General features: G+C 42.4%; 4 protein-coding genes across 5 annotated transcripts in view; 3 read left to right on the forward strand and 1 right to left on the reverse strand.

Annotated features, from left to right (window-relative positions):
• Positions 1-1791: 1791 nt before the first annotated feature.
• On the forward strand, positions 1792-4503 carry rpusd2 (RNA pseudouridine synthase domain containing 2). Of its 2 annotated transcripts, XM_014206935.3 has the most exons (4): positions 1792-1853; positions 2467-2663; positions 2811-3107; positions 3315-4503. In XM_014206935.3, exons 2-4 carry the CDS (start codon positions 2595-2597, stop codon positions 4110-4112), a joined length of 1164 nt encoding a protein of 387 aa, XP_014062410.2. In that variant the 5' UTR covers positions 1792-1853; positions 2467-2594; the 3' UTR covers positions 4113-4503. The 2 variants fall into 2 exon arrangements, with proteins under 2 accessions (XP_014062410.2, XP_014062327.2); XM_014206852.3 differs by having other exon boundaries at positions 1794-2663.
• LOC106608646 (dispatched homolog 2 (Drosophila)) lies at positions 4498-20228 on the reverse strand. Its single transcript, XM_014206763.3, has 8 exons — positions 19681-20228; positions 12336-12758; positions 12218-12247; positions 11362-11485; positions 10659-10786; positions 10182-10300; positions 9843-9940; positions 4498-9464 (listed from the first exon to the last, which is right to left on the reverse strand). The coding sequence occupies exons 1-8, from the start codon at positions 19770-19772 to the stop codon at positions 5964-5966; spliced, it is 4515 nt and encodes a 1504-aa protein (XP_014062238.2). The 5' UTR covers positions 19773-20228; the 3' UTR covers positions 4498-5963.
• A 5306-nt stretch (positions 20229-25534) lies between these two features.
• Positions 25535-43960, forward strand: LOC106608828 (extracellular tyrosine-protein kinase PKDCC). Its single transcript, XM_014207030.3, has 7 exons — positions 25535-26301; positions 27148-27264; positions 38899-39170; positions 39625-39704; positions 42074-42181; positions 42766-42942; positions 43256-43960. Exons 1-7 carry the CDS (start codon positions 25714-25716, stop codon positions 43360-43362), a joined length of 1449 nt encoding a protein of 482 aa, XP_014062505.3. The 5' UTR covers positions 25535-25713; the 3' UTR covers positions 43363-43960.
• Positions 43961-69637: 25677 nt separating this feature from the next.
• The window catches only part of LOC106608927 (echinoderm microtubule-associated protein-like 1), an 89573-nt gene continuing 87121 nt past the window's right edge, over positions 69638-72089 (forward strand). Inside the window, exon 1 of the mRNA XM_014207439.3 lies at positions 69638-69854. Within this exon, the coding sequence (XP_014062914.1) occupies positions 69821-69854 (34 nt within the window). The 5' untranslated portion in view covers positions 69638-69820. The remainder of the gene's footprint in view (positions 69855-72089) is intronic.

The raw sequence follows: 72089 nt of genomic DNA on the forward strand, positions 1-72089 counted from the left end.
TGCACCTTATTGTGTCTTTTTAACAACGGAAGGAAAGTAAATTAGTGCATTTTCCATACGGAAGAAAAGCATTTGTAATTCCTTCAATAACCAATATTGCTAGCATGCTCATCATTTATACAATAATTTACACTCAACATGTGCTCTAATGCTGCAGCTCTTGGATCAGTTGGAGCCTGGTGGGATACTGGAGTTGCCTGTTGGTCTGAAAGCCTTCATGGGGCTGATCTATGTTCCCTTGACTGACAAGCAGCACCATTGGCCAGTTATGTATACACTACATAAAGGGTATGTATACACTATATAAAGGGTATGTATATACTCTATAAATGGTATGTATTCACTATATAAAGGGTATGTATTCACTATATAAAGGCTATGTATATACTACATAAAGGCTATGTATACACTATATAAAGGATATGTATACACTATATAAAGGATATGTATACACTATATAAAGGATATGTATACACTACATAAAGGATATGTATACACTATATAAAGGGTATGTATATACTCTATAAATGCTATGTATTCACTATATAAAGGGTATGTATATACTACATAAAGGGTATGTATACACTATATAAAGGGTATGTATATACTCTATAAATGTTATGTATTCACTATATATAGGGTATGTATATACTACATAAAGGCTATGTATACACTATATAAAGAGTATGTATACACTATATAAAGGGTATGTATACACTAGCTACATAAATTGTATATATAGTATACAATATAAAGCAGATAAATGGCATGTCATGAAAATCTTAAACCTTATAATTGTTGTCAGTTTTGTCACCGCCTGCCGTCATGACCTTGCCTTAATTCATCATCCCACATCTAGAGTTGATCTCTTGAGAGATGCTGTTCTGTGTTTTTCTTTCCAGGGTGAGCTCTGACTGCTGTGTGGTGTGATTGCCCTTGCAGGAGGTGGTGCTGGTGCTGCAGCTATTGAGTTTTTTAGATCTCTGTCTGTCTGCTGCCTAGCAACACTTCCCATTTGCTTATTGACTAAAACTGGGCAGCAGATGAACATTATCCCAGAGGGTTGAAGAGAGTTGCCAAGGGCTTTTGGATTAATGACTCTGTCTGTGATTGCTAAAATCGTTAATTTAAGTACTCCCGTTTTGTACATGCATTCAAACCACTGTTTGTTCCTCACAGATGTCTAGCTGAAAGGTCGGCTTATTCATGTATTTCATTTTACAAAAATTAAAGGGATATGACAACCCTCACACAAATTGAGTGATCGTACTTCACCAACCATCAGGAAGATGTCTTGATAAATTGAAGATTCATTTTTTTCTAATGTCTGATGTGAATGCAAGTAAACATAGTCTAACCTATAAATGATTACAATTAGTCTGTATCGGCAACAGAAAAACAACCCTTTTTAAATAACGATGAGAATAGATGCAGTTTAGTCTTTATTTTTGAAAAAAAAAAATACTGAAATGATTATACAGTAATGTCATAATTTATTAATACAAATATTGTAATGAAAATGCTTGTTTGTGTGTAAATGTATGGGAAATAATGTTGTTTTATTTGAGAGAGATGGGATTGTTTGGCCTTGGCCTTTTTTTTATACACTTTGCCTCTATCAATTTAACCATTGCTTGTATAAGAGATCATAAATGCTATTTATTTAGGTCTATGATTTTATTACGTTGTATGTGTGAAGCATTAGGTGTGAAGCAATATTCCGTGTCAGGAGGATGCGGATATTTGATAAGGCTTTGAAACGGACTACTAACACACAGGGGCGTCATCGACGAGTGCCCGCAGTCATTTGGAAGGGAGACCCATACTTTCATGGTTGCTTCCGGGAGATACATGTGAGTAGTTTGGACACATTTTACAGATTATTTTATTTACCTTTAACCGACAAACAGTGGTTTTACAGAACTCCCTAGAGAAAACGATACTCTTTCTTAAATTTGATGGTACGTTATGTCAAGAACATTTTCTATGTTCTCCAAATCTTGAACAAACACGAAATAACGCTTAATAACAGAACACTATCACGTGCTAGACTTTGCAGTGCGCATTTGATAAACGTCACAAATTATAGCGATTTAATTTGTAAAGTGACAAAAGAACATACGCTTTACAACTCAGTAAATGAGTTGTCATCTGGCCCACGTTTGCATCAACACCATTTTACAGTAATGTCGCATACAATGGAGTCGACAGAAATGACGAGGGTGTCCGCTGTAAATACCTCAAACACTTCAGTCAATTCTACCACAGACGAGGTGAAAGAAACTTGTAAACGTAAGAGCGAAGAGAAGGAAGACCCAGAGAAAAGTAGTCGTGGAAAGAGACGACGAGGGGGTGGGAAGAAACAACTCCGTACAGGAGAGAGATACATTCCTCCCCCTCAAAAACGCAACCCCGGGGTAAGCTTCAGCAAAGAGCATTTTGATGAAACAACATACTATTTTGAAGGAGGTCTACGCAAAGTGCGCCCGTACTATTTCGACTTCAAAACGTACTGCAAGGGACGCTGGATTGGGAAAAGTCTTCTGGAGGTTTTCAGCAGTGAATTCCGAGCTGAGCCGTTGGAGTACTACGTTATGGCTTCCAAACTAGGACGCATCCGACTCAATGAAACACCAATGGATGACCTCTCTGTAACACTCAGGGTGAGTTCAATCTTTGTCTCGTCCCTGACTCTATGATTATGTTGGCTTGAATTAGATACATACAACAGTCTAATATTGTCCCTACATTTATTTATTTTTTAATCTGTGCATAATAAATATTGTCAGACTTGTCTTTTCCCCCCTCAGAACAATGACTTCCTAAGGAATACAGTGCATCGCCATGAGCCGCCTGTAGTCGGACGGCCACTGGAGATTTTGGAAGATAATGGGGAGGTTTTGGTAGTTGACAAGCCAGCCTCGATGCCAGTCCATCCTTGCGGGCGCTTCCGTCACAACACGGTCATTTTCATCCTGGGAAAGGAACGGGGCATATGTGGCCTTCACACTGTGCACCGGCTGGATCGCCTAACATCTGGGGTGCTGCTCTTCGCCCGGACTTTGGAAGTGTCCCAGAAACTGGATGTGTTGGTGCGAGACAGACAGGTAAGACATCCTCTAGTCCAGTGTGCACCAATCAATCGAAAAGGGACATTGTGTTTACTAATAATATATACATTTTTTTTTTCACTTATCCTAGAAATCAGTTTAGATTAAATAGGGCCTCAAGTATAATCTCTCTGAGAGGGAACATACAAAGTATATTTTATCAGTCACTTATATCAAACTTTAACAGTCTGTCATCTTTTACAGCTGGAGAAGGAGTACATCTGTCGAGTGGAAGGGGAGTTTCCAGAGGGTGAGATCATCTGTGAGGAGCCCATCCTGGTGGTCTCCTTCAAGGTGGGACTGTGCAGAGTGCATCCTAAAGGCAAGGATTGCCGCACAGTCTTCCAAAGGCTCAGCTGGAACGGCCACTCCAGTGTAGTGCGTTGCCTCCCTCTCACTGGCCGCACTCACCAGATTCGCGTCCACCTCCAGTTCCTGGGCTACCCCATCCTCAACGACCCTGTCTATGGCTCCTCTGCTTGGGGTCCCCAAAGGGCAAAGGGAGGCCTGATGGGCATGAGCGACGATGAGCTTCTCAAAGCGATTCTGGAGGAACATCGCTTGAAGGAGAGTTTTCATCTCCTAGACATTCCAGATGAGCGAATGGTACAGGTGAGCAATGTGCGGACCGACGTAGATGGCGAAGATGCTCAGACACCTCAGCCAGAGCTGTTGCCACGTGTTTGCAATTCTGTTTCAAGTGACTGTACACTGAGTGACGTAGAACAGAGTGCAAATCAGGTCCACAGCAGTCCAGCCTTACCTGGTGCAGTACCTGGACCAACTGATGAAAATGGGGATCAAACAGAGTCCACAGAATCTTCTCACTTAGCTGCTACAAACACGAAAGACCCTCTGTGTAGTGAGTGTAAGATTCTCCGTCCGGACCCCACTGAGAAGGAGCTCATCATGTACCTCCATGCGTTGCGCTATAAAGGACCAGACTTTGAATATTCAACTCGCCTACCTGACTGGGCCAAGGATGACTGGATTGAAGACTAAGGCACTATAGTGATGTTGTACAATAGAAGTGCAGGCAGTGTACTATGTGATGTGCCCAATAGGATGCAAAATATCACTATTGTTGTTTTGTTGAAGTGTCTTTGGACACTTGGTGAACCAAGCTCGGTTGTTAGTTCTATAGCTCACGGTTCTGTAAATCATGAATAATTCTGTTTTTAAATTATATAATTCATTTCCCTATGACTCACGTTAAGGGATATATTACATTGGACCATATATTTTCAATTGGACTCTAAGCCAGGAAGATGCTTATCTAGGATTTATTTTCAACAGCCCTTCTAATTGAAAACCAAATAAGCATTTTCATAAAGTTGACAATGAAATTGTATTTTCATGACATTGAATAAAACAACCCATTCTGCAGGAAAAATACACTTTTATTTTTTTACTTTCCACCATGTGAAAATGAGTACAAGTACCGTGTTATCTCAGGTTTAATAGTCATTGCAACCTTTCCGTTTTCTCTGCTCCTCAAAAGCCTAAAGTTAAGTTCTATCATTCCTTTCTCTAAGGCAGGTTATTTCAAAAGCTCATCCAAGACTTATGATCATTGAATCAGTTGTCAAAAGGAAACCCTTTCGGATGAAACAACTTCAAAATAACCCTGCTTGTAGGCACATTTTACAATTGTTGTCAATTCTTCGCATTAATTTTTGCAGTCATTTCATCAAAACATAATTAAACCCTTAATACATACATTATTCTGGGTTGTATTTTGAACCAAAAATACAACTCTGAAACCATATTGCCACTAATGTAAAGGATAATCCCTTTTCACATAAAACACATTTACATTTTCTTCATGGAAAAACGACTGTTGCAAAGATTTGGCACATGCTGCACATTGTACACCATGATCCATATACTGCATGTGTTCTGTCAAGGCAAACATATATATATATATATTTAATCTGATGTTCCAGCAGGTGGTGAAATGTAGTGAAGGCTGCTCTGCGGATGTAGAACTACAATTGTTGATTACCCAGTCAAGCCTTAGTAGAGATCGTATTACTCTACATAGAACGCTGATTCTACATTTCTTTGAACCGTGCTGTGAAGCTGGTCATCTACAAGTCATGTTTAATGATGGAAGGAGCCACCAAGCTGGTAAAATCACCTTTGTCAGATTCAGGCCTGCCAATACATCAGTTGGTTTCATGTACAAGACCTTCGTTCTTTCATTATCAAAGGATAAGGCTCACTATATACATCTGCAGTGCATCTGCAGCTCCCTACTGTGTGTATAACAGTGCTGTTCAGGTCCCCTAAATAATTCATACACACAGAATTGTCTTAAGTCACCAAATTAATGTTACATTTCTTGGCATTGACTTTGTACAACAGCAATGAGTGTTGTACATTCTAACAGTGAAGTGGTTTACAAAATGTATTTGACAGTACACACAATTTCTGATCTACTTGTAGTGATGTAACTTCCATCACCATGTTATGATAAAATGTCTTGTTTTGATGGTGGGTGCGTGGAATACATAGCCAAGCGCATTGTGTTCAAACAAAAGAGCCCCTTCCCTCACATCTAAAATGTATTTTGAAATGATTCTAAAGTGTTCAAATGACATTATTGTCTAAGAATCTATCCAGACGATGGATATAGATCAGGGTAGTACAGTGGATTAACAAAAAGTCCAGTGAATATCCAAGTTCCAGTGTCTGTCCAGCTGTGAATTTTCCAAAATGTGTAAATCCATTACAAAGGATCTTATTCACAACGTAACATTCTGCAGTTTCTGACTGAGCTAATCAAGCTGACAGATAATGAACTGAACACTTCTCCATGCTTAGATTAGACATAATCTTTTGAAATCCAATTCAGCTTGTATCTTCCCTCTGCCCATCTCGTTTGATCCATACATCAGGCAAATCTGGTTTACTGTTTGGCAACATCACTGGTCCTTCACTCTGACTCGTACGGCCCCTCCCACACCCCGGAGAGGCTGTCTCATACGTGGTCTCTCTCAGGGAGAGACGTAGGGTATCTCTCTTTCCGTTAAGGTGCCCTGGTTGTGGTTCCAGTTCTCCCTCTGCTTCAATAGAAGTCTGTTGGTTTGAGGGTCCAGGTTCAATGTCACTCAAGCAAGTCTCATTGGAATCCTCTAGCCCGTCAAATGAACTCTGAGATGACAGTAGGCGTTTGTGAGGGTGACGCTTAAAGGTACTATTAGGGGCCTCGTCCTTTGAGAGGGATGGCTGGTAAATTGTTTCTATTGTTTGACTAATGATGGTGTCCTCCATGCTTGAGGAAGAGGACAGCGATACGTTCCAGTGCTTGATGCCAGCAGACTGTCCTCTGCACGTCTTGCACAAGAGCCTTTCCTTAGCCAGGTCACCTGGAGGAGCTACTACAGGCCTTAGGGTGTTTTCTTTGTATGGGGAAGAGGTCTGCAAAGCTGGGGGTGGGTGACAGCCTTTGTGGTGCCTCCCACAGAGCTCTTCGCTATCTGCCTCAATGTTGCTCCTCTCCACATCCCTCCTGGGACTCAGCCCACCGAACTGGATGTCATCCGAGAGAACTGAGGGTCTGTTGGATAGCTTACTAGTACATGTGCTGTTCTCAAAGCTGTCACTCAGCTGACAGGCCAATGGCTGAAGTTCATACTGCTCAGGCTCCCTTCCGCCCCCTACCTGTCGCTGTCTTTGACGCTGATGGTTTGGGTAAAGGTAATTACCCTCGTCTTTATTGAAATTCCTTCGAACTCTTGATCTTCCAAAAGCCCCATTGGCTGCGCAGGTCGAGGACCTAGGTTCTGCTGCTGAGCAGGAGGGCAGACTTTCAGTCCCCGGTTCAGATGAACATGGCAACATTATTTTCCCACAGTTCTTTTGAGGACCGAAAAAGCAGCATAGGGATTGGAAAAAGAAAGTGGCAAATCCACATGCTACACATTTCACCAGAAATAAGAAAATCCCCAGCTTTCTGAACAACAAGGCAGTAGTAGGGAGCATGGCGATGCCCACACAACAGAAGGCCCCGGATCCTATTGCTACAGGACAGCTCATTCTTTTAAGAGAATGTGCAACTCTTCCAATTCTATCAGAGTGTGGAGCTGAATTATATGATATGCAGTAGTTGGCTAAAAAGTCGACAGACAGCCCAGCAGCAGCTGATATGAACAGTGCCTCCACACCACTAAGCTGCCATTCTAGAAGGACCAGGAGGCCGATGGTGACAAAAACACTTCCTCCAACAGCAGCAGTGCCATAAATACTCAGTGGAATATTCCATGTGGTCAGAAGAAGCAAGACAAACGCTAGGGCTACAGAGAACCCAGTGACCACAAGGGTTTCTGAGCTTAGACATTGTTGCAAGTCAAATAGTGTCAACTGGCTCACGAACCATCCTTCCTTTAGTCCCAGTGGTGCGCCAGACATTTCACCATTAAACCATGACACAATATCATTATAGAAAAGGGTGGTGTGACTAAAGTTGTAGCTATAGCGGTGCGTAGTTCTAAATACCATTACCAGGGCTGCTATTCGACCATCTGCCTCAAAATGTAGGCCTCCAACCTCGGACACATAGCCCTCTGCATGCCGCTCGGCCACCATCATGCTCAGGCATTGTTCAAAAACACCCGGTGGGTAAGGAAAGGGAATATCGTTGCAGCAAAAATGGAAGGCATCCTCACTCTCTGAGCATCGTCGAATAGACACCCAGTGTATGAGTTGCTCGACAATACAGACGTTGTCTGTTGAGCCTTCGTTTTCAGATGATGATGATGATGGTAAATAAAAACTTTGGTTTTGAACTCTTCCACACAAGTCTCTCAACCACACCTGAGCCTCTGGGCTACTCATGTTAAACTCTGGATCCATAACTAAAGATCCATTGCTTTTTGGATCAAAGTGATTGCCGTTATCGGTTGGGATGACTCCCCAAACAAGAGTCAATGTAATGAGCTTGTCCTCCCCATTCACCAGCCGTTCAAACATGAATTGGTAGCGATATTCAGCGTCATATCTTTCAAAGGGATGGCTAGAGCGGAATAACTGAGTTGCCCTGTTGTCTAAAGTGGGTAGTCTCATACCAGGGTCTACAACTGAGATGTATGTTCCTCCTGCGGCCAACACTGCAAACCAGCAGATCCAAATGTATCTGAACTTGACCACTCCACATGGGAGGATTTTCAGGAAAAGTAAATTGGAGGTGTCGGACAGTCCCCGCTTTAACCCTCGTAGCTTCTGACCTAAGGTGAAGAGGCACCGCTTTCGCGAGCTTGTGTCCCAGAACCCGCCAATATTTTTCGTGCAGCAAGGCTTCCATGCCTGTGCATTAACAGAGGCTGAGGCAGGCACAGTGTAGCGCTCGCGTAATATGAGCGAGCTGGGCAGCCACGCAAGAGCGGAAAAAGTACAGATTAAGGAAGCCGTTCCCAGGTACACAGCAAAGCATCTGACTGCCGTGATGCTGCTCAGGAACCCCGAGAAGAACGTGGCACTAGAAGTCAGGCCTGATGCCAATATCAAATATCCGACCTCTTGGAGAACTCGATTGACTCTTATCTCTAGAGAAACGGGTGGATTCTGGGATAGTTGTAGGTTCCAGAAATCAATGAAAGTGAAGGCGTGGTTAGAGCAACTACCAAACAGGATGAAAGCTGAAGCTAAGTTGAGGAAAGGGAAGAATGTCAGCTGAAAAACCACTTTGTAGAAGAAATAGGAAGTCAAGAGAGAACCCACAATTGCAACTAAAGACAGAGCTGATAGGAAAAGAGACTGCAAATAAAGGGCTATGGTGAGGAACAGTGAAACTACAGCCAGAACAGGGTAGATGGAGTCCCTAGCCAGGTAATACTTGAAAAGCTTTTGCTTGATGCCTAGGTCCATTCCTGTAATAGTAGTGTTCTTGTATGTAAGCTCACGACCTTCAAGGCTGTTCATGTATATTTCCATCAAGTGATCTCCTTTTTCCACCGGTAGAAACAGGAGGCTATATTTCAGTGAGGGGACCTGATATTCTATTGTCTGTGGCCCTAGGAAGTCCTTATCAACCAGGTAATGCAATATCTGGAAAACGGCACGAGATTGTTTGCACCGAGTCGGCACAGATGCACAGTTGCCTTGTGAGCCCCTCTCTGCACAATATGCCACCAGACTTCCATCGTGGTAGTATGGGGCGCAATAGCGTAGTAGGCTCAGACTCTCTGACACTTGCACAGAGGTCAGGCTGAGACAGGATGAGGCATTGCTGAGAAGTGCCAGGTAGTTTCCCAGTGACCAACTTGGACAGCATCCGCCCCTGATTGTGGCACCGTCCACTTCCAATCGGATATGTTGCTTGCAGAGATCTTGGAAGTGGGGTTGTGAACGAATCTGAAACATGGAGAAGAGAAGTTTGGCATTTACACACTTGTGTTGACTTATTCTCCCTCTACCTATGGCAAAATCAATGTAATTGATGTTCCATATATCTTTTTATTACAAGAGTAAATTGAAAGGGACAGATTTTATAGCAAATTTCCACATAACTTATTTTCATCTACGAGCTAATGGGGATCAATAAAACCTTTTTTTGTTCTCTTTCAAATAAATATAAACGTTTTAAGATGTGTGCTATCAGTGCCTGCCAAGTTCTGTAGCCCAGAAAGGTATTTTATTTGTTTGAGTTGGCTCCCCGATTTTGTGGTCTGATTAGTAATGGTGGATATATGGCAGATGGTCTGGTGATTTGTAAGATGCATGAAGACCTACCCTGGCCTGCTCCATCTCGCACATGGAGTAGATTGCCTTCAGGCTCCAAAGACTGGCAGAGTTTCCAGAGCGGAAGACAAGCTGGGCGTAGCGTTCTCCTGTGATGTCACAGATGGAGTAAAGAACATGGCATCCCTCAACAAAGACTGTCCTCAGTCTCCACTTACAAAAATGTATCTAGAGGGATTGCTTATGTTTTGCTCATAACTGAAAGTGAACACTGGAATGATGAACTAGCTCATCGATACCTAGATCTTTAATTGATACATTATGGGTATGTTTCCTGCTAAAGTTTTAGGAACATTTCTCTAGTAGCAGAGAGACATGTTAGTAGCCTACCTGGAGCGTCACAGAGGAATGTGTCTTGGGCCGAATCCCTGTCTAGCATTCTTTTAGACCGTTGCCTGGACGACTGTTCCTGGCTCCCACCGGCATCCCCTCCGCTACCGTCTCCATAGCTTAATAAAATAAACATGAACACAACACAATTATACATGAGACATCTATACAATTCATATCAATCACACAGGCAATAGCTAAATCAGCACCCCAAGCAACAATGGACATATGGACTCCCTATACAATAATCCAGCATTTATTAATCGTAGCTATACTATATCATGTGCAAGTGTAACCCTGTTCCATCTCTATCGTGCCTCTGAACTGAAAGATGCCAAATTGTAGCCTGTTTTAGTGAGTAATTATAATCTGGGGCTGAGTGAACACAATGTCCCATGGTTCTACTCTGCTGTGGCAGCCATTTTGTGCAGGGCTCTCTGTGTGTGGTGGAGAGCTCCTCCGGTTTTAGCACAGTACCTCCCAGCTGTCTTGTCTTTGAGGTGTTGCGGTATCAGAGACAGTGTGTTTCCAGGCCCTGTGTTCTGCTGAAGCTTGGCCAAGGCAGACTGTCGCACCCCAATGTATGTTCCTCGAGGCTCAAACCCCTGCATTAAAAACATCAAAGTCAACGGAACAACATCTGACGACAGCCGAAGCAGGAAAACAATACTGAATTAATTTACATGAGAAATATGTACGCCTAATGCTGACTGTTTGGCCTACAGTAGGTGAATAAAGACTGATTTAGATGCTAAGGTTTAGTGACATACTAGAATGGATGCTTTGAAAATTGATAGTGACATTGTACATACAGTGTTGATTGATATAGCGTTGTCTTCAATATTCTTCAAGATTAATTTTTACCCTTGTCTCTGCCATGGTCATTACATGTTGATCGCCATGAGTTTAACTGTACACATTTATTACACACATGGTAATTCAATTTGTTTATGTAACTATTCTTGACTGTACATTATACCTGCAATTGCACTGATATGGTTACACTTGTATTTCTGAGCTGACAAGATGTCATTTTTTTTGAGAGATCTGCCGGGTCTACTTTATTTACGGCAGCTTTTCAAGAGGCAGGGACGAGCTAAAAAAAGGGGTTTACAGTAGCATTCGGTTTGACAGAAAAGTTGGCAGAGAACGCGACAGTGCTGCAGAGAGAGGCACTCACCATCAGCGGGTCAGAGAAGTCTGGCAGGGGACCAATCAACAGGCCGGCTAGGGAGCATCCAAGGAGGACTACTGCACACCCGACGAGCACCGCCAGAGGATACTTCACTACCACCTGGGAGTAACTGTCAAGAAAATGCCACAGGAAAAGAAGATCTGTAGACACTTATCTCTAATGGGATTTGCATAGTAAAAGGACTGTACTGTGTGTCTCACTCGGTGACTGTGCTAGGAAAGTCTCATGGTTCAAGTATTTTTCAGTTAAGTACAACATTTAACATTCAATTTCAAAACATTGGTCACCAGTACTCATATTTTGGGTTATGCAATGCTATTGTGAGCTTACGACCATGTTGTATAGCTTAATGAAATACTATTGTGAGCTTACGACCATGTTGTATAGCTTAATGAAATACTATTGTGAGCTTACGACCATGTTGTATAGCTTAATGAAATACTATTGTGAGCTTACGACCATGTTGTATAGCTTAATGAAATACTATTGTGAGCTTACGACCATGTTGTATAGCTTAATGAAATACTATTGTGAGCTTATGACCATGTTGTATAGCTTAATGAAATACTATTGTGAGCTTACGACCATGTTGTATAGCTTAATGAAATACTATTGTGAGCTTATGACCATGTTGTATAGATAAATACTTTTGAGCTTACGACCATGTTGTATAGCTTAATGAAATACTATTTTGAGCTTAGAACCATGTTGTAAAGCTAAATGAAAGACTAAATATATTTTTCGTCCTAATTACTGCCATGCACTGTGCACATTAAGGATGCAATGGAAATTGTAGGTCATTTTGCTGTTACACAATCATGTTGTTGTCGTGGATACTGACTTTCTAGGGATCCAGTAGAGTCCGTCATCCCTAAAATAGACAAATAATTCTGCGTCATTGACCTTTTTATAATTTTTGCATGATAATTATGCTTGTGTATAGCATACGGACTACAGACCTGACTGTGACCACATGATGCTGTTTGGACTTGTGGAGGCCACCGCCGTCATGGGAACCGTGCAGCCAGTGGCAGCGGACAGCGTTGTGACAGGAAGGGACATGGGAGGGGCTGCAGCTGCGACCTGTCTTGACAGCGCTTGTCGAGCAGTCGGTGTGAGGAGGACCCACAGTGATTGGGTGCGACTCCAGACAGGCTTTGCTTTTGATTGGCTTGTGATGGCCACAACAGTGACATTGTCGGTGCTGCTGTGAATGGTAGGTGCATCCCTGGGAGACTTGGTGGTAGAGCTGGGAGGAGGTGGAGGAGGAGGGTCTGGGGAGGCTGCAGCTGTCAGACTGGTCACCTTCGGTTTGGATCCGAGTGGCCTGGGCCTCCGGGCACACGCTGTCAGGAGGACACAGTGACACCTCCGGTATCTCACTGTGAAAAGACAGAAGGGGGGAAAGTGTATTTATTTATAACCCCTACAGTGGCAGAGTTTGTCATTGTCAAATGTACACCAGAATTTTCGATAATCAATGTTTCTGCTCAGCTGCTTCCCTGGCTGCAACACTTTTACTAAGCCTTCAGTAGGTAAACCAAATGAATTGTGTAAGGGGTGACTTCCAAAGTATTGTTGCGTTGCTTGAAACCCAATTTGGAAAAACAAATTAATTAGGTAAGGAATGACATCTAAAGTATTGTTTCATTGCTTGAAGGCCCAATTAGTCCAAGAGATGCTCCATCTGCCCTGCCTGCATTTCAGCATCCAAAAGAGAGTCCTGTTGATGGAGGCTGCAGTGGATCTGATGAAGAATGACTCATGTTTATGGAGGACGTGCATTGCACAGATGTTATGGGTTAAGTTATGTGCTTTTCTTCCTGGTGTTTTCTCTAAAGAACAGGACATAAACTATACACAATGAAACTGCTGACTATCAGTGAGCGAGAGAGAGCTGACTACGTTAAGCACTATTGGTAATTGCGTTAGGCCTAATGACAAGTAACGTTTCTAAATCAGAATCCTTATTTACTGAACTGTAAGTAATATTGAATGCACGTTATTACAATACTCTATAGCAGGGGTATTCAACTCTGAATCTACGAGGTTCGGAGACTGTTGGTTTTCTGTTCTACCTGATAATTAATTGCACCCACCTCGTGTCCCAGGTCTAATTAGAGGGGAACAATGAAAAAATGCAGTGGAACCGGCTTTGAGGTCCAGAGTTGAGTTTGAGGGCTCTATAGTATGACTGAATTAAACAAGGCAACAGTAAACATGTCGTCCCACAACGAATTTTGCAGCGTCCCCCCTTGGGCCAATTGAGATATCGCATGTGACTAACACATTTCAGTTAATTACTATAGCTCCCGCCTTGGGCCAATCAGTATAATAAAAATTAAAAAAATGCCGGATCTCGATGGCAAGACGCATCATTCACCCAAGTTTAGTCAAAATTGGCCCAGTGCTGTCTGAGATATTGCGTGGGGACAACCAGACATTTATGCACAGTCTAATTTCAATCTGACTTCGGTTAGAGGGTCAAATGACGTTATGGGTTGTTTTTCCAGACCTGGTCGTCTGGGTGGACTGAGACGCCACTTCTTTGACCCCATCACCTCATCACCAAGGCGACGGGGTAAGTAAACAGAGAGCAGTACTTGAGGGCTTTATTTGCATTTCCAACCACCGGGGAGAGATAGGTGGGCAGCAAATTCATCACAACTCGACTGTGTGCCATGGTGCATTTCAAAATGTAGCTGTATTAATAATTTAAAAAAAGTGTAAAGATGTATCGGTCGCATAAAAGTGTGGAGTCAATTTCTCAAAGCTACGTAGTGGTTCCACTCAAATCACCCCGTCAAGATGACCATTTTGGCAGGGAGAAGAAAATATGTTGCAGTTAGGTGGCTGATGCGTCACCAGCTTGCTTCTGAATTTACTCCGGTGAAAGCATTATTTCTTTGCTGTCCAATTAGAAGTTGCACTGAGCACTGACGGCAGCATGATGGGGGCTTCTGCTGCCCACTGTGTTACTGCAGTGGTAAACTCTGCGTTTCACTGCTTCTCGTTGACCACTTTTAATAGAACTAGGTCATGCTTGCATTAGCTAGGCAATTAGTGGATCAATTTCATTATTGATTGATAAGAGCAGTTACAAAAATACCTCCAGCTAGGCGTTACGAGCCCCCTGCATGTAAGCAACGTATCAAACAACAATCGCCTGAGATATTGCCAATCTCTCAAATATGAATTGACATGGGAAACGTTCTATCAAAGGTTGACATGACATTGTATTTCAGTCTAAAGAGGGTGTTACTATGCCGATACTCTGCTACACTGTATTCGTGTCATACTGTCGACCAGCACCACCCTCGGTGGAACAGCGCTGTGCATTTTGCTAAACGTTGATATTACATCGTATTTGGGTCTAAAGGTGTTGATATGCTTACACTGCTGCTTTCATGTTTGGCCCCCGTACTACTACTACTACTACTACTGGTGGCCTGTTTAATTATTTTATGGAGATGGAATTAGCAAGCACGTTGTTCATGAGGGAACCATGTCAGTATTTGTCCTTTGTTTGAACCGACACGATGTACCAGGGGGGTCGTGTTCAGTAGTAGCGTAGACCATAGCAAATCGTTCATGATCTCCGGCCATGTACTCTTAAGGTGTGTATGATGTGGAGTAACATGCAGAAATACATTGGTGTCCGAAGTGGGATTCTCTGCTTACAATAGCAAATGTGTAACAGCATATCATTGGGAGGTGATGTTTTTTTTCTCATTTAACCACTCTCCTTGGTTTCACAGCATTTAACCACTCTCTTTGGTTTCACAGCATTTAACCACTCTCTTTGGTTTCACAGCATTTAACCACTCTCTTGGTTTCACAGCATTTAACCACTCTCTTTGGTTTCACAGCATTTAACCACTCTCTTTGGTTTCACAGCATTTAACCACTCTCTTTGGTTTCACAGCATTTAACCACTCTTTGGTTTCACAGCATTAAACCACTCTCTTTGGTTTCACAGCATTTAACCACTCTCTTTGGTTTCACAGCATTTAACCACTCTCTTTGGTTTCACAGCATTTAACCACTCTCTTTGGTTTCACAGCATTTAACCACTCTCTTTGGTTTCACAGCATTTAACCACTCTTGGTTTCACAGCATTTAACCACTCTCTTTGGTTTCACAGCATTTAACCACTCTCTTTGGTTTCACAGCATTTAACCACTCTCTTTGGTTTCACAGCATTTAACCACTCGACTAATTATTATGATGCATTTGGTACTTCTCATGCAGAATTGAATATTGATTGTTGTGGTTGGTTTTTGTTGGCTACTGAGTAAGCAGGCAGCTGATGCATCATGGGGAAGTTTGACAAAGGTACCTGAGTGTCAGTGGTTGCATATCATCAGGGAGAGTGGGATATGCAAAAAAAAAAAAACATCTGCAATTCACAAGTGTTTTAATACACACTTGTACATGTATGAAATAAGACAAAATGTATTTTTTTTTTTTTTTTATCATTAGTCAAGACCAAAAGGTAACAGCTCTATGCATTTTCAAAAAAATAAAACAGGTTTGGAAAGGCACTGCATAGAGTTGTGCAAGAGATGCTACACTGACTACAGGATCTTTCAACTATTACCTCCAGCGTTGTCACTCCCTCCTCCAGTGTCAATAACAGGTGTCTGGTTTATCATCATGAAAAGGACAGAAAAGTATTTATGTGCCTTTTCTGACCAATATACTGAACAAAAATATAAACGCAACAATTTCGATGATTTTACTGAGTCACAGTTCATATAAGGAAATAAGTCAATTTAAATAAATTCATTAGGCCCTAATCTATGGATTTCACATGACTGGGCAGGGGTGCAGCCATGGGTGGGCCTGGGAGGACATAGGCCCACCCACTTCGACACAAGGCCCACCCATTGGGGATCCAGGCCCAGCCAAACATAATTAGTTCTTCCCCACAAAAGGGCTTTATTACAGACAGAAATACTCCTCAGTTTCATCAGCTGTCCCAGTGGCTAGTCTCAGACGATCCCGCAGGTGAAGAAGACAGATGTGGAGGTCCTGGGCTGACGTGGTTACACGTGGTCTGCAGTTGAGAGGCCAGTTGGACATACTGCCAAATTCTCTAAAATGGCGTTGGAGGTGGCTTATGGTAGAGAAATGAATGTTCAATTCTCTGGCAACAGCTCTGATGGACATTCCTGAAGTCATCATGCCAATTGCACACTCCCTCAAAACTTGAGACATCTGTGGCATTGTGTTGTGACAAAACTGCACATTTAAAGTGGCATTTTATTGTCCCCAGCATAAGGTTTAATCAGCTTCTTGATATGCCACACCTGTCAGGTGGATGGATTATCTTGGCAAAGGAGAAATGCTCACTAACAGGGATGTAAACAAATTTGTGCACAACATTTGAGAGAAATAAGCTTTTTGTGCATATGGAACATTTCTGGGATCTTTTTTTTCAGCTTATGAAACATGGGACCAACACTTTACATGCTGCGTTTCTATTTCTGTTCAGTGTAGTTTAAAAAAAAAAATGGCATTATGAAACGCAAGCTTTCCATATGGCAGACATATGGTCTATGATGCTCAGCTTTCCATATGGCAGACACATGGTCTATGATGCTCAGCTTTCCATATGGCAGACACATGGTCTATGATGCTCATCTTTCCATATGGCAGACACATGGTCTATGATGCTCAGCTTTCCATATGGCAGACACATGGTCTATGATGCTCATCTTTCCATATGGCAGACACATGGTCTATGATGCTCAGCTTTCCATATGGCAGACACATGGTCTATGATGCTCAGCTTTCTTGTCTTCGGTGACCTCTGGGGAAAAAAAACCCAACTGAACCCCCCCTGAAAATTAAGCGCTTTTAGAGCTTAGAATACTTATAAATCAACTTAAAGCAGAGTTGCGGCCAGCGGGGCCGGTCATTTTGTTTGTGGCTGACTTAAAGGGATACTACGAGATTCTGGTAGTTAAGCTGCAGAGTTCCAGTCATTTCACTAATGCTAGTTAAACATTAGCTTGTGAAACTAACTCTAAATTCCTTCATACTGCACACAGAAATATAAAAATGGTTCATCTGACAGAATCTCACATTATCCCTTTATTGACCTTCTTTTAGTAACCTCCCAAGATGCACCTATAGCACACATCTCAACAAAAATACTTCTACGTAGAACATTTAGGGCCAGTTACCCAGACACAAATTAGGCCTGAGGCTGGACTGCAGGACTAGTTTTCATCTGTGTTGGAGAAACCGGACATTAGTATTATTCCCTGTTAATTGTGTTTAAGTGTTTATCCAATAGTTCCCTAATCCACAAGTCAAACCAATTCATCAGTATATTGAGAGAATTATATGTATCTAACCATAGCTATTACATAAAGTACTGTAATACACTGCAGACCAAAAGTATGTGGACACCCTCTCGTCGAACATCTCATTCCAAAATCATGGGCTTTAATATAGAGTTGGTTCCCCCTTTCCTGCTATAACAGCCACTCTTCTGGGAAGGCTTTCCACTAGATGTTGGAACATTGCTGCGGGGACTTGCTTCCATTTGGCCACAAGAGCATTAGTGAGGTCGGGCACTGATGTTGGGCGATTAGGCCTAGCTTGCAGTCGGCATTCCAATTCATCCCAAAAGTGTTTGATGGGGTTGAGGTCAGGGCTCTGTGCAGGCCAGTCAAGTTCTTTCACACTGATCTTGACAAACCATTTCTGTATGGATCTCGCTTTGTGCACGGGGGCATTGTCATGCTGAAACAGGAAAAGGCCTTCCCCAAACTGTTGCCACAAAGTTGGAAATCGTCTACAATGTTATTGTACGTTGTAGCGTTAAGATTTCCCTTCACTGGAACTAAGGGGCCTAGCCCGAACCATGAAAAACAGCCTCAGACCATTATTCCTCCTCCACCAAACTTTACAGTTGGCACTATGCATTCAGGCAGGTAGCGTTCTCCTGCCATCCGCCAAACCCAGATTAGTCCGTCGGACTGCCAGATGGTAAAGCGTGATTCATCACTTCAGAGAACACATCTCCACTGCTCTATAGTCCTATGGCAGCAAGCTTTTTTTTGTGTGCGGCTGCTCAGCCATGGAAACCCATTTCATGAAGCTCCAGACGAACAGTTATTGTGCTGACGTTGCTTCTAGAGGCAGTTTGGAACTCAGTAGTGAGTGTTGCAACCGAGGACAGATGATTTTTCAGTACTCGGTGGTCCTGTTCTGTGAGCTTTTGTGGCTTACCACTTTGCTGCTGAGCCGTTGTTGCTCCTAGACGTTTCCACTTCGCAATAACAGCACTTACAGTTGAACGGGGAAGCAGGGCAGAAATTTGACAAACTGGCTTGTTGGAAAGGTGGCATCTTATGACGGTACCACGTTGAAAGTCACTGAGCTCTTCAGTACGAGCCATTCTACTGCCATTGTTTGTCTATGGAGATTACATGGCTGTGTGCTTGATTTTATACACCTGTCAGCAACGGGTGTGGCTGAAATAGCCAAATCCACTAATTTGAAGGGGTTTCCACATACTTTTGTATATATAGTGTATGTCAAATGTTGACGGCTAAACTAAAGCAGGGGCAATGTAGTGACTATTAGTTATCTATCGAACAACTGTCATGGTGGAGTTTTGCCCAGTGGATTTGTGGTTTCCCCTGAGCCGACCCTACAGTAGCCTATTGTGTCAGCAATGTCGTATGCATATCTGCATTATGCTGACTTGGGAGAGCACAGAGTGGGTAGCTGAGGAATACCAGATATCTCTGGGTCCCGGGAGATTGCATATTGAAGTGAATGTTGGTTGTGGATTGGGTGAATTGACTGCCACACTCAACCTGTTATTGGACTATTACATTTAAATTAAACATACTCTGGGGAGAGATTGGCTGCTATTGTAGAGCATTTGAGAACACATTTTACAAATACAAATCAATGTATTTCTCACCCACCAAAAACGAGTAAATGAAAGATGGACTTCTTCCTGTTTTAGTCTGCTCTTGATTTACAAATTCATGTAAGCAGTTGCACATTTGTACATTATAATAAATACAGTATTGAAGAATAGGATCCTGAGAAATCCATGAAATGTATTGCTTTGGTCATCAACTGCGTACAAATACAAAGAAAATTGATTTTCATTGACAGACAGATTGATATAGCCTACACTGACATAACGGCAATAATGGCTGGACAAAGCACCAATACCAATGTATATTTAATGATGCAGAGGAATAATTTAACAGCCGACTAGACTAACACCGTGCCTTTTTTGAGGTGAAAAGAGAACGAAAGGCTACGTACCTTTGAAATGTCTCCCTTGCAGGTCTTTCAGTTCTTGGCGAATCCATGACTATAGCGTCTGCGCGCTCATCGGTGATAGAGCAAGTATCCATTCTATCAGTTACTTTTCTCCTCTCGGAAATTTCCAACTGGGAAATTGAGTAATTCAGCCTCGTGTTTACTACTTGGAATAGTAAGATCGGTTCTATTGTACAACGGCAAAAGGGATGGATGGATGGATGTTTGAGTAACCGATCTGCTAAAGCCTGGCTTGCTTATTGGTCGACGTGGTGTGATGAGCTCTTCTGCTGTTGAGGAGAAGTTTAGATGGCCGTGAATAGCACTGGCGCTGTTCAATTGAGGGTGGTGCTGGCCTATACAGTATGACACGGATACAATGTATCGACGATACTGCCTGCATTGTTTTGATCCGTGCGTAGCCCGCTATTCAAAACAATATCTGGTACATTTCTCTCCTCTTCTTAAATCTATTATTTACCTTTTTATATAGAAAGCTGAACGAATGCCATGAACCTGTAAGTCTGAATAATTTATTGTGAATAATACAGTATCAAATCAAATGAAATTTTATTAGTAACATCCACATATTTAGCAGATGTTATTGCGGGTGTAGCGAAATGTTTGTATTGTCACATAACTAGCCTACATAACGAGCAACTGTCCTTTTAGATTAGATTGGCCGAAGCAATAGTTAAATTACACTGTTTTGGTGTAAATACAATACAGAAGACTAAATAAGCTACACCTATTTTTTTGTATATAATATTGTGGTCCCAGAGGGTTAGATTTGGGAAATACTCTTAGTTTTGCTTCCAAATAGAATTACAGTACTCCATTAATGAAAGTTTAGCTCCAGCTCATATTTTAGAGCCGTTACCTAATTTGCTGTCAATGTAGCCATCAGGTGATAACGCTCTTCTGCTGATTAACACTCTGCTGTCCTTTTTAATGCAGACAGAAAAGGCACCTGGGACCTGAGAGGGAGCGAGTCTGCTCCTCCTTCGGTTACTCTTCATAAAGACATCATGCAGGCTCCTCTGGTGAAGGATCAGTGGCACGCCAGCTGGTTTGTGTCTACATATGAATCATAATGCAGACACCTCGTCGTCATCAATGATCCCATTAGTGTAGGCTGGAGGAAAGATCAATGGTGTTTTTTTTTACACTCAGGGGCAACCATTGGAAAAATTGGTTGAAAATACCAACGTATTCTGCAACACAGAGACACAGTCTGAAATCATCCTTTATCAACAACTTGTCTGTGTCAAAACATTTGATTTAGATGATCCAAGCAAGCAGTTCCTTTTCTAGAGAAACCATTTCTTTTTTGTTAGCTAGGGATTATAATTTTGACTAACATTTTAAATATGCCTACCGAGTAGCATATTATGTCAAGAACCCATTGATGTAGCTCACATTTAGATGTACATGTTCCAAACAGTCTTTTCTTTCGAGAAACAGTCAATTAGCTCCAAAGAAATTCCGAGGTTATTGACTTAATAACATTTGAAACATGGCATTTCGCTCTTAAGATAAATCTATGCAAGTATGAGTAGTCTATATGACAAGATACTTAAGTAGGCCTACAGATGCACAGTACTCAGAATGAGCTTCAATCTGCCCATTGCCATTGGATTTTCACATGACAGATTAAACACTGGGTTTAGTATCTATATTGTAAGACAATGTTGTACTGTAGCTACAGTACATTCAGTCTGTAAATAAGCTGTGAGGGTTGATCATGAAGCGTTGAGGCTAATGCCGTTACATCCTCAGCCCGCCTATAGCTTTGTCTACTCTGGATTAAGGTTGGACCTGAAACGACACCCATGGTAATTTCCTGTGGCAGATTTCTTCTCAGTGAGTAGTGATGCGAGCGAAAATGGTTTATTTATGTCCTGGATACAGCTCAAGACGGAGCGGAAAGATTTCCCTAATAAGGGATACAAGAGGTTCCCAAAGGCAAGATGTTGCTTATGAACACGAGATAGGAAGATAAAGGGCCAGGAGTATTAAAAGGCATGCTATGAGAATTGTGATGATTGTTCCCAAATGAGCAACAAGGTATATTTACATTTTAGTCATTTAGCAGACGCTCCTATCCAGAGCGACTTACAGTAGTAAATGCATACATTTCATTTCATGCATTATTATTTTTTTGTACTGGCCCCCCCATGGGAATCGAACTCACAACCCTGGCATTGCAAACACCATGCTCTACCAACTGATCCACAGGGAACATATATTGTATGTATATATTGTGTATATATATATATATATATATATTGTATATTTCAGCAAGGGAAGTGTGAACTGTGAACAATATTTCACAATGAATCGTCACATCTGACCTTCAGTCTAGGATAGAAAGTAATGGTTAATAATTCAACTGTTCCATTTTTAATACCATTAGACCTATAGTTAGTTCAAGTAATTGCAAGCAGAACTGCAGGGCTTTCATCCAAGTATAGTTCCACTTCATTTTCCCTGGCACTGGCAGTTGGCTAGCTATTGTTTCTCTGCCCTTGTACCCGTAAGAAGATAATGACATTTTGCTGATGAATACTGTGCATGGTGCCATTTAAAAAAAAAAGGCATCTAAAAACAGACTAGGAAGGTGTGTTGCTATGGTTACTCCATCCATCTGCATGAAAATGTTTACCTATCTTATCTCACAATGAAATAGCATGTTGATTTTAATATGTAAAAAAAAAAAAAAGTTATTACAAAATCTCATTTGACCTTTTTCAGTTTAGACTGACAATCATCAAACTGTTATTTTCAATGTAACGTGTATGCGAAGGTATTTTCAGTCTAGACCAGAGGTATTCAAATCCCACCCTGGAGCTCTGAAGTACTGCTGGTTTTCTCTTCTACCTGATCATTAATTGCACCCACCTGGTGTCCTAGTTGTAAATCAGTCCCTGAATTACAGGGAAAGAATGAAAAGCAATGGAACTGACGTCAAGCTCCAGATTAGAATTTGAAGGGTCTAGACTCTCCTAATCTCTTTTCCAAATTAATTAATTTAATAACATGCCAAGTGAATCCCACCTGTATGAGATATATTACACTTAGACCACTAGTCACTATACTGGGTAGGACTACTGATAGACTACTAGTCACTATACTGGGTAGTCCTACTGATAGACTACTAGTCACTATACTGGGTAGGCCTACTGATAGACTACTAGTCACCACTGGGTAGGCCTACTGATAGACTACTAGTCACTATACTGGGTAGGCCTACTGATAGACTACTAGTCACTATACTGGGTAGTCCTACTGATAGACTACTAGTCACTATACTGGCTAGGTCTACTGATAGACTACTAGTCACTATACTGGGTAGTCCTACTGATAGACTACTAGTCACTATACTGGGTAGGACTACTGATAGACTACTAGTCACTACTGGGTAGACTTACTGATAGACTACTAGTCACTATACTGGGTAGTCCTACTGATAGACTACTAGTCACTATACTGGGTAGTCCTACTGATAGACTACTAGTCACTATACTGGGTAGTCCTACTGATAGACTACTAGTCACTATACTGGGTAGTCCTACTGATAGACTACTAGTCACTATACTGGGTAGACCTACTGATAGACTACTAGTCACTATACTGGGTAGTCCTACTGATAGACTACTAGTCACTATACTGGGTAGTCAGACTGATAGACTACTAGTCACTATACTGGGTAGTCCTACTGATAGACTACTAGTCACTATACTGGGTAGTCAGACTGATAGACTACTAGTCACTACTGGGTAGTCCTACTGATAGACTACTAGTCACTATACTAGGTAGTCAGACTGATAGACTACTAGTCACTACTGGGTAGTCCTACTGATAGACTACTAGTCACTATACTGGGTAGTCCTACTGATAGACTACTAGTCACTATACTGGGTAGTGCTACTGATAGACTACTAGTCACTATACTGGGTAGTCCTACTGATAGACTACTAGTCACTATACTGGGTAGTCCTACTGATAGACTACTAGTCACTATACTGGGTAGTCCCTACTGATAGACTACTAGTCACTATACTGGGTAGTCCTACTGATAGACTACTAGTCACTATACTGGGTAGTCCGACTGATAGACTACTAGTCACTACTGGGTAGGCCTACTGATAGACTACTAGTCACTATACTGGGTAGGACTACTGATAGACTACTAGTCACTATACTGGGTAGGACTACTGATAGACTACTAGTCACTATACTGGGTAGGCCTACTGATAGACTACTAGTCACTATACTGGGTAGTCAGACTGATAGACTACTAGTCACTACTGGGTAGTCCTACTGATAGACTACTAGTCACTATACTGGGTAGTCCTACTGATAGACTACTAATCACTACTGGTAAAATTAAACCATGCAATTTTCTTTTCCTACTAGCACTAACTTTGCTAATAACTACATTGGTGATGGAAAATAAACTTGCTACGATTGTGTTATGTTATTGTCTCACCTAGCTATCTTAAAGATGAATGCAGTACTGTAAGTCACTCTGGATAAGAGTGTCTCTGGATAAGAGTGTCTCTGGATAGTGTCTCTGGATAAGAGTGTCTCTGGATAAGAGTGTCTCTGGATAAGAGTGTCTCTGGATAAGAGTGTCTCTGGATAAGAGTGTCTCTGGATAAGAGTGTCTCTGGATAAGAGTGTCTCTGGATAAGAGTGTCTCTGGATAAGAGTGTCTCTGCTAAATGCACATGTGTGTGTGGAAAGTCTACAGAGTGACAAAGTTTTAAATGTTTAGGAAGAATATGAACTTGAATATTCTGTAAAAAAATATATATACACTGCTCAAAAAAATAAAGGAAACACTTAAACAACACAATGTAACTCCAAGTCAATCACACTTCTGTGAAATCAAACTGTCCACTTAGGAAGCAACACTGATTGACAAGGGAGGTCATACAGGCACGTGGAGGCCACACACACTACTGAGCCTCATTTTGATTTGTTTTAAGGACATTACATCAAAGTTGGATCAGCCTGTAGTGTGGTTTTCCACTTTAATTTTGAGTGTGACTCCAAATCCAGACCTCCATGGGTTGATAAATTGGATTTCCATTGATTATTTTTGTGTGATTTTGTTGTCAGCACTTTCAACTATGTAAAGAAAAAAGTATTTAATAAGATTATTTCTTTCATTCAGATCTAGGATGTGTTGTTTAAGTGTTACCTTTATTTTTTGAGCAGTATATTTCCTGTAATTCTTGAATTAGGCTTATGCATCTAGGCTGTATCACATGCGGCAGTGATTGGGAGTCCCATAGGGCGGCGCACAATTGGCCCAGCGTCGTCCGGGTTTGGCATGTAGGCCGGCATTGTAAATAAGAGTTGGATCTTAACTGACTTGCCTAGTTAAATAAAGGTTAAATAAATGTTAAAAAAATACATAAAACAATTTAACCAGGGATGAACAACTTTGATGAGGGTGTGGGCCCCCACCAATTCAAAAAATGTTTTGCCATTGGGCAGAGAGAAATGTTTGCAGTTTTTAATGTGATATCTGAGTGAGACTGATTTAACAAAATCAATGGGGGACCACCAGCCGGTAATTCGATCATGATAAATGAATTTAGCAATAAATAAATACAAATTGCTGACATGGCTCATTGACTAACTATCAATAACTTTTACACAACACGATAAAAACTCCTGATGCACAACCAAATATCGAAATTGCACCTTGTGTATTCTACTATTATAATTTGCAACAGTAAATTGACACCCCGATTGAGGGTTGGGGGGAATTGATCTGAGGGTGTTATGCTGCCCGCAGGCCAACAGTTGCCCATCCCTGATTTTACTTGTGAAAACACTGCATCAGCTAACTCACGTGCTTTTACGGGAAGACACGCCTCTGGTGGGCGTGCCTCAAGAGGTAAACACAATGAGCTCAACCTTGCTTTCTCTCTAACCACGACCACAAAATAGATCATTTATCCGATTTGATTTGAAAGCTTTTAGTGTGTTTTCCTACAACCCGTGAAAGACCTGTCCACAATGCGCAGCCCTCTTTGCGCCGCGGCACTTTTATATTTTCTGGTCTTTTCTTTAACATTTTTTATGAACAGTTGGCACCTCAGAGTTCATAAAGTAATATTTTCAAATGGAACTCTTCAGCAGGATTTTGTTATGGAGCGTAACGCGTTAGTTCATGAACTCAAAGAAAGACGCAAGGAAATCCTCCCTTTCCTCATCTATTCTGGGGTAGAGAGGTTGTTGGATGAATCCGTACATTTTGCTCAACATCAATCATTTGAAAGTAATACATTGGATATTAGTTTGGAGAATGAGAGTGAAGTTTCCATTGAATCTATTAGAACGAATAAGGATCATATTGGCTGTGAACAGCTTGCTGATATGAAAGCTGTGGATATCCTTGGTTCGGGTTATACCAAAATAGTGCTCAAAGTGGTGCTATCGGAGGGACATTCTGTCGCGTTGAAGACTGTGTACGACAAAGGAACTGACATGGGCAGATGTCTCGCGGATTTTAAAGATCCCTTGGGCTGTCACAAGCTCCTGTCTTTCAAACTGAAAAAAGAAATAGTTTTGCTGCAGAGACTGCAACATCCAAACATCATCAAGGTACGTGAAAAGGGGATTCATTGAATAAATACATAAATTGCCTAAGGAATAGAATATAACTTTATTGATCTCCATAGACTAAGGTATCAGAGGCTTACACAAACAACATAGCCCTACCTTAAAAAAAACATGACCTACAGTGTTAGAAAACTAGAAACTTTCAGCCCATCAGTGTGACTTAGTTGCCTATTTTAAAGAGCTATCCCGTTCTCTGTGTCTATTATGCTCTGCTGCATGTGTAAATTGGATGAAAAGCCTCAATCGACCTTCCCATGTATTTCCTCTTGAACTTCTCCTGAACTTGGGTCTCAGTTCTGCATCAGCAGCTGTAGGAGATACAGTGTCCCTCTGTTGGCTACTCTGCCCATTGCTCTAAAAATTCACCAAGTCAAGTTGCAAATTAGACTGTAATGGATTGATTAAATAGATTGTAAGTGGTCGTAACTGTAGTTGTAGGCTACTGTGATGACTACCTTGATGAACACACTTTGCTCCCGAGTGGTCGCTACATCTCAGTGCTTGAGGCGTCACTGCAGACACCCTGGTTCGAAATCCAGGCTGTATCACAACAAGCCGTGATTGGGTGACCCATAGGGCGGCGCACAATTGGCCCAGCGTTGTTCGGGTTTGGCCGGTGTAGGCCTTCATTGTAAATAAATGTGTTCTTAACTGACTTGCCTAGTTAAATAAAGGTTAAATAAATAAAATAAAACAGTTACCTATTCACCGTAACAGACCAAATAGAGCACATTTTACTGGTTTGTCCTGAGACCGTGTTGAAACAGTTATGCTACTTTCTCATAATTCTCTCCTGATGGTGCAGTATAACCTATTTCCCCCCTGCAGCTCAGAGGCCACTGTGAGGACAGTAAAGGGGCAGGTGGTATCACAGCCATCTTGGAGCAGGGCATCCCACTGCAGATGATCCAGCTACTACAGAGCCCCTGGGAGGAACGCTTTCGGGTACGAAGAACACTAGGCACTAGCCTCTCTTCTCTCTCGCGCTCTCTCTCAATTCAAAGGGCTTTATTGGCATGGGAAATACAGTTGAAGTCAGAAGTTTACATACACCTTAGCCAAATACATTTAAACTCAGTTTTTCACAATTCCTGACATTTAATCCTAATAAAAATTCCCTGTCTTAGGTCAGTTAGGATCACCACTTTATTTTAAGAATGTGAAACGTCAGAAAAATATTAGAGAATCATTTATTTCAGCTTTTATTTCTTTCATCACATTCCCAGTGGGTCAGAAGTTTACATACACTCAATTAGTATTTGGTAGCATTGCCTTTAAATTGTTTAACTTGTTTCAAACCTTTTAGGTAGCCTTCCACAAGCTTCCCACAATAAGTTGGGGGAATTTTGGCCCATTCCTCCTGACAGAGCTGGTGTCACTGAGTCAGGTTTGTTGGCCTCCTTTGCTCGCACACGCTTTTTCAGTTCTGCCCACAACTTTTCTATGAGATTGAGGTCAGGGCTTTGTGCCACAAATTTTGGAAGTTTGTTTGGGGTCATTGTCTATTTGGAAGACCCATTTGCGACCAAGCTTTAACTTCCTGACTGATGTCTTGAGATGTTGCTGCAATATATCCACATAATTTTCCATCCTGATGATGCCATCTATTTTGTGAAGTGCACCAGTCTCTCCTGCAGTAAAGCACCCCCACAACATGATGCTGCCACCCCCGTGCTTCACGGTTGGGATGGTGTCTTCAGCTTGCAAGCCCCCCCCCCCCCCCCTTTTTTTTCCTCCGAACATAACGATGGTCATTATGGCCAAACAGTTCTATTTTTGTTTTATCAGACCAGAGGACATTTCTCCAAAAAGTACGATCTTTGTTGCAAACCGTAGTTTGGCTTTTTTTTCTACACATTTTCTTCTCGTGTCTCGGGCTGTTTTCTTTTGATTTTCGCATGATGTCAAGCAAAGAGGCACTGAGTTTGAAGGTAGGCCTTGAAATACATCCACAGGTACACCTCCAATTGACTAAAATTATGTCAATTAGCCTATCAGAAGCTTCTAAAGCCATGACATCACTTTCTGGAATTTTCCAAGCTGTTTAAAGGGACAATCAACTTAGTGTATGTAAAGTTCTGACCCACTGGAATTGTGATACAGTGAATTAATTATAAATTAAATAATCTGTCTGTAAACAATTGTTGGAAAAATGACTTGTGTCATGCACAAAGTAAATGTCCTAACCAACTTGCCAAAACTATAGTTTGTTAACAAGAACAAAAGTGGTTGAAAAATGAGTTTTAATGTCTCCAACTTAAGTGTATGTAAACATCTGACTTCAGCTGTATATGCTTACATTGCCAAAGCAAGTGAAATAGATTATAAACAAAAGTGAAATAAACAATAAAAAATGAATAGTAAACATTACATTCACAGAATTTCCAAAGGAATAGAGATATTTCAAATGTCATATTATGGCTGTATACATATTATATACAGTGCATTCGGAAAGTATTCAGGCCCCTTGACTTTTTCCACATTTTGTTACGTTACAGCCTTATTCTGAAATGTATTATTTTGTAAATCATCAATCTACACACAATACTTCATGATGACAAAGCGAAAACAGGTTTTTAGACATTTTTGCAAATATATATATTATCCTTATTTACATAAGTATTCAGAAATGATTTGGAAAGGCACACACCCGTCTATTTATAAGGTCCCACTGTTGACAGTGCAAAAACCAAGCCATGAGGTCGAAGGAATTGTCAGTAGAGCTCCGAGACAGGATTATGTCGAGGCACAGATCTGGGGAAGGGTACCAAAAAATGTTTGCAGCATTGAAGGTCCCCAAGTACACAGTGGCCTCCATCATTCTTAAATGGAAGAAGTTTGGAACCACCAACACTCTTCCTAGAGCTGGCCGCTTGGCCAAACTGAGGAGTCAGGGAAGAAGGGCCTTGGTCAGAGAGGTGACCAAGAACCCAATGGTCATTCTACTCCCATCTCCACAGAGGAGATGGGAAAACCTTATAGAAGGACAACCATCTCTGCAGTACCACCAATCAGGCCTTTATGGTAGAGTGGCCAGACAGAAGCCACTCCTCAGTAAAAGACATGACAGCCCACATAGATTTTGCCAAAAGGCACCTAACGGACTCTCAGATCATGAGAAACAATATTCTCTGTTCTGATGAACCAAGTTTGAAATCTTTGACCTGAATGCCAAGCGTCACATCTGGAGGAAACCTGACACCATTCCTACAGTGAAGCATGGTGGTGGCAGCATCATTCTGTGGGGAGGTTTTTCAGCAGCAGGGACTGGGAGACTAGTCAGGATCGAGGGAAAGATGAATGAAGCAAAGTACAGTGAGATCCTTGATGAAGACCTACTCCAGAGTGCTCAGGACTTCAGACTGGGGTGAAGGTTCACCTTCCAACAGGACAACAACCCTAAGCACACAGCCAAGACAACGCAGGAGTGACTTCGGGTCAAGTCCCTGAATATCCTTGAGTAGCCCAGCCAGATGCCGGACTTGAACCCGATCGAACATCTCTGGAGAGATCTGAAAATAGCTATGCAGCAACACTCCCTGTCAAACCTGACAGAGCTTGAGAGGATCTGCAGAGAGGAATGGGAAAAACTCTCCAAACGTGTGCCAAGATTGTAGCGTCATACGCAAGACTCAAGGCCGTAATCACTGTCAAAGGTGCTTGAACAAAGTACTGAGTAAAGGGTTTGAATACATATGTAAATGTGATATTTCCGTTTTTTTTTTAAATACATTTGCAAAGATTTCATAAAACCTGTTTTTGCTTTGTCATTATGGGGTAGTGTGTGTAGATTGAGGGTAAAAAACAATTTAATCAATTGTAGAAATAAGGCTGTAATGTAACAATGTGGAAAAAGTCAAGGGGTCGGAATACTTTCATAATGCACTGTACGTTGTTGTAACAATGTGCAAATAGTTCAAGTACAAAAGGGAAAATAAATAAAAATTAATATGGGTTATATTTACGATGGTGTTTGTTCTTCATTAGTGGCCCTTTTCTTGAGGCAACAGGTCACAAATCTTGCTGCTGTGATGGGACACTGGTATTTCACCCATAAATATGGGAGTTTATCAAAATGTGATATGTTTTATTATTCTTTGTGGGTCTGTGTAATCTGAGAGAAATAAGTGTCTTGTATATGGTCATACATTTGGCAGGAGGTTAGGAAGTGCATCTCAGTTCCCACCTCATTTTGTGGGCAGTGCACATAGCCTGTCTTCTCTTGAGAGCCAGGTCTGCCTCCGGCGGCCTTTCTCAATTACAAGACTATGCTCACTGAGTCTGTAGATAGTCATAGCTTTCCTTAATTTTGAGTCAGTCACAGTGGTCAGGTATTCTGCCTCTATGTACTCTCTGTTTAGGGCCAAATAGCATTCTAGTTTGCTCAGTTTTTTTGTGAATTCATTCCAATGTCAAGTATTATCTTTTTGTTTTCTCATGATTTGGTTGGGTCTAATTGTGTTGCTGTCCTGGTGCTCTGTTTGTTAACAGAGCACCACGACCAGCTTTCTTAGATGAACCTGGAGAAGATCCCCTATCTGTAGGTGATGGGTTTGGGAATTGCTTCCTTTTAGGTGGTTGTAGAATTTATCAGCTCTTTTCTGGATTTTGATCATTAGCGTGTATCGGCCTAGTTCTGCTCTGCATGCATTATTTGGTGTTTTACGTTGTACGAGGAGGATATATTTGTATAAATCTGCATGCATAGTCTCAATTTGATGTTTGTCCTATTTTGTGAATTCTTTGTTGGTGAGCGGACCCCAGACCTCACAACCATAAAGGGTAATAGTTCTATAACTGATTGAAGTATTTTTTGCCAGATCCTAATTGGTATGTCGAATTTGATGTTCCTTTTGATGATGTAGAAGGCCCTTCTTACCTTGTCTCTCAGATCGTTCACGGCTTTATGGAAGTTACCTGTGGCGCTGATGTTTAGGCCAAGGTATGTATCGTTTTTTTGTGTGCTCTAGGGCAACGGTGTCTAGATGGAATTTGTATTTGTGGTCCAGGCAACTGGACTTTTTTTGGAACACCATTATTTTTCTCTTACTGAGATTTACTGTCAGGGCCCAGGTCTGACAGAATCTGTGCAGAAGATCTAGGTGCTGCTGTAGGCCTTCCTTGGCTGGGGCTCTCTCTCTGCCTCGCTCTCTTTTCTCTCTCACTCTGCTCTCTTTCTCACTTCGCTCTCTCTGCTCTCTCTCTCTCTTGCTGTCTCTCAAACACAGACACACTCAATCTCTCTCTCTCTCTCTCTCTCTCTCCTGCACTCCTCCTCCACATCCCTGGAGAAAGTGCTAATCAGGAACAGCCCGTCCCCTGGCTCCCACTGGGGCATACCTGGGGTGGATGATAGGGGGTTGGAGAGGGAGCTTGTCAAGTGTCAATGTGCAGCGGGTAGGACGGAGTCAGGCGCAGGAGACAGAACTGAGTAAAAATGTACTTTACTCGAATAAACCAACAAAATAATTCCACGCAGGGAAAATACTCCAGCTCACAGAAATAGCGAACACTTAACAACGAACAAACACACACAAAACCATGTGGGAACCAGAGGGTTAAATAGGGAATAAATAATAATGTAATGGAAACCAGGTGTGTAAAGACAATAAAGACAAAACAAATGGACAATGAAACGTAGATCGGTGGCGGCTAGAAAGCCCGGTGACGTCGACCGCCGCCCGAACAAGGAGAGGCACCAACTTCAGCGGAAGTCGTGAGAGAGCTGCTGCTGGGAAAATGACACTCTTAGCCTGGAGTGGATTAACCCAGTACCCATCTTCATTCCAACTGGGCCTGATAAAATACGCTGAAGGACAGATGTCGGTGCTCAGGGGGATCTTGAATGTCAGCCTCCTCTCTCACGCCTTAAGCCCTCTACTATTTTCTAGTGTGCGTAGTGTCCCATATATGTCTGTGTGTGTGTGTGTGTGTGTGTCTGTGTGTGACACTGATTGTCTGTGTGTGACACTGATTGTCTGTGTGTGACACTGATTGTCTGTGCGTGATACTGATTGTCTGTGTGTGTGTCTGTGTGTGACACTGATTGTCTGTGTGTGACACTGATTGTCTGTGTGTGACACTGATTGTGTGTGGGTGACACTGATTGTGTGTGGGTGACACTGATTGTCTGTGTGTGACACTGATTGTCTGTGTGTGACACTGATTGTGTGTGGGTGACACTGATTGTGTGTGGGTGACACTGATTGTGTGTGGGTGACACTGATTGTCTGTGTGTGTGCGTTTTGTGTGTGTGAGAGAACGTGCATGGATGTGCATGCGTATACGTCCAGAAGTGTTCCTGTTTGCAAGTACAGTATCAGCTCATTAGAATACATGGTGAAGAGTCATCAGGGGTACTAATTTGGGGATCCATGAAGGTGAGAAATGAGTAACAGTAATGGTGATGTGCCTGCTCCCTCAAAGCTTATTTGTCGCATACACAGATTATCATCATCATCATCAAATGTATTTATAAAGCCCTTTTTACATCAGCCGATGTCACAAAGTGCTGTACAGAAACAGTCTATGTTATGGAAAGAGCAGGTGTCCTTAATGTTTTGTACACTCAGTATATGTTGTGTATACAAGCTCATTCCCACAGAAAACTGCAGAGGGAAGCAGTACCATCCAGTCAGCCATCAGACTCCATTGCGAGACGCCTCACAGAGGATATTCAACCATAATTGCAAATCCAAGATCTCAATATCAACAAGGTGCACACTGATCAGTAAAGAGAAGAGAGACTAACATTCTAGAATGCTCCCTTTTTTCAGCACGGTTCTCACAGTGAGAAACAATAGGATTACAAGAGTGTTCTACGCTTTCTTCATTTGATCCAATTCAAAGTTGCCAATTATTTTATAAGACGAGAATTAAGTGGAGTGACTAATCTTAGCTGGTCTGAGAAAACTGATGAGACTTCCCTCCTTTATGCATACATTGGGCCATTTAAAAAGACACCAATCTGTAAGGCTTCTCTCAAGTGTGTATCCGTTGGTGTGTTTTTACATTTCCCAATCGGGAGAAACTCTTGCCACATTAAGAGAAGAAGTAAGGCTTCTCTCCTCTGTGTGTTCTCTGATGACCCTTTTAGCTCAGCTGTTGATAAAAAACAAAATCTACAGTCAGATCAGTGATAATGCTTCTCTCCTTTATGATTATCTTGGTGTCTTTTTAACTGGGCCAGTCGAGAGAAACTCTTTCCACAGTCAAAGCAGGAGTAAGGCTTCTCTCCTGTGTGTGTTCTCTGGTGAACTTTTAGGTCAGTTGATGTTGTGAAGCATTTTACACAATCAGAGCAGGAGTAAGGCTTCTCTCCTGTGTGTGTTCTCGCACACACACAGATTAGCAGATGTCAAAGCAAGTGTAGCAAAATGCTTGTGTTTCAGTAAATGTCTAACAGTACAATACTAATACACAAATAATCTCAAGAAAAAAAGAAAGAAAAAAGATAAGATATTAAAAAACATCAGAACGAGCAATATCAGAGTCCAGAATATAAATATGTGACCGACTGCCTCGACTTGAATGTAAATAATACTACAGTGCCTTCAGAAAGTATTCAGACCCCTTGACTTTTTCCACATTTTGTTACCTTACAGCCTTATTCTAAAATGGATTAAATTAATTGTATTCCTCATCAATCTACACATAATACCCCATATTGACAAAGCAAAAACTGGTTTTTAGAAATTTTAGCATGTATTAAATATGAACAACAAATACCTTATTTACATAAGTATTCATACCCTTTGCAATGAGACTCGAACTTGAGCTCAGGTGCATCCTGTTTCCATTGGTTATAGAAACAGGATGCACTTGACAAACCTTGAAGACCTGCATTCAACTTGACAGAGCTCGAGAGGACCCGCAGAGAAAAATGGGAGAAACTCCCCAAATACAGGTGTGCCAAGCTTGTAGCGTCATACCCAAGAAGACTCAAGGCTGTAATCGCTGCCAAATGTGCTTTAACAAAGTACTGAGTAAAGGTTCTGAATATTTATGTAAATGTGATATTTCAGTTTATTTTTATTTCAAATACATTTGCCAAAAAACCTAAAGACCTATTTTTGCTTGTCATTATGAGGTAATGTGTGTAGATTGATGAGGGATTTAAAAAAAAATCCATTTTAGAATAAGGCTGTAACCTAACAAAATGTTGTAAAGTAAAGGGGTCTGAACACTTTCCGAATGCACTGTAGATATCCTGTAGGGCAGGCAGTGTGCTCCCGGTGACGTGTTGGGCTGACCAAACCACTATCTGGAGAGCCCTGTGGTTGCGGGCAGTGCAGTTGCCATACCAGGCAGTGATACAGCCCGACAGAGTGCTTGTGAGGGTCTTAGGGGCCAAGATGAATTTCTTCAGCCTTTTTAGGTTGAAGATGCACTGTTTGCCTTCTTCACCACAGTATCGGTGTGGGGGTACCATTTCAGGTACTCAGTGAAGTTTTTAACCTTCTCCACAGCGGCCCCATCAATGTGGATGGGGGCGTGCTCTCTCTGCTGTCTCCTGTCGTCCACCATCAGCTCCTTTGTTTTGTTGACGTTGAGGGAGAGGCTATTTTCCGCGTATCGCGCTACCAGGGCTCTCACCTCCTGTCTGTAGGCTGTCTCGTTATTGTTAGTAATCAGGCCTACCACTGTTGTGTCGTCAGCAAACTAGTTGATTGAGTTGTAAATGTGCGTAACCACACAGTTATAGGTGAACAGAGAGTACAGGAGGGGGCTGAGCACGAACTCCTGTGGGGCCCCCGTGTTGAGGATCAGCATGGCAAAGGTTTTGTTGCCTACCTTCAACACCTGGGGTCATCGTGTCAAGAAAGTCTAGGACTTAGTTGCACAGGGAGGTGTTCAGACCCAAACCCCTGAGCTTAATCTGGAGCTCCCGAGTGGCACAGCGGTCTAAGGCACTGCATCTCAGTGCTAGAGGTGTCACTAGAGACATCCTGGTTCGAATACAGGCTGTATCATAACCGGCCGTGATTGGGAGTCCCATAGGACGGCGCACAATTAGCCCAGCGTTGTCCGGGTTTGGCCGGTGTATGCCATCATTGCAAATAAGAATCGGTTCTTAACTGATTTGCCTAGTTAAATAAAGGTTCAATTTAAAATAAAAAAAGCTTGGAGGGTAATAAGAAGGCTGATTTGTAGTCGATGAACAGCAATATCTTTTTACTTTTTATTTATATATACAGTTGAAGTCAGAAGTTTACATACTTTTAGGTTGGAGTCATTAAAACTAGTTTCTCAACCACTTCACAAATTTCTTGTTAACAAACTATAGTTTTAGCAAGTAGGTTAGGACATCTACTTTGTGCATGACACAAGTCATTTTTCCAACAATTGTTTACAGACAGATTATTTCACTTATAATTCACTGTATCACAATTCCAGTGGGTCAGAAGTTTACATACACTAAGTTGACTGTGCCTTTAAACAGCTTGGAAAATTCCAGTAAATGATGTCATGGCTTTCGAAGCTTCTGATAGGCTAATTGACATCATTTGAGTCAATTGGAGGTGTACCTGTGGATGTATTTCAAGGCCTACCTTCAACCTCAGTGCCTCTTTGCTTGACATCATGGGAAAGTCAAAGAAATCAGCAAAGACCTCAGAAAAATAAATTGTAGACCTCCACAAATCTGGTTCATCCTTGGGAGCAATTTACGAACGCCTGAAGGTACCACGTTCAACTGTACAAACAAAAGTACGCAAGTATAAACACCATGAGACCAGTCAGCCGTCATACCGCTCAGGACGGAGATGCGTTCTGTCTCCTAGAGATGAACGTACTTTGGTGCAAAACGTGCAAATCAATCCCAGAACAACAGCAAAGGACCTTGTGAAGATGCTGGAGGAAACCGGTACAGAATTATCTATATCCATAGTAAAACGAGTCCTATATCGACATAACCTGAAAGGCCGCTCAGCAAGGAAGGAGCCACTGCTCCAAAACCGCCATAAGAAAGCCAGACTACTGTTCGCAACTACACATGGGGACAAAGATCGTACGTTTTGGAGAAATGTCCTTTTGTCTGATGAAACAAAAATAGAACTGTTTGGCCATAATGACCATTGTTATGTTTGGAGGAAAAAGGGGGAGGCTTGCAAGCCAAAGAACATCATCCCAACTGTGAAGCACGGGGTGGCAGCATCATGTTTTGAGGGTGCTTTGCTGCAGGAGGGACTGGTGCGCTTCACAAAATAGATGGCATCATGAGGGAGGACAATATATCCACATAATTTAAGCAACATCTCAAGACATCAGTCAGGAAGTTAAAGCTTGGCAGCAAATGGGTCTTCCAAATGGACAATGACCCAAAGCATACTTCCAAAGTTGTGGCAAAATGGCTTAAGGACAACAAAGTCAAGGTATTGGAGTGGCCATCACAAAGCCCTGAACTCAATACTATAGAAAATTTGTGGGCAGAACTGAAAAAACATGTGCGAACAAGGAGGCCTACAAACCTGACTCAGTTTACACCAGCTCTGTCAGGAGGAATGAGCCAAAATCCACCCAACTTATTGTGGGAAGCTTGTGGAAGGCTACCCAAAACGTTTGACCCAAGTTAAACAATTTAAAGGCAATGCTACCAAATACTAATTGAGTGTATGTAAACTTCTGACCCACTGGGAATGTGATGAAAGAAATAAAAGCTGAAATAAATCACTCTCTACTATCATTCTGACATTTCACATTCTTAAAATAGTTGTGATCCTATCTAGCCTAAGACAGGGCATTTGTACTAGGATTAAATGTCAGAAATTGTGAAACTGAGTTTAAATGTATTTGGCTAAGGTGTAGGTTAACTTCCGACTTCAACTATATATATATATATATATATATATATATATATATATATTTTACTTTTTACCCCTTTTTCTTGAAATCCAATTGGTAGTTACAGTATTGTCCCATCGCTACAACTCCCGTACGGACTCGGGAGAGGCGAAGGTCGAGAGCCCTGCGTCCTCCGAAAAACGAGCCTGCCAAGCCGCACTAGTTCTTGACACACTGCTCGCTTAACCCGGAAGCCAGCCGCACCAACGTGTCGGAGGAAACACCGTACAACTGGCGACAGTGTCAGCGTGCATGCACCTTGTCCGCCACAAGAGTTGCTAGAGAGCGATGGGACAAAGACATCCCGGCCGGCCAAACCCTCGCCTAACCCGGACGACGCTGGGCCAATTGTGCGCCGCCTCATGGGTCTCCCGGTCGCTGCTGGCTGCGACACAGCCCGGGATCGAACCCGGTTCTGTAGTGATGCCTCAAGCACTGTGATGCAGTGCCTTAGACTGCTGCGCCACTCGGGAGGCCCCAATGATGGAGCAAGTGGGGACAACAGACTGGTATAGTGAGAGATTGAATATGTCTGTAAACACTCCAGCCAGCTGGTCTGTGGACCCATGTTGGGATGCCGTCTGGGCCGACAGCCTTGTGAGGGTTAACATGCTTGAATGTCTTAATTACATCAGCCATTGGGAGCACGCAGTCCTCGTCTGGAGATCGGGAGTACACAGTCCTCGTGAATGGCGGGGGCCCACGTCGGCAGCTCGGTGTTGTTTTCCTCAAGTGGGAAAAGGTGTTTAGCTTGTCCAGGAGTGAGGCATTAGTGTTCCCGATGTGGCTGGCTTTCTCTTTATAAACCGTGATTGTCTGGAGTCCCTGCCACAATCTCTCGTGTCTGAGACATTTAATTGCAACTCCACTTTGTTCCTGTACTGTCGTTTTGCCTCTTTGATTGCCTTACGGAGGTCATAGCTGGTCTTTTTTCTACACGTCTATGTTCCCAGTCCTCTTGCCATGGTTAAATGCGGTGGTTCACACATTCATTTTTGCGAGAATGCTGCCATCTTTCACAGGTTTTTGGTTTAGATAAGTTATAATTGTCACAGTAGGAACAACATCCTCTATGCACTTCCTGATGAACTTAGACACCGAGTTAGTGTACTATCCCTAGAGGCGACCCGGAACATTTCCCAGTCCGTGTGATCAAACACATGGTGAAGAGTCCCAACTCTTCTTTTTATAGTGCTGCACTGAGAGACATTCATGAAACTGGACGGGTTATGGGGGCGGCAGGTAACCTAGTGGTTAGAGCGTTGGGCCAGTAACCGAAAGGTTGCTGGATCGAATCCCCTAGCTAACAATGTAAAAATGTGTCTTTCTGCCACTGAGCAAGGCAGTTAACCCAATATTCCCCGGGTGACGAAGACGTGGACGTCGATTATGGCAGCCCCCCGCACCTCTCTGATTCAAATGTAGAAGACACATTTCAGTTGAATGCATTCAGTTGTACAGCTGACTAGGTATCCCCCTTTCCCTTACTGCTCTTAAACCTCTAACCCTGTAATTGCACTTGTAACAACACTGTATTAGTAAGATGTTAGACGTTAGTATTTTCTTGCACACATTTTTTACATACCACAGCTGACAGTCTAAACAATACTATCACATATGATGAAATCATCATCATGAATTACGATGTACATGACATACATGTCAATGAACAACAGAGTAGACCATGACAACCATAAATTCAACAACATCATCAAACCTGCACATATTTTACCTCAGGTTTGTTTGGGCTTGGTGAGGCTCCTCCACTTCCTCTCCCACTCCCCTCTGGGCTCCGTGGCTCTGTTGGACTTCCAACCCCGTCAGTTCGTCATGGTGTCTGGGGAGCTGAAACTAACAGACCTAGACGATGCTAGTGTGACAGAGCCCACCTGTCAGACGGACCAGGACTGTGTCTTACAGTTCCCCCTCCGCAACTTCAGCCAGCCCTGCTCGGCCCAGGGAGTATGTGAGGGCCTTAATGAGATGAGGAATCTCTACAACGCCTACAGGTAATACAGCTAGCTGCACTCCCATTGCTAAGCTTAACACCGGTAAAAACTATATTTTATAGTGTTTTGCAAGATTGGTGAGATGTAGTCATTTCATTGCTAGTTTCTCAGACCCAGATGAAGTTAAAGCTTATCCTACAGTAATAAAGAGCTCAATGGAGAATCTTCATTGAAAGTGAATTTAAATTCAGTTATAGGCTTAATCTAAGTCCAGGAAACCAGCCCCTTAGTAAAAAACAAGCACCATTGGTAAGGTAGGTGTTATGTTGCATTATAGTCCCACTCTTTGTTGGTTTAGTTAGATCAGACCTCGCTTTGTTCCATTTTGAAGACTATATGTATTCACTAATGATCCTGACAGGTTTACTGCACGTTTGTTGTGATGAGTCCACATTGCGCGACATATGTGATGGGACTTGTCTGAATGAGAAGTGTTTCTTTTCCCCCTCCCCAGGTATTTCTTCACCTACCTGTTGCCTCACCAAGCCCCAGCTTCTCTGAGACATCTGGTGGATCACATCATGAACTCAACGGGTGAGGACTGGAGTAGACTGAACATTAGTGATGGGTGGGCTCGATACAGTTACGTATCGGGATATTATTTTTGATGATATGACGTATCGCATTGTTTTGTCAATATCGCAGTATTATTTTTGCGCTGGTTGGCTGTACCTGCACAAACTAGTATTTTTCCTTCATAGCTCGTTCCCCATCTTCTTTTTAAATAGGGAGCCAGTTTGCTTTCCAAACATTTATTTCCATGACTGATCAAAACTAGTTTTCTCATGGCTCTCTCTTGTCCCTCTGCAGCAGACATATGGTGAGCAATGTGTTTGGAACATCGAATCGCAAATAAAATCACAGTATAGAATCGCAATACCTATAGAATTATGAGAATCGCAATACATATCTTATCGGCACCTAAGTATCCAAATAATATCGTATTGTGAGGTCCCTTGCAATTCCCAGCGCTACTGAACATGACCCGCCATTACTATTATACATCTGGAAAGACATAATATGGCCTTTTCATATGTTAGAGCCCAGAGTTTTTCCCTAAAACTGTAGGCCCTGCACTTTGATGGGATTTTTATGGCCAAATAACGTCTTAAAATGAAGCACATTAATCCGCTTTACAACAGGTGTAAAGCCTAACCGGCATACATAAGCAGCACGTGAGTCGTAAATTTGGGGAAGATAATTTTCACCATACAAATGCCCGTTTATAATAAAGCATTGCATGCGTAATCACATTTGCGGTCACTTTTGAGAACAGTGTTTTCCCACTAATTGATTGCATTTTGGATCATTCTTGCTTATAGCCTACTGCCATGTGCGCATTGCTGCACTTATAATGTGAACAAATAGCCTAATAGTTTATCAACATTTTAAGCTAAACGTTCTGATCTGTTGCATCAGCCTCATTGCTTTTAAATGTTTTTTTGGATGCGAGTGGTTGTATTAATTTGGGATCTATCCTATCCCACAACTGTCCTAGACTAAGTTTGGAATATTTCTCTCTCAGACCAATAGATTAGGTCAACATTTGTACTTGTGGGAGAGTAGATTGACATAGGCCAGTGCTTTTGCTCTATGTTAGGCCTATTCATCTTGTTGGTTGACGAAAGTAAATGTGGATAGTTCTTCTAACATATTCAATATGCGCTTCGGAATTCAATGAGGGACGCGCGCAGTTGAGTCCCCGATGTGTCTGTCTTCGCTTGGAGTCTACTTCAGTGCTGAGATGCCTGTGAGAAGGACCCAATCACGTGACAGGCATTGGCTAATAAGAATTGAGATATCTGAGTGAGCCATGTCAGTGAGAAGTTCTTTGGAGCACCGTGATTGGCACCCAGGAGAAGGGAATTGTTTTTTATTTTATTTATTTAACCTTTATTTAACTACTGTAGGCAAGTCAGTTAATTAAGAACAAATTCTTATTTACAATGACGGCCTACCCCTAAATATAATTATTATATTCAGCCCAAGGGCATAACGGCCACTTTGGCCACAAAACGCTGGGAATTCGAGGCCTAGTGAAAATATTATCAATGTTTGCCAAATTGTGAATGAGAGACTGATGAAGTGTATACAGCCTGCGCAAAAAAAACTAAGCAGAGCTCATGCCTTTCATGCAGCCTTAGAATGTAATAAAAATCTAAACATGTAGCCCAACATTTGTATCACAACTAAAGTTGCATAAATAACTCAAAATTAAGCACATAGAAGAACCTGTTCCTTTGTTAACCGCTCAACACAGAATAGCCGCATGTGTGCGCTTCCTCGGAATTCATTTGGAGAATATATCCTTTCTATTTTATTCAGCTTTGTTCAATTGTATTCTTCATACTATGAGATAATGACATGGAATTCTAACCAAATCTTGTCTGCTAAGTGAACTAGTGTATGCCACAGCCATGTGGCATAGCCAGATCAGGGCCTAACATATGTTATTCTGAAATGGACTACATTTTCTTCATATCATGTTTCTTTAGACCTGTCTAAAATAAATAATGGATTTAATGTGACGGTGTAGGCTATATTACATTGATTTATTAGACCTTTTTAAATGTAGATGTTCCAAAGGTCTCTATCAGTGGCTTGTAGGCTATGTGTGGAAGCCAGGAGATGCTAAACATGTTTGTTAATTAACGGTCAATTACCGTGAGACTGGCAGTTATTAGCTTGACAATCACCAGCTGACAACATTTCATGATCGCCACAGCCCTAACTACAGTAGGGCCAGGTGTTTTGACCGACCTCATGGGCCTGCCTGACCAGGGAAAAACTCTTTGTTCACATTTGTGTGGGAAAGTAGTTTTGTTCACATATAACCAAGCATATGACTAATCCCAGTGGTGTTTCCCCTCATGCCTTTCCTGTGCTGACCTGTGTTTCTCCAGGAGAGATGAAAGGTGACGTGGATGACACATTGGAAGCCTTTGAAGACGTGCTCCATCTGTACAAGTCCGGCATTCACCTGGACAACATGCCTCCATCATTAATCAGAGGTAATGTGCTATGTCTTACTACAGCCTCTGGTCTAAATGGCTTTTACAGTGCTCCAGACCCCTCCCCTCCAGCCCTTCACTCTATGAAATATTAAGAACTAAAACGACTGGCTTAGATCCTGCAGTGATATTTCCATGTTCCAGCACTGGGTTATGCAGCTGCATTGTGAATAGTAATCATCGTAAACCTGGAAAGTAGACTGAGCGGACTGAGCCTGGAAATATTAAGTAATGTTTTAGACAAACAGTGTTGTCATGTATTAACACTGCAAGCAGCTAGGTTCTGGCTAATGAGTTCTTTAATGAAACTGTAACTGTCCAGTACCTGTGTTCAGTTATAGGCTAAATGGATTCCTGGGCCTAGAGGTCTTATGAATGGTCTCTGTTGATTTAGCATCAAGTTCAATTTTGGAACTCCATAGACTGAGGATATACAGAGGAGATTCATTGTCCAAGACCTAAAAAACAGATAAACCTAATGTCTCCCCTTTTTTTCCAGATGATTTGTTCTACTGATTGGGGCCCCCACAACGTCTCTGAAAGACTCTGGTGTTTCTTCTCCCCCCCCCCCCTCCCCCCATTAGATTATGCAGTCATGAGAGGCATCAGCACCTCTGGAAATATGGAATCCAGATGCTGGCCCTCGTACAACCACCAAGGCTGCATGCTGTCGGTGCACAGCGCCAAGGAGGCGGCCTTCATCTGTAACTCCCATCCTCAGTGCACTAGCTTCAGCCTGAACAACCAGAGGACGTGGACAGGTTAGTGTCACTCATTGTCACCCTTGAGACTTTGACTGAACCGTGGTTGTCATCAGGGGTGGAATTGGAAAATGATGCTTTGGGAAGTCAACGATGTAAAATGCCTAATTTCACCTTTTAAAGTCACATTTTTACAGATCAAAATTATATCAATTTGGAAACTCCTTGTTGTCATTAAAATGCGTAAATCATTCACGTTGAATCCCCTTAATGCTGACTACTTTAAACCTGATATCAAGATCCAGTTCAGATTTACTTTCATTGAAGAAGAACTTAGCTTTTTTCTCATTTCTTTATCTTTGCTTGTCTGCAGGCCGGCTCCTTGCCTCATTCCGAAGCGGTTTCAGCTATCTGGTTCCAGATGTGAACTCGGAGGTGTATTTGAAAAAGACCAAAGCCTCACCGGGAACTACGGTATAAGGAGTGAGACAACGGGAGTTGGGAAAATGGGGGGGGAGGTTGTTTTTGAAGAAAATAAATTAATGTGATATATTTTATAGGGCTTTTTCTCAGTGACTCGTTTGATCTGGCTGCCAGATTTTCCCTTCAGGTATAATTATGAAGAAATTGTGCCCTCTCTGTTCCCACCTCTGCCTTGTGTGTTGTGTTTGCGAGGCTACATGGAGCCAATGGTAAGACTCCAAGCCCCTCTCTGGGGGGGGGGGGGGGGGGGGTGAAACAAACTCTTATACAAATACACTTTGATGATAATGCGCCCTGTGGCTTACCGTAGGAATACAGGTTTGTGCGTCGAGGGCAGCGAATGGTAACAAGCATAGATAGATATATATATATATATATCTATCACAGCAGTCGGCCTAGATGATCACAACCATTTCGTTCCCTCGTAATGGTCTTTGATTTGAATGCCAAGTTAACTTAACTTGGCATTCAAATCAAAGACCATATGTGATGCTAAAATGGAATTATCATTGCATTGTTTGTGTTTTATTTTGTACACCTTGTGGGTGTGAACCTGTAACTTTTTTTCAATGAAAGAGATTCTGTTCAATGATTACTTGCTGTTCTGAACTTTTAATATGCTTGTTTTAATTTGTAATATTGTAAGTGCTTTGATATATTGTGTTTTGGAGGAATTGATCCCGTCTCTTCTCCAACCAGCCAATCACACTTCACACTAATGTGTTGGCATGTGTATGCATTCCTTTCGGCACCCTCTCCTCTCAATCTGTTACCCACTTCAACGGGGGCAGATCCCACGACATATTGTGCTCCGCCAAGTTTGCACAAAGCCCAGGGAATGCGTGCCAACTTGCCAGGTCATTATAGGGCTTACATGTAAATGCTCCTTGTTTTCAGGCCCTTTCTCATGGAACAGGTCCATAATACTAAGGAGCCCTGAGAACAATTCAAAGTAAATCTCTTGTTCGCACACGAATGGGACCAACCATCTTCCCTGTTTGGGAGAGCTCCCGTGAGTTCCATTGAGAGGAGGAGGTATTGAATGCAGGTATGCAGAGCCAGAGATGAGCCAAGATCGGCCTGGGGGTTGGCCTGGTAGAAGCAGGTTATGGAGGGCTACGGGAGTGTCTCATGGTCCCTGGTCCCCTACTGTCTAGGTTAGAACTGGTTGGCATGATAAGGCATTGGGGAGAAAATACTAATTCAATGACTGACTGGATCACTGCGTGTGATTGTTGGTAGAGCATGGAGTTTACAACGCCAGGGGTTGTGGGTTCGATTCCCACGGGGGACCAGTACGAAAAAAGTATGAAAATGTATAAACTCACTACTGTAAGTCACTCTCGATAAGAGCATCTGCTAAATTATTAAAATATAAATGTAAACTGCTTTCTGGACTGAGCTTTCAAGTAGTACTGGATATACATTTGAAAATGGATTTTAAAGAACTGATTTTAGCATTAAAAGACTCCAAAAAATGCCCAATCATATCAGGTCCTGTATCATCATTGGGCCGCGGGTGTGAACAATTCAGCAGACTGCTGGCATTACACATCTGTCTAAAAGACTACCAGCGCTCTGCTGGAGTCACTTTTATTGATAACTTTGACACCTTCTGGAAACAGAAGATACTCTACAGGAATGACGGAGTCCATCCGAATCATCTTGGCTCCTGGAATCTGTCCACGCATTTCAAGGTTGCGTTGAAATAATGCCTGGTAAATGATCCAAGACCAGCTCAGTCAATCCCTACCATTGTGACAATGAGTCATCATAATACTGCATCAAATGTACATGATCTTAGGGGCACTGGAAAACACAATGTAAATAATTTAATTTATGTACCCCTAATTGCACCGAATACATCTGTTTATCCTACAGCTATTGTAAGCAGTAAACATGAGCCTATAAACCCCAGTTACACTGTTAGCACTGAGGCGGTGTGCCCTAGTAGGAAGACCACTTTATGCAGCTCACCCTGCACTATCAGCTCCAATGTAAATAACATGAGTAAGTCTACCTCTGATAAGCTTCCCAGTAAAGCATTAAAAACAATCAAGCAACCCAGAAAAGTGCTAAAAATAGCCCATATTCACATATGTAGCCTAAGAAACAAGGTCCATGACGTCAATAATTGCTTGTAACAGATTACATTCATATTCTGACTCTGAAACTCACTTAGATAATACCTTTGATGATGCAGTGGTAGCAATACATGGTTTTAACATCTACTGTAAATACAGAAATGCCATCGGAGGCGGTGTTGCGGTCAATATTCAGAACCACATTCTTGTGAAGCTTAGAGGCGATCTAATGTTAAATACTGTTGAAGTAATATGGCCTCACCTAAAGCCCATTCTGGTGGGAAGCTGCTATAGACCACCAAGTGCTAACAGTCAGTATCTGGATAATATGTGTGAAATGCTTGATAATGTATGTGATATCAACAGAGAAATATATTTTCTGGGTGATTTAAATATTGACTGGCTATCATCAAACTGCCCACTAAGGAAAAACCTTCAAACTGTAACCAGTGCCTGCAACCTGGATCAGGTTGTCAGTCAACCTACCAGAGAAGTTACAAACAGCACAGGAATTAAATCATCAACATTTATTGATCACATTTTTTACTGACGCTGCAGATATTTGCTTTAAAGCAGTATCCAAATCCATAGGATGTAGTGATCACAATAGAGGAGCCATATCTAGGAAAACCAACGTTCCAGAGGCTGGGCCTAATATAGTGTATAAGAGGTCATACAATACGTTTTGTAATGATTCATATGTTGATGATGTAAATAATATTTGCTGGTCTGTGGTGTGTAATGAGGAGAAAAGGGACACTGCACTTGACGCATTTATGAAACGATTTATTCCAGTTACTAATAACCACCCATTAAGAAAATGACTGTAAAAACTGTTAAATCCCCTTGGATTGATGAGGAATTGAATAATTGTATGGTTGAGAGGGATGAGGCAAAAGGAATGGCAATTAAGTCTGGCAGCCCAACTGATTGGCAAACATACTGCAAATTAAGAAATCATGTGACTAAACTAAATAAAAATAAAAATAAACTACACTATGAAGCAAAGATAAATTAATAAGCAATGATAGTAAAAAGCTTTGGGGCACCTTTAATGACATTTTGGGGAAAAAGCCAACTCGGCTCCTTCATTCATTGAATCAGATGGCTCATTCATCACAAAGCCCACTGATATTGCAAACTACTTTAATGAGTTTTTCATTGGCAAGATAAGCAAACTTAGGAATGACATGCCAGCAACAAACGCTGACACTACACATCCAAGTATATCTGACCAAATTCTGAAAGACAAGAATTGTACTTTTGAATTCTGTAAAGTCAGTGTAGAAGAGGTGAAAAATTATTGTTGTCTATCAACAATGACAAGCCACCGGGGTCTGACAATCTATATGGAAAATGACTGAGGATAATAGCAGACGATCGTGCCACTCCTATTTGCCACATCTTAAATTTAAGCCTACCAGAGAGCGTGTGCCCTCAAGCCTGGAGGGAAGCTAAAGTCATTCCGCTACTTAAGAATAGTAAAGCCCCCTTTACTGGCTCAAATAGCCAACCAATCAGTCTGTTACCAACCCTTAGTAAACTTCTGGAAAAAATTGTGTTTGACCAGATACAATGCTATTTTACAGTAAAGAAAATTACAACAGAATTTCAGCATGCTTATAGGGAAGGACACTCAACAAGCACAGCACTTACACAAATGACTGATGATTGGCTGAGAGAAATTGATGATAAAATTATTCTGGGGGCTGTCTTGTTAGACTTCAGTGCAGCTTTTGACATTATTGATCATAGTCTGCTGCTGGAAAAATGTATGTGTTATGGCTTTACACCCCCTGCTATAATGTGGATAAAGAGTTACCTGTCCAACAGAACACAGAGGGTGTTCTTTAATAGAAGCCTATCAAATATAATTCAGTTAGAATCAAGAATTCCCCAGGGTAGCTGTTTAGGCCCCTTGCTTTTTTCAATTTTTACTAACAACATGCCACTGACTTTGAGTAAAGTCAGAGTGTCTATGTATGCGGATGACTCAACACTATACACGTCAGCTACTACAGTGACTGAAATGACTGCAACACTCAACAAAGAGCTGCAGTTAGTTTCAGAGTAGGTGGCAAGGAATGTTAGCCCTAAATATTTCTAAAACTAAAAGCATTGTATTTGGAACAAAACACTCACTAAACCCTAAACCCTCAACCAAAAATTGTAAGAAATAATGTGGAAATTGAGCAAGGTGAAATGACTAAACTGCTTGGAGCAACACTAGATTGTAAACTGTCATGGTCAAAACATATTGATACAACAGTAGCTAAGATGGGGAGAAGTCTGTCTATAATAAAGCGATGCTCTGCCTTCTTAACAACACTATCAACAAGGCAGGTCCTACAGGCCCTAGTTTTGTAGCACCTTGACTACTGTTCAGTCGTGTGGTCAGGTGCCACAAAAAGGGACTTAGGAAAATTGCAATTGGCTCAGAACAAGGCAGCACGGCTGGCCTTTGGATGTACACAGAGAGCTAATATTAATAATATGTATATCAATCTCTCCTGGCTGAAAGTGGAGGAGCGACTGACTTCATCACTACTTATAGTTATGAGAGGTATTGACATGTTGAATGCACCGAGCTGTCTGTTTGAACTACTGGGACACCGCTCGGACACACATGCATACCCCAAAAGACATGCCACAAGAGGTCTCTTCACAGTCCCCAAGTCCAGAACAGACTATGGGAGGCACACAGTACTACATAGAGATATGACTACATGGAACTACATAAAATTAGATTTAAAAAACAGATTAAAAAAAAATCCTTATGGAACAGCGAGGACTGTGAAGCATCCCAAACATTGGCCACACACACACACACACACACACACACACACACACACACACACACACACACACACACACACACACACACACACACACACACGATAACAAACACACTATACATACACATGGATTTAGTACTGTAGATATGTGGTAGTGGTGGAATAGGGGCCTGAGGACACACAGTGTGTTGTGAAATCTGTGAATGTATTTTAATGTTTTAAAATTATATAAACTGCCTTAATTTTGCTGGACCCCAGGAAGAGTAGCTGCTGCTTTGGCAGCAGCTAATGGGGATCCATAATAAATAGAAAATACAAATACAAGCACTGGGCTGTCTTCAGCAGGGCACAACATTGTTAAATGTTGAAGATTATGTAGAACAAGGGTCTCAAACTCCCGGCCCATGGGCCACATCTGACCTACAATCATTCTATTTGTGGCCTGCAGGTATGACACCACTGATGTAGAATAAGCATGCCAGCTTTATTAATGCCTAAATGGCACTGCAAATGGCCCTGGTCTTCAGGGAAGGACCATACAGTTGCTCTGGAAGAACAGTCCTGAATCTGTGGGGTTGGTGAGTACTACATACAGTAGATCCATGGCTTCATGGAACTCTATTCCTCATCAGGTAACTGATGCAAGCAGTAGAATCAGATAAAGAAAATATTTCAAAAATACACCTTATGGAACAGCGGGGACTGTTAAGAGACACACAGACACGTATACACATTACAAGACACACACTCTGCAGACACGTACACATTACAAAAAAAGAAGAAAATACATGAAATGAAATGTATGCATCCACTACTGTAAGTCGCTCTGGATAAGAGCGTCTGCTAAATGACTAAAATGTTAAAATGTAAATGTAAGACACACACTCTACACACACGTGCACATGGATGTTGTATTGTAGATATGTGATTGTGGAGTAGTGAACTGAGGGAACACACTAAATGTATTGTAGATATGTGATTGTGGAGTAGTGGCCTGAGGGAACACACTAAATGTATTGTAGATATGTGATAGTAGAGTAGTGGCCTGAGGGAACACACTAAATGTATTGTAGATATGTGATAGTAGAGTAGTGGCCTGAGGGAACACACCAAATGTATTGTAGATATGTGATAGTAGAGTAGTGGCCTGAGGGAACACACTAAATGTATTGTAGATATGTGATAGTAGAGTAGTGGCCTGAGGGAACACACTAAATGTATTGTAGATATGTGATAGTAGAGTAGTGGCCTGAGGGAACACACTAAATGTATTGTAGATATGTGATAGTAGAGTAGTGGCCTGAGGGATCACACTAAATGTATTGTAGATATGTGATAGTAGAGTAGTGGCCTGAGGGAACACACTAAATGTAATTGTAGATATGTGATAGTAGAGTAGTGGCCTGAGGGAACACACTAAATGTATTGTAGATATGTGATAGTAGAGTAGTGGCCTGAGGGAACACGCTAAATGTATTGTAGATATGTGATAGTAGAGTAGTGGCCTGAGGGAACACACTAAATGTATTGGTTAAAGTATTTTCAATCCATGATATATTTTGTTGTGTTTTTACATGAACCGCCCCAGGATTGTTGTCTCCATAGGGATTGTCTGTATTCTCTGATGGGATTGTCTATTTCCTCCTTTTCTCTGCCTGTTGTTCCGTATAGCTTGAATTGTGCCTGGTTCAAGGTTGAGCTCTGCTCTTTCAATGAGGAGGGCAAAAAAGTGAACCCTCCCCAAAAAACAGTAAAGATAATGGTTCCCTTTAACCCCCTTCTCCCATCACATAACATACAGAATGTCTCTATTCCTATGTCCGAAATTGACAAGATGGTATTTTTCAGGGAGATTGTTATTACTCTCCTCTGTTTCTGTTGCTTTATTTTCCAGTTTCACTCGATTTGTTTACATCATTTTTATTCATGACCTCCATCTGGAAATGATATGTTCATAAAAACAAGCCGCCGGGAGACGTATGCAGGGCATCGTTGCCCCTCTGTTCGTTCGGGTTTTGGCTGTTCTGAGATCTGCCAGTGAGTGTGTTCACAGATTGTGTTCGGTATGGAGTAAACACTTTGAAATGGAGTGAAACAGGGATGTATACAGCTGAATGTTTGTTTTCTGATGCAAAATGTTTTGCACTTTGTGCCCTCCTGAATGTGACCCTAGGCCAGGGATCATCAACTAGATTCAGCCGTGGGGCGATGTTTTTCTTGAGCGGATGGTCGGGGGGGCCGGAACATAATTACTAATCATTTCTAGACTGAAAATTGACCTGAAATCCCAAGCAGATGTAATATTTGACTAAAACATAATAATTTCAAACCTTGCTTACATTTGTATATGATCACGTGTCTCTGATATGCATGGGAATACTGGAAACAGATTTCTCAAATTAAATTCCATTGGAGCTGATTTCCTGGTGTTTTTACAGTTAATTATGTCCAACAAAGAAAATTTAAATGTAAAAACAAAAGTACATTTTTTTCTTCTTTTTTTTGCTCAGAAATGTAGCTGGCCAAATAAAACCTGTGGGTCGCCAGTTGGGGAACCCTGCCCTAGGCTATCTGCTGACAGACCTGTTCCTCTGAGTAGCAATAATGAACTTGACAGGCCCGGGGAGAGAGAGAGGGGCCCTGGATCATGTGTTTTTAATGTCCCCCAAGTTAACTCCAAGGCAAAGGTTTATTCCACCTCATATACCCATGGAGCTAGAATGGAGCCAAGGTAGCGTTTCACTATGGCGTCCAGTGACCATGTCCATGGACCATGGATGGACTCTGAACAGACTATGGGAGGAGCACAGTACTACATACAGTAGATCCATGGCTTCATGGAACTCTATTCCTCATCAGGTAACTGATGCAAGCAGTAGAATCAGATAAAGAAAATATTTCAAAAAGACACCTTATGGAACAGCGGGGACTGTTAAGAGACACACAGACACGTATACACATTACAAGACACACACTCTGCAGACACGTACACATGGATGTTGTATTGTAGATATGTGATTGTGGAGTCGTGGCCTGAGGGAACACACTAAATGTATTGGTTAAAGTGTTATGAAATGTAACGTCATGCAATATTTTAAATGGCATATAGCTGCCTTAATGTTGCTGAACCCCAGGAAGAGTAGCTGCTGCCTTGGCAGGAACTAATGGGGATCCTTAATAAATACAAATACATAATACAACATACCCTTTATGTAGTGTAAACATATTTCTTATTTTTTTTTTTACCTTTATTTAACTAGGCAAGTCAGTTAAGAACAAATACTTATTTACAATGACGGCCTACCAAAAGGCAAAAGGCCTCCTTCGGGGACGGGGGATAAATATATATAAATATAGGACAAAACACACATCACGACAAGAGAGACAACACTACATAAAGAGAGACCTAAGACAACAACATAGCAAGGCAGCAACACATGACAACGCAACATGGTAGCAACACAACATGGCAGCAGCACAAAACATGGTACAAACATTATTGGGCACAGACAACAGCACAAAGGGCAAGAAGGTAGAGACAACAATACATCACGCAAAGCAGCCACAACTGTCAGTAAGAGTGTCCATGATTGAGTCTTTGAATAAAGAGATTGAGATAAAACTGTCCAGCTTGAGTGTTTGTTGCAGCTCGTTCCGGTCGCTAGCTGCAGCAAACTGAAAAGAGGAGCGACCCAGGGATGTCTGTGCTTTGGGGACCTTTAACAGAATGTGACTGGTATGTGGAGGATATGGGCTGAAGTAGGTATCTCAGATATGTGGGAGTGTGGCCTAAGAGGGTTTTATAAATAAGCGTCAACCAGTGGGTCTTGCGACGGGTAAACAGAGATGACCAGTTTACAGAGGAGTATAGAGTGCAGTGATGTGTCCTATAAGGAGCATTGGTGGCAAATCTGATGGCCGAATGGTAAAGAATATCTCGCCGCTCGAGAGCACCCTTACCTGCCGATCTATATTTTATGTCTCCGTAATCTAGTATGGGTAGGATGGTCATCTGAATCAGGGTTAGTTTGGCAGCTGGGGTGAAAGAGGAGCGATTACAATAGAGGAAACCAAGTCTAGATTTAACCTTAGCCTGCAGCTTTGATATGTGCTGAGAGAGGGACAGTGTACCGTCTAGCCATACTCCCAAGGACTTGTATGAGGTGACTACCTCAAGCTCTAAACCCTCAGAGGTAGTAATCACACCTGTGGGGAGAAGGGCATTCTTCTTACCAAACCACATGACCTTTGTTTTGGAGGTGTTCAGAACAAGGTTAAGGTATAGAAAGCTTGTTGGACACTAAGAAAGCTTTGTTGTAGAGCGTTTAACACAAAATCCAGGGAGGGGCCAGCTGAGTATAAGACTATCATCTGCATATAAATGGATGAGAGAGCTTCCTACTGCCTGAACTATGTTATTGATGTAAATTGAGAAGAGCGTGGGGCCTAGGATTGAGCCTTGGGGTACTCCATTGGTGACAGGCAGTGGCAGAGACAGCAGATTATCTGAATATATACACTGCACTCTTTGAGAGAAGTAGTTAGCAGACCAGGCCAAAGACCCCTCAGAGACACCAATACTCCTTAGCCGGCCCACAAGAATGGAATGGTCTACCGTATCAAAAGATTTGGCCAAGTCAATAAAAATAGCAGCACAGCATTGCTTAGAATCAAGGGCAATGGTGACATCATTGAGGACCTTTAAGTTTGCAGTGCCACATCCATAACCTGAGCGGAAACCAGATTGCATACCAGAGAGAATACAATAGACATCAAGAAAGCCAGTCAGTTGATTATTGACAAACTTTTCCAACACTTTTGATAAACAGGGCAAAATAGAAATAGACCTATAACAGTTAGGGTCAGCTTGATCTCCCCCTTTAAATAAAGGACGAACAGTGGCTGCCTTCCAAGCAATGGGAACCTCCCCAGAAAGGAGAGACCGGTTAAAAACTTCGTAGATAGGTTTGGCGATGATAGCGGAAGCAACCTAAAAGAAGAAAGGGTCTAAACCATCTGACCCAGATGTTTTTTTGGTATCAAGATTTAGGAGCTCCTTTAGCACCTCAGACTCAGTGACTGCCTGCAGGGAGAACCTTTGTAGCGGGGCAGGGGGAAAAGAGGGAGAAGCATCGGGGATAGTTGCATTAGAAGGGGTGGAATATGAGGAAATGTTGGACTGGCAAGGGTGCATGGCTGAGTCAAATAGGAATCCTGACTTAATGAAGTGTTGATTAAAGAGCTCAGCCATGTGCTTCTTGTCAGTAACAACCACATCATCAACATTAAGGGACATGGGCAGATGTGAGGAGGAAGGTTTATTCTCCAGGTCTTTAATCGTTTTCCAGAACTTCTTGGGGTTTGACCCAGAGAGAGAGAACTGCTCCTTAAAGTAACTAACTTTGGCCTTCCAGATAGACTGAGTGCACTTATTTCTCATTTGCCTGAATGAGAGCCAGTCAGCCTGAGTATGCGTGTGCTGAGCCTTTCGCCAAATGCAATTCTTGAGGTGGAGTAACTCTGCAAGATCACGGTCGAACCAAGGGCTGAACCTGTTTTTAATTCTCATTTTCTTTATGGGGGCGTGTTTGTTAACAATACCACTGGAAATATCAAAAAGGAAAGTCCAAGCGTCTTCGACAGAGGGGATCAAGCTGATGCTATACCATTTTACAGAGGCCAGTTCATGAAGGAAGGCTTGCTCATTAAAGTTATTTAGCAGGCTTCTATAACAAATCAGGACAGGTCGTTTTACTGAGCAGCCATTACGAACACAGGCTGTAAAACAGTGATCACCAAGGTCATTACAGAAAACACCAGACTGATACCTATCAGGATTATTTGTGAGGATAACATCAAGGAGAGGAGCTTTTTCTGGGTGTTTTGAGTCATGCGTTGTAGGATTTGTAATAATCTGACAAAGATTTAGGGAGTCCCATTGCTTTAGGACTTGGTAAGGTGGTTAAAGCATGTCCCAGTTTAGGTCACCTAGAAGGACAGGAGAGACTTAGTGTAAGGGGCCAGGAGAGAGCTTAAGACAGGTAGGATACAGGCTGGTGCTGATGGAGGACAATAGCACCCAGCAACAATCAACAAAGAGTTATTTGAAATATTAATGCTTAAAACCAGCTAATCAAATTGTTTGGGGACAGACTTGGTGGAGACAACCGATCACTGAAGGTGATCCTTGGTAAAGACTGCCACTCCCCCACCTTTGGAAGATCTGTCTTGCCGAAAAAGGATATAACCAGGAAGGTTAACATCAGTATTCAATCTATTCAACTACAAATACCCTTTATATAGTGAATACATACCCTTTATATAGTGTATACATCCCCTTTATGTAGCGAATACATACCCTTTATTTACATTTACATTTACGTCATTTAGCAGACGCTCTTATCCAGAGCGACTTACAAATTGGTGCATTCACCTTGTGATATCCAGTGGAACAACCACTTTACAATAGTACATCTATATATTTTTTTGGGGGGGGGGTTAGAAGGATAACTTTATCCTATCCCAGGTATTCCTTAAAGAGGTGGGGTTTCAGGTGTCTCCAGAAGGTGGTGATTGACTCCGCTGTCCTGGCATCGTGAGGGAGCTTGTTCCACCATTGGGGTGCCAGAGCAGCGAACAGTTTTGACTGGGCTAAGCGGGAACTGTGCTTCCGCAGAGGTAGGGGGGCCAGCAGGCCAGAGGTGGATGAATGCAGTGCCCTTGTTTGGGTGTAGGGCCTGATCAGAGCCTGAAGGTACGGAGGTGCCGTTCCCCTCACAGCTCCGTAGGCAAGCACCATGGTCTTGTAGCAGATGCGAGCTTCAACTGGAAGCCAGTGGAGTGTGCGGAGGAGCGGGGTGACGTGAGAGAACTTGGGAAGGTTGAACACCAGACGGGCTGCGGTGTTCTGGATGAGTTGTAGGGGTTTAATGGCACAGGCAGGGAGCCCCGCCAACAGCGAGTTGCAGTAATCCAGACGGGAGATGACAAGTGCCTGGATTAGGACCTGCGCCGCTTCCTGTGTAAGGCAGGGTCGTACTCTGCGAATGTTGTAGAGCATGAACCTACAGGATTGGGTCACCGCCTTGATGTTAGTGGAGAATGACAGGGTGTTGTCCAGGGTCACGCCAAGGCTCTTAGCACTCTGGGAGGAGGACACAACGGAGTTGTCAACCGTGATGGCGAGATCATGGAACGGGCAGTCCTTCCCCGGGAGGAAGAGCAGCTCCGTCTTGTCGAGGTTCAGCTTGAGGTGGTGATCCGTCATCCACACTGATATGTCTGCCAGACATGCAGAGATGCGATTCGCCACCTGGTTATCAGAAGGGGGAAAGGAGAAGATTAATTGTGTGTCGTCTGCGTAGCAATGATAGGAGAGACCATGTGAGGATATAACAGAGCCAAATGACTTGGTGTATAGCGAGAATAGGAGAGGGCCTAGAACAGAGCCCTGGGGGACACCAGTGGTGAGAGCACGTGGTGCCGAAATGGATTCTCGCCACGCCACCTGGTAGGAGCGACCTGTCAGGTAGGACGCAATCCAAGAGTGAGCCGCGCCGGAGATGTCCAACTCGGAGAGGGTGGAGAGGAGGATCTGATGGTTCATAGTATCAAAGGCAGCAGATAGGTCTAGAAGGATGAGAGCAGAGGAGAGAGAGTTAGCTTTAGCAGTGCGGAGAGCCTCCGTGACACAGAGAAGAGCAGTCTCAGTTGAATGACCAGTCTTGAAACCTGACTGATTTGGATCAAGAAGGTCATTCTGAGAGTGATAGCAAGAGAGCTGGCCAAGGACGGCACGCTCAAGAGTTTTGGAGAGAAAAGAAAGAAGGGATACTGGTCTGTAGTTGTTGATATTGGAGGGATCGAGTGTAGGTTTTTTGAGAAGGGGTGCAACCCTCGCTCTCTTGAAGACGGAAGGGACGTAGCCAGCGGTCAAGGATGAGTTGATGAGCAAGGTGAGGTCAGGGAGAAGGTTTCCGGAAATGGTCTGGAGAAGAGAGGAGGGGATAGGGTCAAGCGGGCAGGTTGTTGGGCGGCCGGCGTCACAAGTCGCAAGATTTCATCTGGAGAGAGAGGGGAGAAAGAGGTCAAAGCATAGGGTAGGGCAATGTGAGCAGGACCAGCGGTGTCGTTTGACTTAACAAACGAGGATCGGATGTCGTCAACCTTCTTTTCAAAATGGTTGACGAAGGAGGAGGGTTCAGGAGGGATGTGAAAGTGGCAAAGAGCTTCCTAGGGTTAGAGGCAGATGCTTGGAATTTCTTCCTCTGTTTCTGCTTTAGCAGCAGAAACAGAGGAAGAAAATGTAGAGAGGAGGGAGTTTACGTTTTACGTTTTAGTCATTTAGCAGACGCTCTTATCCAGAGCAACTTACAGTAGTGAGTGCATACATTTTTATACATTTCATACATGGTCCGCAGGGAGGCTAGTTTTCTTCCATTTCCGCTCGGCTGCCCGGAGCCCTGTTCTGGGAGCTCGCAATGAGTCGTGAAGCCACGGAGCAGGAGGGGAGGACCGAGCTGGCCGGGAGGATAGGGGACATAGAGAGTCAAAGGATGCAGAAAGGGAGGAGAGGAGGGTTGAGGAGGCAGAATCAGGAGAGTGGTTGGAGAAGGATTGAGCAGAGGGAAGAGATGATAGGATGGAAGAGGAGAGAGTAGCAGGAGAGAGAGAGCGAAGGTTGCGACGGCGCAATACCATCTGAGTAGGGGCAGAGTGAGTAGTGTTGGAGGAGAGCGAGAGGGAAAAGGATACAAGGTAGTGGTCGGAGACTTGGAGGGGAGTTGCAGTGAGATTAGTAGAAGAACAGCATCTAGTAAAGATGAGGTCAAGTGTATTGCCTGCCTTGTGAGTAGGGGGGACGGTGAGAGGGTGAGGTCAAAAGAGGAGAGGAGTGGAAAGAAGGAGGCAGAGAGAAATTAGTCAAAGGTAGACGTAGGGAGGTTAACCTGTCTGGGCGAGGTGGGACGCTTGCTGTAACTTCAATTTCTCAAACATATGACTATTTTACACCATTTTAAAGACAAGACTCTCGTTAACCTGTTGGGGCTAGGGGGCAGTATTTGCACTGCCGGATAAAAAACGTACCCGATTTGTCCGATTTCAAAAAGGCTTTACAGCGAAAGCAAAACATTAGATTATGTCAGGAGAGTACCCTGCCAAAAATAATCACACAGCCATTTTCAAAGCAAGCATATATGTCACAAAAACCAAAACCACAGCTAAATGCAGCACTAACCTTTGATGATCTTCATCAGATGACACTCCAAGGACATTATGTTATACAATACATGCATGTTTTGTACAATCAAGTGCATATTTATATCAAAAACCATCTTTTTACATTAGCATGTGATGTTCAGAACTAGCATACCCACCGCAAAATTCCGGTGAATTTACTAAATTACTCATGATAAACGTTCACAAAAAACATAACAATTATATTAAGAATTATAGATACAGAACTCCTTTATGCAATTGCGGTGTCAGATTTTAAAATAGCTTTTCGGCGAAAGCACATTTTGCAATATTCTGAGTAGATAGCTCGGCCATCACAGGCTAGCTAATTTGACACCCACCAAGTTTGGTGCTCTCTAAACTCAGAATTACTATAAGAAAAATTGGATTACCTTTGCTGTTCTTCGTCAGAATGCACTCCCAGGACTTCTACTTCAACAACAAAGGTTGTTTTGGTTCCAAATAATCCATAGTTATCTTCAAATAGCTCCGTTTTGTTCGTGCATTCAGGTCACTACCCGAAGGGCGAGCGTATTTCGTGACAAAAAAATTCAAAATATTCCATTACCGTACTTCGAAGCATGTCAAACGCTGTTTAAAATCAATTTTTATGCTATTTTTCTCGTCAAATAGCGATAATATTCCAACCGGGCGACGTTGTATTCATTCAAAGGCTGAAAGAAAAAAATTGAGTAGTCTCGTGGACGCGTATCTCCAGTGTCACTGTTCCCAGGCTGACCACTAACAAATTATCCTGCTGTTCTTCGCCCAGAGACAGCAGACACCCCATTACACTTTCTGGCGCCTTCTGAGAGCCAATGGAAGCCTTAGAAAATGTCACGTTACAGCAGAGATGCTGTATTTTTGATTGAGATGCTACAGAAGGACAACAAATTGTCAGACAGGGCACTTCCTGTATGGAATCTTCTCAAGTTTTGGCCTGCCATATGGATTCTGTTATACTCACAGGCACCATTCAAACAGTTTTAGAAACTTTAGAGTGTTTTCTATCCAAATCTACTAATTATATGCATATTCTAGTTTCTGGGCAGGAGTAGTAACCAGATTAAATCGGGTACGTTTTTTAATCCGGCCGTGAAAATACTGCCCCCTATCCCAAACAGGTTAACCAGCTTCATGAGGTAGTCTCCTGAAATGCATGTCAATTAACATGGAAGCATTGATAAAGGTTCATTTGTGGAATTTCTTTCCTTCTTAATGCATTTGAGCCAATCAATTGTGTTGTGACAAGGTAGGGGTGGTATACAGAATATAGCCCTATTTGGTAATAGACCTAGTCCATATCCAGGCTGAATCACAACCGGCCATGATTGGAAGTCCCATAGGGCGGTGTACACGGGTTTGGCCATCCGTGTAAATAAGAATTTGTTCTTAACTGACTTGCCTAGTTAATTAAATAAAGGTTAAATAAATACAATAAAAAATAAAATATTATGGCAAGCAGAGCTCAAATAAGCAAAGAGAAATGACATTCCATCATTACTTTAAGACATGAAGGTCAGTCAATCTGGAACATTTCAAGAACTTTTAAAGTTTCTTCAAGTGCAGTCACAAAAACCATCAAGCGCTATGATGAAACCAGGGATTTTCTCAAGAGCAATTCCTGAGGGGGACACCAAAAGTAGTGCTGTAACACATAGCCTACATTGTAATATGGTAAATGTATATTGAGGAACCAAAGAAATAAGGTGTTTGCCGTACTCCTAACTACCGGTACCCAAAACTACACAACTAATCACAACAGCAATACCATTGCTTTTAACAAATCTTAGTTCAGTCACCAGTTTAAGTTGAGAGTGGGGGTATCCATGGCATGTTACAATTATGTTCCTATTTTACAAGTCCAAAAAATTGAGAACCTTTCATAATGTTGCCAAACAAAGACTCAACAAACTTACCTGAGACTCCCTGTCTCTGCCAGTCTGTCCCTGCATATCTGTCCCCAACTCTGCTGTCTGTGTGCCATCTGTTGCCTGCTCTGCCTAATGACATCATTGTGAAACATTACCATTAGAATTTCATTTCTTTCTTATGAACATTTTATCAACTAGTTTTTGAGATATTAGGCTACTAGGGTTCTTACTTTGCGTTTTGGTGTACTGAAAAATACTCTGATGTCTGTCTTTTTTATTTTTCTGGCATTTTTCTACCTGGCTGGCTGGCTGGCTGGCTGGCTGGCTGGCTGGCTGGCTACACACACACAGTGTGTAGGTTATTTACAGTAGGAGATGGGCTTCTATCATCTTATCTTCTATCATTCTATTTGGGCTTCAATCTAAAAGGTAGCTAGCAAATGTGAAACGGATTCCAGTGACAAGAGTTGACAGCTGTATGAGTTCGCCATTTACACAACATATGCTGCAACCTTTTGTAATTTTAATAGTTTGTTTCATATTGGCTGGCTTCCAACAATAGCTGAATTTGCAAAGCTAGCGAGCACCAATTCCGTTTCAGTGGTGTTTGCTATAATCTTTGCTACCCAGGTTAAATAAAGGTGAAATAAAATAAATAAATAAAAGTTCCCTTACGACAATTTAGCTTTTGCAACGAGACCATTAAATATATTTAAGACAATGGTAGAAGAGAGTGTAGTTCTGTTCAGTTTGGACTTCAGTTTATCGCTAACCTTATCACAGGGACTTTGAAGCACTAACTTACATCATCTGCATGCTGATCTTGGAATAAATTGACGATAGCAAAGATTCCATCTTTGACGACGCCACATAAATTTTCACATAATATTAACTATTAAGCTAGCTAGTACCTATTCCATTTATGTTTTTTATGTTACATTTACATTTAAGTCATTTAGCAGACGCTCTTATCCAGAGCGACTTACAAATTGGTGCATTCACCTTATGATATCCAGTGGAACAACCACTTTACAATAGTGCATCTAAATCTTTTAAGGGGGGGGGGGGGGGGGGGGGGTTAGAAGGATTACTTTATCCTATCCTAGGTATTCCTTAAAGAGGTGGGGTTTCAGGTGTCTCCGGAAGGTGGTGATTGACTCCGCTGTCCTGGCGTCGTGAGGGAGCTTGTTCCACCATTGGGGTGCCAGAGCAGCGAACAGTTTTGACTGGGCTGAGCGGGAACTGTGCTTCCTCAGAGGTAGGGAGGCGAGCAGGCCAGAGGTGGATGAACGCAGTGCCCTTGTTTGGGTGTAGGGCCTGATCAGAGCCTGAAGGTACGGAGGTGCCGTTCCCCTCACAGCTCCGTAGGCAAGCACCATGGTCTTGTAGCGGATGCGAGCTTCGACTGGAAGCCAGTGGAGAGAGCGGAGGAGCGGGGTGACGTGAGAGAACTTGGGAAGGTTGAACACCAGACGGGCTGCGGCGTTCTGGATGAGTTGTAGGGGTTTAATGGCACAGGCAGGGAGCCCAGCCAACAGCGAGTTGCAGTAATCCAGACGGGAGATGACAAGTGCCTGGATTAGGACCTGCGCCGCTTCCTGTGTGAGGCAGGGTCGTACTCTGCGAATGTTGTAGAGCATGAACCTACAGGATCGGGTCGCCGCCTTGATGTTAGTAGAGAACGACAGGGTGTTGTCCAGGGTAACGCCAAGGTTCTTAGCACTCTGGGAGGAGGACACAATGGAGTTGTCAACCGTGATGGCGAGATCATGGAACGGGCAGTCCTTCCCCGGGAGGAAGAGCAGCTCCGTCTTGCCGAGGTTCAGCTTGAGGTGGTGATCCGTCATCCACACTGATATGTCTGCCAGACATGCAGAGATGCGATTCGCCACCTGGTTATCAGAAGGGGGAAAGGAGAAGATTAATTGTGTGTCGTCTGCATAGCAATGATAGGAGAGACCATGTGAGGATATGACAGAGCCAAGTGACTTGGTGTATAGCGAGAATAGGAGAGGGCCTAGAACAGAGCCCTGGGGGACACCAGTGGTGAGAGCACGTGGTGCGGAGACAGATTCTCGCCACGCCACCTGGTAGGAGCGACCTGTCAGGTAGGACGCAATCCAAGCGTGGGCCGCGCCGGAGATGCCCAACTCGGAGAGGGTGGAGAGGAGGATCTGATGGTTCACCGTATCAAAAGCAGCAGATAGGTCTAGGAGGATGAGAGCAGAGGAGAGAGAGTTAGCTTTAGCAGTGCGGAGAGCCTCCGTGACACAGAGAAGAGCAGTCTCAGTTGAATGACCAGTCTTGAAACCTGACTGATTTGGATCAAGGAGGTCATTCTGAGAGAGATAGCAGGAGAGCTGGCCAAGGACGGCACGTTCAAGAGTTTTGGAGAGAAAAGAAAGAAGGGATACTGGTCTGTAGTTGTTGACATTGGAGGGATCGAGTGTAGGTTTTTTCAAAAGGGGTGCAACTCTCGCTCTCTTGAAGACGGAAGGGACGTAGCCAGCGGGAAATAAAGACACCTGTAAAAAAGACACCTGTCCACAGAAGCAATCAATCAATCAGATTCCAAACTCTCCACCATGGCCAAGACCAAAGAGCTCTCCAAGGATGTCAGAGTCAAGATTGTAGACCTACACAAGGCTGGAATTGGCTACAAGACCATCACCAAGCAGCTTGGTGAGAAGGTGACAACATTTAGTGCCATTATTCGCAAATAAAAGAAACACAAAAGAACTGTCAATATCCCTCGGCCTTGGGCTCCATGCAAGATCTCACCTCGTGGAGTTGCAATGATCATGAGAACGGTGAGGAATCAGCCCAGAACTACACGGGAGGATCTTGTCAATGATCTCAAGGCAGCTGGGACCATAGTCACCAAGAAAACAATTGGTAACACACTACGCCGTGAAGGACTGAAATCAGGCAGCGCCCGCAAGGTCCCCCTGCTCAAGAATACATATACATGCCCGTCTGAAGTTTGCCAATGAACATCTGAATGACTCAGGACAACTGGTGAAAGTGTTGTGGTCAGATGAGACCAAAATGGAGCTCTTTGACATCAACTCAACTCGCCGTGTTTGGAGGAGGAGGAATGCTGCCTATGACCTCAAGAACACCATCTCCACCGTCAATCATGGAGGTGGAAACATTATGCTTTGGGGGTGTTTTTCTGCTAAGGGGACAGGACATGTACCGTCAAATCTTGGGTGAGAACCTCCTTCCCTCAGCCAGGGCATTGAAAATGGGTCGTGGATGGGTATTCCAGCATGACAAAGACCCAAAACACACGGCCAAGGCAACAAAGGAGTGGCTCAAGAAGAAGCACATTAAGGTTCTGGAGTGGCCTAGCCAGTCTCCAGACCTTAATCCCATAGAAAATCTGTGGAGGGAGCTGAAGGTTCGAGTTGCCAAACATCAGCCTCGAAACCTTAATGACATGGAGAAGATCTGCAAAGAGGAGTGGGACAAAATTCCTCCTGAGATGTGTGCAAACCTGGTGGCCAACTACAAGAAACGTCTGACCTCTGTGATTGCCAACAAGGGTTTTGCCACCAAGTACTAAGTCATGTTTTGCAGAGGGGTCAAATACTTATTTCCCTCATTAAAATGCAAATCATTTTATTACATTTTTGACATGCGTTTTTCTGGATTTTTTGGTTGTTATTCTGTCTCTCACTGTTCAAACAAACCTACTATTAAAATTATAGACTGATCATTTCTTTGTAAGTGGGCAAACGTACAAAATCAGCAGGGGATCAAATACTTTTTCCCCCCACTGTATGTCTATGTCCTGGGAAATGTTCTTGTTACTTACAACCTCATGCTAATCGCATTAGCCTACGTTAACTCAGCGTCCCGCAGGGGACCCACCGATCTTGAAGAAGTTATTAACCAGAATGGCTACTACAGCATTCTGCAGTGATACGCCATCCCATCTGGTTTGTGCTGAGTGGGACTATCATTTGTTTTTCTACAGGACAATGACCCAACACACTGTCTGTGTAAGGGCTATTTGACCAAGAAGGAGAGTGATGGTGTGCTGCATCAGATGACCTGGCCTCCACAATCACCCGACCTCTACCCAATTGAGATGGTTTGGGATGAGTATGACCGCAGAGTGAAGGAAAAGCAGCTGTTGGAAAAGACTGTTGGAAAAGCATTCCAGGTGAAGCTGGTTGAGAGAACGTTAAGAGTGTGAAAAGCTGTCATCAAGGCAAAGGGTGGCTACTTTGAAGAATCTCACATTTAAAATATATTTTGATTTGTTTAACACTTTTTTTGTTACAACATGATTCCAAAAGTGTTATTTCATATTTATATTATTCTACAATGTAGAAAAAAAGTTAAAATATAGAAAAATCCTGAAATGAGTAGTTGTGTTCAAACTTTTGACTGGTACTGTATTTATTTATTTACTTGGTTTGTTAATGATTGTGGTCTGACACACCATGCGTAGGACTGAACAGCGGTGGATGCATCCACCTTGCCGCCAATGTGGAGAGACCCTAATTTGCGTGTTGCCTCAACAGTCATTAAACAGTTAGGGGAATCATTGAGGGGCTGTAAAAGTTAGCACCATTAGGAGATAATTAGGCCATAAAGTGCTGCATCATTAACATAGTGTCAGTAAATGGCCGTCAGTCATATTAATTAAATGCAAATCCTTGGCTGGCTACCTGTGGTAATGACTCATGGAGCTGGCTCACTTCAGGCAGACCATTTCTTCAGGCAGACCATTAGAAATGAAGGCTAGTATGTATCTGGGAAGGCTGTAACTTAGAGCCAGTAAACACACAGCTTTCCTGAAGCCAATCTGGCACCGTAATTCCCCTTTAAAGTGCAGGCCAACATATTTAGTGAGAAAAGCAAATTAGATGAATCATTCTATTATATTTCACAGAATTATATTTTTGCTGGCTTCCCAACTGAAGTCTGCCCCTGAAAGTGAATCTGCACAGCATCATCTAATAACATTGATATTTTTATGATCACATTTATTGGGCATAAATGGTGCAAGCACTTTGGGGTTGTGGAGTATATTACCTCCAGCGAAAGTAATCTTCCACGATTAGAGATGTAAAAACAGTCAGTGCCGATCCCAGACTTTGTCAGCAGGGAGGGTTTTATGAGGTGGGGGTTTGAGTTCTGTTTGGGAGAGAACCCTTAAGCTCTTCTGCAAAAAAAGGCTTGGAGATCAAAGAAGAAGGTTGGAGTGAGGGTTTTGGTCGGGGTCTAGGCAGGGCCTCGGGGGAGGGAGCCGAGCTCGGGTGAGGGAGCTGCCCAGAGCTGTCACAACCAAATGTCTCTTCCCCTTCTGCTTCGAAACACAACTCAACCTCCATCCAGCCTAGATAAAGCAACCTACTCACTCTCTACTGTCATTTAGGGTCACAGAAGTGGTTTGAAGTGGCTGACGGGCTGACAGACAGAGAGACACTTCTGTGGCTGAGAGGCTCTCTCTCAACATTATCTTTGGAGACAGCTCTCCCGCGGCCTCCACAGAAGTGCTGACGGAGAACTCTGTCTGACCCTAGGAGTACACATTTGAACATCCTGACCGACCCAACATGGCAGCCGTGTTTTAACACAACACAACAACTCAGCTGAATGCACCAACAAGCTTTGGGTGCTATGACCTACAAGTGGCACAGAAAAATACTTGTGTAGCTTTTAAGTAGATAAGTGCATGTGGAATAAAAAAATTAAAAAATTCAATGAAGTTAGACAAATCAGGTATCAATGGTGATGAGGTGTTTTGAGATGTTTTGTCATTGTTTTCACCTGTGAATTTGACATGTATGAAAATAAAAACATATTGCTGTGTTAATCTAAAAGGCTTGTCTGTCAGCACTGGGCTGTGATAACCTCAGTCCAACCTTGGCAGCCCAGCCTGGATACAGTTCAGACACAAAAGTTGACTTTTATTGCATCCCCTTAGGGAAATGTGTCTTGCATCTCACTTCAAACAAGCATAGTATGTCATCGCTCAGACCATTGACTTGTGATAAGAAATATGCTCAAATATTCTGATAATCTCATAATCTTATATAATCAGATAATGTGATAAAATAATCTGATAATCTGATAAAATAATCAGAGAATCTGATAAAATAATCAGATAAAATAATCAGATAATCTGATGAAATAATCAGATAAAATAATCAGATAATCTGATAAAATGATCTGATAATTTGATAAAATAATCTGATAATCTGATCAAATAATCTGATAAAATAATCTGATAATCTGATAAAATAATCTGATAATATGATAAAATAATCTGATAATCTGATAAAATAATCAGATAAAATAATCTGATAATCTGATGAAATAATCAGATAAAATAATCTGATAATCTGATGAAATAATCTGATAAAATAATGTGATAAGAAGACGAGGAGATGAATGTGTTTGGAATATGATCATATCTTCCACATCTGTTAATAATGCAATGATAAATACTTGTTCAGAAAAAATGTAGATTTATTAGGTCCTCACAGACTCAATGGAATGCACCCCTTTCACTACACTTACATATTCCATCCTATCCTGTAAATCGTGAACTTTCCATCATTATATGGCAGTTACGAGGTATTTATATTGCCTTCCTTAAGGCACTTTGACTCTTTCTCAATTGTCCAAAAGTGTGGAAATTCCATTCCTTCCCTGCCTAAGCAAGTTGTGTCAGATTCTGACGTAATTACTGAGAAAAATGAGATAAGTGATGCTTTTAATCAGCATTTTATATCTGCAGGCCTTTGATTTGAAAGAGATGTTGGTTTAATTGACCTTGGTCAGTCAGTCGACTGCTCTTCCCTCTCTCAGACTCCAGTTAGCTCGTTAGAAGAGCCCATCAACTTCTAGTGAATCTTTGTGTTCATTTCAACAACTTTCTACTTGTGATGTGCTAGATGCCTTGCTTGGGGCGTCATAGCCTTGTGGTTAGAGTTTTGGGCCAGTAACCAAAAGGTTGCTAGATTGAATCCCTGAGCTGACAAGGTAAAAATCTGTTGTTCTGCCCCTGAACAAGGCAGTTAACCCACTGTTCCACAGTAAGCCATCATTGTAAATAAGAATTTGTTCTTAACTGACTTGCCTAGTTAAATAAAGTAAAATAAATAAAACAGACTCATGTGAAAAAAAAATCCACTTTGGCTGATCTGCTTGATTCTTTCTTTCTGCTCCCCTGATTACAGAATCATTGACACATATTTTTTACCTGATAATTATCTTGGGTGCTATCCCCAGGGATTGGAATGTGGCCGATGTGGTCCCTCTCCACAAAGGTGATGACCCCCTCCGACCTCAATAATTATCGCTTGATCTCTAAACTGCCTTGCCTAGCAAATTTTGGGGAATCTTTGATCATCTTTCAGCTTAGATCTTTCCTTGATACGAAATGTTTCTAAGTGTTTATCAATCTGGTTTTAGACCAGGTCATAGCACCATCCCAGCTGCATCCCTGGTTTTAAATGATGTGGTAAATTGCATGGACAAAAGGAATCACTGTGCTGCCTTCTTTATTGGCCTGTCAAACGTGTTTGACACTGTCGACCGTGCTCTACCAATTGAAAGATTGTTTGCAATTGGCCTGGATCAGGTGTCATTTCATTGGTTTAAAAACTACCTGACAGACAGGACACAATGTGTATTATATGATGATGTTAAGTCAAGTTTCCTTGATATTATGAAAGGTGTTCCACAGGGGTTGATTTTAGGTCCTGTACTTTTTATTTCCTATATAAACAATATTGGTCTATCTGCAACAACAAAAAATACATTCCTGTATGCAGATGAGACTATTGTGTATGCTATTGCCCCCACTGTTGACCAGGCTCTTTTGGAGCTACAATCTGCCTTTATTGCTTTGCAGAAAGCCTTTGTTAAACTGAAATTGGTACTTACTTGTTTTATTTATTAACTTTTATTTAATCAGGGGAGCCCGATTGAGACCAGTCACATTTTCAATGTTGCTTTTAGGACATAAAATAAAAGATAAAACTACAAGATACAAAATACAATAACAAGTACATTACATTACATTAGAACATCACAGACATCATAAACATCACAAACATCACAGGCATCACAGACATCACAGACATCATAAACATCACAAACATCACAGACATCATAAACATCACAGGCATCATAAACATCACAGGCATCAAAAACATCACAAACATCACAGACATCATAAACATCACAGGCATCATAAACATCACAGACATCATAAACATCACAAACATCACAGACATCATAAACATCACAGGCATCATAAACATCACAGGCATCAAAAACATCACAAACATCACAGACATCATAAACATCACAGGCATCATAAACATCACAAACATCACAGACACTACAAACATCATAAACATCACAGGCATCACAAACATCATAAACAAATTGTAAAAGGAAATCAAAAACAATTGCACACCTCGGTGAACTCATTTATCATCAGGGTTTTAAACTGCCCTAATGGCGGATAAAACCAAGTATATTTCATTTTCCAAAACACTTAAAAATGTATATTTTTCTTTTTTAAATGCCTCCTTATTTTACCAGGTAAGTTGACTGAGAACACATTCTCATTTACGGCAAGGACCTGGGTAATAGTTACAGGGGAGAGGAGGGGGGATGAATGAGCCAATTGGAAGCTGGGGATGATTAGGTGGTCATGATGGTATGAGGGCCAGATTGGGAATTTAGCCAGGACACTCTTACGATAGGGGCCATGGGATCTTTAGTGACCACAGAGAGTCAGGTTACCCATTTAATGTCCCATCCGAAAGACAGAATTATGCATTAGTACATTGGATGGTGCCCACACTAACCGTGTCCCCACTTGTAAATATCTGGGCATCTGGATTGACGAAAAGCTATCTTTTAAAAAGCATATTGATGAGTTAGTTAAGAAGCTGAGAATATAAATGGGTTTCTTCTTTCGAAAATAGGTCATGCTTCTCGATACATAGCAAAGAGCAGATCATTCAGTCAACATTCCTGCCTGTTCTAGATTATGGTGACACCGTCTATATGAATGCAGCTGCCAATAAAGTGAAACCATTGGATGTAGTTTATCACATTGCTTTATTACAGGTTCAGTACACATCACTGCATTCTGTATTAGAAAGTAGGTTGTCCCTCTTTAAAGTCTGGTAGGTTGATGCATTGTTCTCTTTTTGTTTATAATGCTCTTTTACAGAAACTCCCGCTGTACCTAACATCATTACTAACCTTTAGAAAATACAAGTTACCATACCCAGTCTCGGTGATGGCTAACTCTGGAAATTTCTTTGGTTTCTACAGAGTTTTTTGCCACCTTGTGGAATAATCTCCCCCCCCAAAATTTTTTTTAATGATTTGCTGCTACAAGGGCATTTCAAACAGCTGATTGAGGATTTTTTTTTAATGAAGAATGTGTTTGTTTTCTATCACAGTGTTTTGGTTTCTCTGTTTGGCTTTTTATGCTGTATTGATGTGTATAGGGCTCATCTGCAAAAATGACCTTGGTCTCAGCAAGACTCCCTGACAGTCCCTGTCAAAATAAAGGTGAAATAAAAAATGTAAGTCTGTCGCCACCTAACCTCCTCTTCTTCACTGCACTGACCAGCTGAAAAGCCAGACTAATGATGAGCACCATATTGTATTCACCTATCAAATCTGTTCTAATCAGTGCAGATAATGGCTGGGAGACAAGATGACAGATTTTCAAGCAATTGAGCCTTTGCAGTGTTGAGCATGGATACCAATACAGTGTGCAATTTGACATTGGCGCCCTCATGTGGCAGAAATACACTACTACTTCTGCCAACAGAACCAAAGTATTCACAGGAGCACTCCCAGTGTTCGATCAGTTCGCACATTTATGCAGGAGTCTTTTTCGACTGTGTTCAGGATGAACTCCTCTCTCTGTGGATGCTACATTCCCTTTGAAAAGTAACATTCAATAGTATCATGTTTCTCCGGTACGAAAAAGAACAGTAAAGTAAATCTAAATATTTGTATTTGCTAATGTCTCTTTGTTTTTCAAGATAATTTATCTCTGTTCTAGGAAATGTATCGAATATGAACGGACATTTAAAATCTAAAAGAAAGCATGGTTTTGACACCTTTTTTTGAGGTTCAGAAACCTAATAAGGAGGCCTCTCAATATTCATAAGATGAAATGAGTTGAGTCATCCCGATGGGTAGGGCTGCCAACAGATTAACTGTCCAATAGCAGCCTGGACATTAGTGTTATGATAGGCATGCTTAGGGTCCCGCAGTCATAACACACTCGGAGAGACAGACAGACCCACGGCCTGTTAGACAGTGGCCACTCTGCTCCAGGGTCTCACACAGCCTGCCGTGTAGTGGAGCGGCAGCACACACTCTGTGAGAGGAGGAGAAGCAGGAGCCCTCTGACACAGCTGGAGGGGAGAGAAGACGTTACTAACAGTCCCTCGTCACCATGTCAGACTGCGGCTGCGAGGGACTGCCTATGGGTGAGTGTCAGACAGACAGGCAGAAAAACAGACAGGTAGACAGGCATTCAGACAAACGGAGAGAGAGGGAAAGCAGGCATAAAGACAGGCAGACAGAGAGGGCAGGCAGACAGACAGGGAGGGCAAGCAGACAGACAGAGAGGGCAGGCAGACAGACAGAGAGGGAAAGCAGACAGACAGAGAGGGCAAGCAGGCAGACAGAGAGGGAAGGCAGACAGACAGAGAGGGCAAGCAGGCAGACAGAGAGGGCAAGCAGACAGACAGAGAGGGCAGGCAGACAGACAGAGAGGGCAGGCAGACAGACAGGGCAGGCAAGCAGACTGTGAGGACAGACAGACAGACAGACAGACAGACAGACAGACAGACAGACAGACAGACAGACAGACAGACAGACAGACAGACAGACAGACAGACAGACAGACAGACAGACAGACAGACAGACAGACAGGGCCGATCAGCTCCTTCCTGTGTTGGTCTGAGACCACTGGGACAGCTCACCCTGCAAATATTCAGCCAGAGGAGCGCTTCCCTTCATGTGACCATATATGGAGACGTTATTTTCTGTACTTTTCTGTCATGTCGAGACTTATTTACATAACTGTGTGCATGTTTGTAGGAGAGAGGGAGGGGTTCTTAACAATGGTTTTCTGCTCGACAGTGCCTCACAGCGAGTGGCCGATAGTGATTTCTGTGTGATTAAATTTCCTGTAAGCAGTGTTCATTTCCAGAGTGGAACATGAGTTATCTAGTTTCTCTGACGTCATCAACAAAGGGTAATGAGCTGTTCCCACATGGGGTTGTGTGTTTATGTGTGCCCACGTATCTGGTACGACTGATGGGCATTAAGTGAGGGCTCATTTCACACAAGTACAGCATGAGACTGAGAAGAGCTGAAGGTTGACAGCAGCACCGGCAGGGGAGGAGAAAGAATGGGGTCTCACCCCGGCCCTCCCCATGGGGTCTAGGATAGTCCCTTCACTTTCTCACTCCCAGCACTCTCACTCCATGGCTATACTAAATCAAACTGTGTAGCACTAAACTAGCTAAGCAGACTGTAAGTTGAGAAAAGGGGACATGGGCATGTTCAAGACATCTTCGAGGCTCATCCTCGGGCTCCCCGAGTGACGCAGCGGTCTAAGGCACTGTATCTCAGTGCAAGAGGCGTCACTACAGTACCTGGTTTGAATCCAGGCTGTATCACATCTGGCTGTGATTGGGAGTCCCATAGGGTGTCGTCTGGGGTAGGCCGTCATTGTAAATAAGAATTTGTTCTTAACTGACTTGCCTAGTTAAATTAAAGGTTAAATTAGAAATAGAAAGTCTTATGTTGTGAGACATACAATTCTTTAAAGTTTATTAAAATAAAACAAATAGGAAATATATTCCGATGTGTATTTATTTAATTTGAATGAGTTTTGTTTTTCATTAACCAACTCAGTGGCCTTGTGGTGTCCGCCCTTACATTTGAAGGTTGGCAGTTCGGTCCACGGGCTGAGTCATACCATAGACTGTAAAAATGGGACTCGATGTGTCTCTGCTCAGATTGGGTGTAAGACCCTGTGGATAGACTAGTGTCCTGTCCAGTGTACTTGTACATCAAGCTGCCTCACGCTAGAAAAACAGGAGTTAGTAGACCATAATAAAACTTTATTCATAGGCTACTTGGCTAATGTATGGCCATGGAAAAAAAGAAGAAGAAAAGATTCACCTATGAGAAGCAGCTCCACCTTCAAGCAAGAGAATGGCATAGCAGAGGTTTAATAATAGAAATAGAATGACTAGAGCAGACACTCCTATTCTCTTCCCTTGAGGAGTATCTCTGTCCGGACCGGATCTATTGATAGATAGATAATTGCTATACCAACACTTAGGTCCTTGTGGCATATGTTCTTTGTGCACATGAAGATTTATGGTGGAATCATGGTAGAAAGAATGGGACAGCTATTATCCGGGTGGCCTACATAAATAGGCTACAACGCGCAATAAACTGGATGGTTCGAGCTCTGAATGCTGATTGGCTGACAGCCGTGGTATATCACATACCACGGGTATGACAAAACATTTATTGGGGTGACTGTTCACCTGCCGACAGGACAACGACCCTAAGCACACAGCCAAGACAACAGGAGGAGTGGCTTCGGGACAAGTCTCTGAATGTCCTTGAGTGGCCCAGCCAGAGGCCGGACTTGAACCCGATCGAGCATCTCTGGACAGACCAGAAAGTAGCTGTGCAGC

This window comes from Salmo salar, chromosome 01, assembly GCF_965601325.2.
Source record: "Salmo salar chromosome 01, fSalSal1, whole genome shotgun sequence".
In the NCBI taxonomy this organism is placed as follows: Eukaryota; Metazoa; Chordata; class Actinopteri; order Salmoniformes; family Salmonidae; genus Salmo; species Salmo salar.

Bases quoted from the DNA above. Each gene is read 5' to 3' on its own strand.
- LOC106608828 (XM_014207030.3), top strand. From the start codon at position 25,714: ATGCGCAGCCCTCTTTGCGCCGCGGCACTTTTATATTTTCTGGTCTTT. The intron at 27,265-38,898 runs GTACGAAGAACA...ATTTTACCTCAG, and splicing joins CCTGGGAGGAACGCTTTCGG to GTTTGTTTGGGCTTGGTGAG. The intron at 42,182-42,765 runs GTAATGTGCTAT...TCCCCCCATTAG, and splicing joins GCCTCCATCATTAATCAGAG to ATTATGCAGTCATGAGAGGC.
- rpusd2 (XM_014206852.3), top strand. From the start codon at position 1,959: ATGGTACGTTATGTCAAGAACATTTTCTATGTTCTCCAAATCTTGAAC. The intron at 2,664-2,810 runs GTGAGTTCAATC...TTCCCCCCTCAG, and splicing joins ACCTCTCTGTAACACTCAGG to AACAATGACTTCCTAAGGAA. The intron at 3,108-3,314 runs GTAAGACATCCT...CATCTTTTACAG, and splicing joins TGTTGGTGCGAGACAGACAG to CTGGAGAAGGAGTACATCTG.
- LOC106608646 (XM_014206763.3), bottom strand. From the start codon at position 19,772: ATGGATACTTGCTCTATCACCGATGAGCGCGCAGACGCTATAGTCATG. The intron at 10,301-10,658 runs GTACTGTGCTAA...TATTTTATTAAG, and splicing joins AAAGACAAGACAGCTGGGAG to CTATGGAGACGGTAGCGGAG. The intron at 9,941-10,181 runs GTAGGCTACTAA...GTGACATCACAG, and splicing joins ATTCCTCTGTGACGCTCCAG to GAGAACGCTACGCCCAGCTT.